General features: G+C 48.4%; 2 protein-coding genes across 3 annotated transcripts in view; both read right to left on the bottom strand.

The window, feature by feature from the left end:
* Positions 1–1,522: 1,522 nt before the first annotated feature.
* On the bottom strand, positions 1,523–26,771 carry LOC144170666 (polypeptide N-acetylgalactosaminyltransferase 1-like). Its single transcript, XM_077700596.1, has 8 exons — positions 26,317–26,771; positions 23,238–23,407; positions 19,013–19,193; positions 16,451–16,778; positions 14,732–14,917; positions 11,753–11,887; positions 6,731–6,844; positions 1,523–3,993 (listed from the first exon to the last, which is right to left on the bottom strand). The coding sequence occupies exons 1-8, from the start codon at positions 26,769–26,771 to the stop codon at positions 3,670–3,672; spliced, it is 1,893 nt and encodes a 630-aa protein (XP_077556722.1). The 3' UTR covers positions 1,523–3,669.
* Positions 26,772–65,643: 38,872 nt separating this feature from the next.
* Positions 65,644–70,920, bottom strand: part of LOC144170667 (beta-glucuronidase-like) — an 18,037-nt gene continuing 12,760 nt past the window's right edge. For both annotated transcript variants that reach the window (XM_077700597.1, XM_077700598.1), the window contains 2 exons: positions 68,544–68,772; positions 65,644–66,823 (listed from right to left, as the gene is read on the bottom strand). In XM_077700597.1, the coding sequence (XP_077556723.1) occupies positions 66,356–66,823; positions 68,544–68,772 (697 nt within the window). In that variant the 3' untranslated portion in view covers positions 65,644–66,355. The remainder of the gene's footprint in view (positions 66,824–68,543; positions 68,773–70,920) is intronic.

Genomic DNA, 70,920 nt, shown 5'->3' on the forward strand with positions numbered 1-70,920 from the left:
ACAACGTGTCGCACGCGGCCATACTTGAAACCCTGAGGACTACCCATTGCGGAGAGAAAGCCTATAATTACATCAGGGATTTCCTCTCGCATCGCACGGCAACCGTGGGACTTGGCAAATTACGGAGCGACAAATTCGACGTCACCGCGAAGGGCACTCCGCAGGGCTCCGCCATCTCGCCATTACTATTCAATTTATCCATGATGCACCTACCTGACCAGCTAAATGCTATCCCAGGTCTCAGGCATGCCATCTACGCCGACGACCTGACCTTTTGGACTACCAAAGGTCCAGCAGGCATACAACAGGACGCCCTGCAGGAAGCCGTTAACTGTACGGAAACCTATCTGAAAAGATGTGGGCTCTCTATTGCACCGGAAAAATCTGAACTTCTCATACTCAAGAAGCGAACAAGAGGTAGACCCCCCGCCGAGACCCCCGACCCAGAAGTGACGTTTCATGGCGCTACCATCCCAAAGGTCGATACACTCCGAGTATTGGGTCTGACGTTTCAAAAAGACGGGGCAGGGGCTGCCACCCTTCAGAAACTACAAAACACTGTCACCCAGTTAACTCATTTAATCAGGCGAGTAACAAGCAAAAAACACGGGTTGAAAGAAGAGGACACAATCAGAATGGTACAGGCCCTGGTAATTAGCAGAATCACCTACGGTACCCCTTACTTGGGGCTCAAAATTGCTGAAATAAAGAAACTGGACATTTTAATTCGTCAAGTCTACAAATTAGCACTGGGACTGCCAGCCAAGACCTCCACAGAGAAACTTTTTCAGTTAGGAATTCACAACACATGGCAAGAACTCATCGAGGCGCATAAAGCCAGCCAAATGGAGCGACTCAAGCTTACCCCGACCGGCCGAGCTACCTTGTACCGCCTCGGTTACGAGCCAAGCGTGGGACCTCAAAACCAAAAACGACGCATCCCCCATGCCTTGAGGGAATACATCATGGTTGAAAACATCCCACGCAACATGCACCCGGTTCACCACAAGGGGCGAAGGGAAGCCAGGGTCAAGGCCTTGCGAAAAGCCTACAGCAAGGACAGCTCAACAAGATACGTCGACGCTGCGAGGTACCCGGCACGAACCAAGTGGGCGTACGCGGTTAGTGTGACAAGCAGTAAAGGAGATGAGTTGTGCTCAGCAACGGTCAACACAGATGACACCGACTCTGCGGAGGAGACAGCTGTCGTGCTTGCCACCACCACAGTACCAGATACCCAAGGCCGGGTGACCGTCATCACCGACTCGCAAGCGGCCTGCCGTAATTTTCAAAAGGGCCGTATCTCAGCGATGGCACTTGATCTACTACATAAGGCTTCAAAAGCACGGAAAACTCCACTGGACATTTATGTCATTTGGACACCAGGTCACGAGTCCTTAGAGGGTAATGAAGCGGCAGATACCGCAGCCCGAGGCCACTCACACCGGGCTTCAACCCTCATAGGCACTCACCACACTGCCGACAACCACCCGTCCATCCCCAAGCGCAGCAGAGACATATTAGAGCACTACAGGTTATCAAGAAGACGATACCCGCCACCCCACCCGAAGCTAACCAAAGAAGAAGCCACACAATTCCGGAGACTGCAGACAAATTCATTTCCGCACGCCACACAGCTGTCCAAAATACACCCCACGCTCTTCAGCTACGACTGCAACTTCTGCTCTGGGACGCCCAACACCCTGTACCACATGGTGTGGGAGTGTAAAGGCGTCACCGAACTACCTGAAGTCATCGCACCGACACAGGAGCAGTGGGAGGTCCTGCTGAGTAGCGATGTCCTGGAAAACCAGCGTGGCCTGGTGACCAGGGCCATTCGAGCTGCAGCTGGCCATGGCATCCCAGACTAGGGACGCCACCCACCATGGATGACCGACAACCATCCCGCGCTCCTTTCTTCCCGTTCAATGGGAGCAATAAACGTTTTTTCCTCCTCCTAATAACTTCTTTATAAGTGTAGATGGGCACCCGTCTCTCGAAGGAAGTCAAGAAGGGAGCGGTGGTGGGGCCCCCAGAGCTACCGCTGGATTTTCTTTTTTTTAAATGCGAATGCATTTATCAGTCGGGGGTTGTCTTGCGTCCATCGAGCGGCGTGCGCCTGCATTCCTCCAGCGCGAGCGCACGTGAGCGCGTTCCTCGTAGTTCTGCCTTGGTCGTCGTCGTCGTCGTAAATGCGAGTGCATTTCTTAGTCGGGGGTTGTCGTGCTCCGTCGGCGTGCGCCCGCAGGTGTTCTCTCTCCGCGCTCAATGCCGAACGCATGCGCTTGAAGCGAGCTGTACTAGTTTGCTCGAAGCGGCAAGGACGGCGAGTACTGCGGTGTTAGTCTCGTGTCTAACGTGTATGGGAACTTGATATCGCACGCCGTTGCCCCGTCTCCCGTTCGAGGCACGTCTCCGTACAAGGACTTGTACACCCTTGCCTACACCGGAGACGGAGTCTTTGTGGTGACCGTGTACCTCGCGCCCAACCTCGCTCGAGACGCCGTTGCCGCGCAGCTGGACGCGGCTATGGAAAGTGTGCGCGTGCCCTCCAAACCCTCTGACCCCATAGTCTTGGTTGGCGACTTCAACGTTGACGTGCGCAAGAAGAGTGGCGAGTGGCTGGTCGAGTACATGCAGACCAGGCACTCTATGCATTGTCTCTCTGCGGCTTCAACACGTGCCCCACTACCATTCACGGGAGTTGCATTGATCTGGTCTTTACGCGAAACTGTGACGCGCGTATGCTTCTCAAAGACCCTTTGACCGTGCACTTTAGCGATCACAAGGCAGTGATTGTGGCCGTCAGGTACAACGATAACACAAACAGGTGCTGATGAATTAATGATTACGTTCACACTCTCGTCATTAATTACGCCATTACTCGCAACACACTCATCGTTCGCATTTATGCACGATTCCCTTCGGGGAGGCGCGGGGGAATTTTTTTTCGTTTTACTATATTCACGCCCACCTCAAGAAGCAGATCCTGCCGTTATTAGGGATGACCTTGCTGAACTGTTCTAGCTCCCTTTCTCTCTATCTCTACCTTTCTCCCGAGTTAATATGTACGGAGCTTTAGAACTCGAGGCAGACCAACAGGCCAGCAATGTACAACGCCACATTTTAGCGTTTCGCTCTGGCGATAAAGTTTGCGTTATAACAACAAAGAATGCCAAAGCCCCAATAAATCGATTACCACGCTAAGAACTGCGCACGAACACTCAAGTTATTTTTTTTTTTCTTAGAGCAACCGGTGCTTGCTTCTTTTACTCTCTGTCCTCATAATAAAGAGCAATATTTCCCTACCCCATTATTGTCAACAAGTAACATGCGCCGAGGTCATGAGCAAAATGCCCCCAACGTCCACGCTGTGTTCGGATTTAGCACGCAACAAGTCGCAATAAATGAAGTAAATAGATGTAGTTGGAACGTCCACCATGATAAAATAGGGCGCAAAACCGGCACAGGTACGGAAAATTCCTCAACACATACCTCAAACAGAAAGGACGAGTGAACACTAATATACACAGTTAATCAAGGTAGGTACATCACACACAAAACTTTGTTTTTGCCTAGGGGGATGAGTAATGAATGGAATGCACGGCAACAGTCATTAGGCGTGCCGCTCGCGGTTGGTGTGAAACGCAGAATAGTCAAGGCCTAGTCCTAGTTCCGCGAGGAGGTGTCCGGTGTCCGTGCTTCGGGGTAGTGCAGGAACGTCCACATCTGGTTGTCTGCACCGGTGCAGGGCACCGCGAGCACGGCTTCCTGGTGTGTGGTGTTCGATTCAAGGCACAGCCCCGACACCCGATGCCGGATGGGTCCGCCGTGCGTGTGATCCCACCGGTGATATTGGAGGGACACCAGATTTTCGCCGCAAGACCCCATCACCACTTCCGCCTGGACTTTGCCGTTCACCGTTGTTTGGGGGCCCAGCTCCGCGCACAAGTCCTCCTTGCGGATCTCGCTTCCCCAAGTGTACGCAGCGAACTGCGTAAAAAAGGGGGCTCGTTATAGTTTGGCCTGAAGCTAATTATTAAGAGGTACACCAAATTGCAAAGTACAAGCTACAGTGTTTTCTTTCGTGTGTTTTTCGACGACACCACAGCATCTCAATCGTTTTGGTTCAGTGTAATGCCTCGACGCTCTCGGTCTATTGTTTCAAATAACGCATAAAGCTGCACTGCGCAATCGCCTTCACAACATAAAATGGTGCGAGATTTTTTCTTTAAAAATACCAGGCGTATCCTCGAGAACGGACGTGCCGGCAGTTAATATCCAGAAGTTTAGACTTCGGAAAGTGTCTGCAGTTATAAATGAATATCTTATAAATATTAAACCTCACTGTGACACATAAAACTGGCGTATCTTACAGGCTTTTTTATGCTAACAAAAGAGCACTTTGTTGCATCGGTCGCAGATGCAATCCGAGCCCTGCCTTCCGCGCTAAAGTGACGCTGCAGCATCAAGCACCACCCACTAATATCTGGCAAGTTGGACCTCCGAGCATTATCTTTAGGATTGGCAGGAAGCCTTCTAGCTGCTTCTTAACGATTCTACAAATAGAATACGTGGCCGTGCAGCGGAACTTGTGGGCGTTTGAAAGGATATATTTCCAGCATACTACATGCCAAGTCAACCATCACCTTTATAGGGAAGCCGCAACATAACTGGTGTGTAACTTAAATTGACCGATTTCCCTGTTTCACTTGCACTACCTTTTGGTCACGCATCCCTGTCGGCCCTCCCTCCGCCAACTGCGCATAAAAGCAGGAAACAAAGTTTGCCCATTTCTATCGCCAGCTGTATCACGGCACGTTGATTTTCCAAGTGGGCTTTGTCTATTTGTGAAGGAGTATGCATTCGGCTTTCCAACCAGGATTGCGTGAAGGTGGGCGCTTCGAGTGAACGCCAAACAGTGCGCATTGGGGACTACGGGGAACAACACCGGTATTTGAACAAGTTCTGGCCTCAAGGCCTTAGAGGGTTGAGTTTGAGAAACGGTTACAGTATAGACTACTGTGAAGACGGTACTCCACGCTAATACGAGGGGGAAGGGGGGGAGTGGGCGGGGGGGGGGGGAGAGAGAGATCAAGGAGGCTTGATGGCATCACCAAAGGTTGACAGATGTAAGAAAAATAAGGGGCCAATGGGGGTTATAGCAATATGACAAGTCCTGAAAAGTGACATTGGGGGCTGTGTCGTGTTCAAAGTGGACTATGATGATCGGTCGTTACTCTTACCCCACCGGGCGCCCGACGAGGGATTCCTAACTTTGTCTTCGTTCGTGTTAATTGTAAAAGCTCCCCGTTTCTTTTTTCCTTTCGTTTCTATTTTGACCTTGTTATTTCTTACCATTTAAAGGTGTTTTGCAGTTAACCTGTACATGCCTAGGTGAAACGTCTGTCTGTGTGCAGGAGTTGGAAAAACGCCGAGTTGGATAGGAGGTAGGAGCAAGGGGATAGCGAATGTCTGGGTCTTTTTCCTCTAACTTCTACGTGTTGGTTACAAACATACACTCTCACAGCGTCGGCATGGAGTGCACATCCCCAAAGCGGGAGAGAGCGAGAAGGAAGGAAAGGTTTGGTTCTTCCGCATCGTATGAAGGTGTGACGTAGGACTGCATGAGGGGAGTGAGCATGTGCCAAGTGTGAGGGGGCAAGGAGTGACGGAACTTCGCGTACTTCTTAAGAACGGTGTCGCAAACAGCGCCGGGAGTCCGCTCGCCGCTGCCGTGCTTCCAACACTGCTGAAGACACCGTGGACGCATGCGTCCACGTCGGCCCGCCCTGCCGCCCGCACATTGATGGTGGTTTTGCGAAGCCGCGTGGGCGGTGTTTAAATAAGCAATCTGATAAACCCAAGCCAAACACGTCCGTATCTTCACTGCTCGCCATACAGGGGCGCGTTAGGTGACACACAATTGCTAGACACAGTTAGGAATCACTTTAACTTCGAATGATAAGCCTTAAGATAAACACCGTGTCCGCTGCCTTCGCCCATCAACAATGCCCCCAAGGTGTAAGGGCCGGACGTTTTTAAGTGCGAATGCACTTCTTAAGCGAGCCGTAGTCCGCATAGCAACAGCTGCGGGTGCGCGCGCTCCTCGTCTTCCCTAGCAACGGGGGGAGATGGGCGCGCGCTGCCTGGCCGCGTCCCCATGGCTCATTCTTGTTGTTGTTCCTGCTGACATGGCACATACCCACGTGGGGGATTGGCCAGGAATCGGGCGTGAGAAGGGCTAATACACCCGCTTAAAGGAGTACTGACACGAAATTTCAAAGCTGAGATCCGCTCTAGCAATCAAGTACAACGACAACACAAATAGGTGTCTGTGAATAAATGCATCTTTCTTTATTTGTAGTTGTGTGTGTGTGTGTGATCTCTCTTTCTTGAACATTACCGAACCGCGCAAATTCAACTCGTGCATTCGCACTTTCACATTCTTCCCCTCGGGGAAATGCGGGGAATTTTTTTATCGAACCCTTCATTTCTTTTCTCCTCATTTTATTTGGTATTTTTTCTTTGTCATCTCTAATTGTGTCGACGCTTAGTCCGGGCGTATCAGTTGCGAACAGACCGACAAAAGTTCCCTCATAAATGTTAAACCTTCAAAAGACAGAACTACCTTGCGACAAGCCATCGTGCGTACACGAAGACGAAATCCACAGATTTCTTAATACCATGCCGAAAAGCATAATTCCGGCGTTTTGATGTTTACACTCGCCTGGTTCGATCCAATGTCGTTTTCAGGGTGGCACGGGTAGATCCCGAGTGGCTCCTTCTTTTCGAGGTTGTGGTTCATGGAGTCGATGCACATACCTGTTTCCGGATTCTTCACCTGCAAGCATTGGGGTCATTAGACAGCGCTTCCTTATTATTACGAGAAACGAGGAGTACGAGAAACGACACCAACCCCACATTCTAGACTTTTAGCTGCCCTAGCCTGGTAGTGGAAGTGGCCTGGGGGACTTGCACCGCCTTTTTGTAGATTTTATGTGAGAGGCAAGTGATTTTGAATAGCTTTCTTTGCGCGGGGATTAAGTAGGGGAGGTAATAGGTGAGCCGGCTGATTACGAAGACCTATATTAACCTGATTCGTTCCCCCATTGTAATCCTTTGCTTCTGGCTGATATTCCACGAATGAGGTCGTTTGTTGGGTCGTTTTTTGTCTTCTTTTCGTGTACCAGCCTTCTAATCTTCTCTTCGTCGCCTCGACAGCCTTGAAGTCAACTTTCTCTGTGCTACCCTTAAATCCTAGAGCTTCTGGAAGCCGACTATTTCCCTCATGTAGATTTGGATGGATACCGTCGCATTATAACACTGTGTGCCGCTTACTTCCTTTCTTTTCCGCAGGCCATGCATTCCCCGTCATTGTGTGTGCACTTCCCCACAAAGCTCTTACTTCGCAACCAACCTGCTCTAGCCTCAAAAAGCAAAGCAATGCTTTTGGAATTATCGTAAATATTTTCCTTTCTTGCGTCCAATTTCTCAGCCCTGTACATCTCTAGCGACGAGTTAGCTTGCCTTTTTCTCTCTCCATTTATTCGTTTTATATCTGCCTTGCCTTTTTTCGGTTACCTTGGCTGTCATGGCTTCTCCACTGTTCTTTCCGTATTTCATCGTTAGCATTCTAGTCCTCCTTTACCACTGCGTCTACACGCTCTTCATCTATAGGTACTTAAAAACTTTAGCCGTCCAACTACGTTGATCCATTGCTCTCAACCTCCTCTGAAAAAGAATTTACTTTGCGCTTCTCGAACTTCAAACAACGCCCTGCCCACATCTCTATGCACTGCTTCGTTAGTTGTTTTTCCACGTGTTCCTAAGGCCAAACGGCCTGCAGTCCTCTGGTTCTGTTCAAGGCCCGCTATCGCGTCTGATTTTAAGCAGAGTACTGCATTCACAAATGTGAGATTTTCCACATTCCTCTCACTACTCTATATTTATTATACGCCCACACAGCTCTATGCTTCATTATAGCTGCGTTTCACTTTCCCTTACCCTGAAGTTGCTCATCGGGAGTTCTTAGGTTGTTATCCCCTTCTTTAATCCACACACCCAAATATTTATATTCCTTGACAGTGGGTAATTCGCCGTGCTGAATTGACACTGCGTCAGGGATAGTGTCATTGAAAAGCATTGTTCCCGATTTTTCTGTGCTACAATGTAACCCGAGGCTCGTGGCTTCCTGACGAATATTATTTATGAGCCGTTGCAATCGTTCTGGTTATCAGCTAAAACAACAATGTTGTCAGCGTATAACGTTCCCGAAATACGCTGCTGTACTACTTCGTCTTGCAACATATGCGTCTGGTTGAACCCTAATTGACTTCTAGTTTCTTTTCTAACCCTGACATATAAAGCATAAACGCATAAACAGTATTCGCATCAAAGGGCATCCCTGTTTCAGTCTTGGGTGGGTGTTGACCTGCTGTGCGCATATCTGCCCTTCACATGTCAGGCGTGATCTATTATCTTTCTAGATTGGTGTGAGGAACTGTATTATTCGTCATCTCTGAACCGAGCAGCTTCAGCCCCCTCCAGAGCAGTTCTGTTTACGTTCTCATATGCCCCTTTAATGTGTAAGAACGTAATCACTAATGGTTTATTTTGCGCTTTCGCAATTTCAATGCACTGTCACCACGAACAAATCATCACCCAATCGCCTGTCTTCTCTAAAGCCATTCTGAAGCTCCCCAAAGATTTCATTTTCTTCCGCCTATGCTTGAATGTCTTATTTTATCGCCTGCATAACGAATCAATGAACCACTGACGTTACTGCGAGTGGTCTGTATGAATCAATACTCGCTTTGTTGCCTCTGCCTTTACATATTAAACTCATCCTATTTCCTAGACAATCCTCCGGTATTTGGTTTCTATCACCTTATCTATCGCCCTCGTAAACGATGCCTTAATTTTAGGTCCAAGCAAAAAGTCGCTGTGCCTCATCACCGCAGCCGGATGTTACTCCACGCGGTGCAATTAGTGCGTTACTGGGAATATTTTGAGGATGACAGAAGCCGTTTTACGTGGCTTTTTGGACTTAATATGCTTATAAACTACTGCAGCGACCTCAGACACATAAGAGGCGGTATCACGCATCATAGCAATCGCCTTTCAAAACACGCGCGCCCATTGACATCCGGATGCGTCGCTTGGGCGGAGCGATACCGTGGATGAGCTATTGGCGATCTTAACTTGTTCCCGAGTATAGTACCAGATTCCTCTCTAGTGTACATAGTAAGAAACTCTATGTTCTCCTCGACTACATGAATTCCCGGTAAATACGCCATGATTTTTGCGTAAGCAAAACGTTTGCAATTAGCGACGTGATGCATGCATAACTATGACGACGTGCAGTGTAATATGACACTTAGCTTATAAAGATCACAATCAACCTATCAAGTATTACGCACAAGAGGTAAAAAAACACTTGGTATGTATTGTAAAAATGCGGACGGCAGCTGACGCTGACAAGGGGAACACATTTCTTTAGGCTAATATTGGCGTCAACACCACAAGGCGACCAAGTAACGTTAATCCAAAAGTGAGCGAAAGGCGGGGGTAAAGATACAAAGAACACCGCACAATCTTTCTGTGCTGTGTGTATTTATTTCAATCGCTTTTAGTAGCGTAATTGAGCTGCTTCAATACAAGCTTTGTTGTGTTATCAGCTTCCCGGCGACCAACGCCGCCATTGTATGGTCTGCTGCTATGTTACAAGTTTATGGCGTGATCGCAGAAAAAGACGGCCGTGACAGTCGGTTGTATGACGCGGTAAGCACAGCAAAACCGTACGCCTGATAACGGTAGGGAGTACTGATGCCGCCGATTCCCTCATTCGTCAAGCTCGAACTAAATCAGCGCAGTATGAATAAAACAGTCAGATTTCTTTGTTATTTTTTCTTCAATTCTATGGTGTGATCGGCTAGATTACTAAAATGTGATTAGTCATGTGACTAAGACTAAGGTGCGACTAAGACTAAGATGCGATTATTTCATGTTTCAACCGTAAGTGCACATTTTTGGTGAATAGATCAGCCCTAAAGCCGCACATGATGTGAGGAAATTGACCTTGTCAACACGTAAATGTGGGCTAGCTGGTTCGAAGTGCGAAGTGTGAAACATGGCTAAGTAGCGCGGTAAAGACGGGACTAAGGTAGAGACCGCACAGGACTAGCGCTTGACTAACGCTTGACTAGAAATTGACCTGTCTTGGTTATGTACTGCATCAACCATTTTTGAATAACATTCTCCATCACCTACGCATGCTGTAAAGGTGGTAAGACTAAGGTAATCTTGTTCTAATGGTATTTTCTTCCCTGTAGTTAATGACACTTTAGTGTATTTCCATTCAGTGGGCAGCAAACCTTCTTTCCAGTGTTCGTTCTTGTGGCCAACCTCCGTACAGGGAAAAAAATTCACTGACGATTGCTACACTCCGGCATAGGAAATTTGAGCGTAGCGCCAACTGCAGCCTTCTCAGCGACGGAGCATAGCGGCTACGTCTCAGGAGGTGCTGACGTCATCCGAGAATGCATGACGATTCGCGCTAGCTTGGCGTTACACGCTAGCGCGTTGCCGCTGGAGAACCGACTCGTCGTAACCCATGGCATACCGCCCTCCCAATCACATTTCGCCGAACTCTCCTCCCTCGCTTTATGTTCGGCGTCCTTTGCGTTCTCTCGGTTACAACTAGGCCGAGTGCGAGGGAGGACGCAAACCTCAGTAGCCGGGCGCCATAATATCCGCGCTCTAAACCCGACTAAGATGGGGCGAACGACGCTCAATGGCAGCCCTCGACCATGGTACCTCAGCTTCGAAGAAACTGTTGTTCAGCGATGGTCTCTCAGAGCCGGACACAAGTTGAGCATCAGGCGGCTGCCATTCGCCGCCGTAGAAAGCGGCTGCTGCTATTCAGAGCTTTCTACTTCTGCTCTGCTCTGTGGGCGTGTACACCCAGCATTCGAACCGCTTTTTTTTTTTTTTTTTTTCAGGCAGCGATGCTTTCATTTTTCCTGAAGTCTACGAAAATGGGCATCTGCAGGAATGATCGCCTGATGCTCGCCGGAAGGACGTTGCTTAGGGCATGTCACCGAGTTGTGCTAAGCGGGGCACTCCCGCCCTAGATGTTCTAGGTCAGCTCTAGTATGACAAGTGCTTGGGACACTGGGAAGGATGGCCCGCGTCTATTCAGTCCTAGTCCTGCCCGCCACCGATTGGCTTTTGGCGTGAACTGCTGCTCTTCCTTCTGAACCCCGCAGCATTAATCGTCGCTGACAAGCTTCACGGCGATGCGAACGAAACGATGGCTACTACTCCCAGCGACCGAAGAGATAACTCCTGGGCACTGACACTGCAACTGGACGCATAGTTATCCCTCCTCAGTTTCCCTTACCCCACAAATCCCCCTACCAACCCTACGATCATACATAGCAGCACCCCAGCGGAACAAAATAAAAGAAACGTGTTCTCACTCAGTCAATCGTCGGGGGGCCGGGTGCGAACGGTCGCCGTTCACACCTTTGTATAGACTTCTAAATTGTATAGACCACTAAGTGAGACGGCATCTTAAATCAAGAATCGACAAATCCAACACAGTTTTGCATCAATTTAATGATAAACTTTCAAAAACCTTCTATATATTCTACAAAAAAACTCTCCCTGAGGACAGGAATATCTTCAGGGAGTATTGTTGGCCTAATGCCTTCTTGTCATCAAGACATTCACACGAAAATACACTCACGTTTCCGTAAGCGAACACCTGTTCATTTGGAATGAACTTCTTCGGGTAGACGTTATCCAGGTACCACTTGAACGACTTGCAGTTCAGCCTTTTACGCAGTGCTTTCCGCTCCGAGACGTCGCCGTATGATATGTTCTGCGTGAAGTGTGCAACAAGGGAGATTTCAGCGCAACCACATGACAAAAAAACGACGCTATATATAAAAAAGCAAGCATCGTATCCGCAATGGTAAGCTCAAAGTCCAGCCATATATGAATATTGGCTTTTTGGCGTTTTATAACATGGAGATGAAAGATCATCATTTTGCGGGAATAAATATATCAACAATTTATTTGCGACATAATATCTACTGCATCTGTGGTGTCAAGTAATAAACCCTAATTTATTATCATTTTTGTTAACTGATGCTTAGCAATGGCTGAACTTGAGGCTTACTCTTCATGGTTTGCTTGTGCACCCATTAATACAAACTGGTTTATGTGACAAACATCTTTCCCTCATTGTTTCTCACCATCAAAGGCGCATGCGGGCATGACTTTTCTAATACACACGTGCTGAAGGATGAAACATCAGACCATTTACTCTTTATTTCAGGCAAAACGTTGTAGCAGTAAATCTTTCAGCCATCGCAAATGCCACATCATGGTTCTTTCAAGGCTAATTACTCATAAGCTGTAATTCGTCCGTGCAAGTTATTTTGGCAGAGTTATTAATTAATTAATTAATTTATTTATTTATTTATTTATTTATTTATTTTACCCTCAGGGCCAGAGGCATTACAGAGGGGAGTGGTTACAAGTCAAAGAAATACAGAATACAAATACAGTGTAATTGTTAACAAGAAGATACATGACGTTGCTCCTAATTATACAATCTTTGCTACGCATGCGCGAAACAAATGGTTATCGGCAATGGTAACAATATCTTCGGGAAGGTGGTTCCATTCACGAGATGTAAGCGGCAAAAAAGACTGATAAAACGATTTCGTGTTGCTCGGCTGAAAACCCACTTTCTGACGATGATCGATGCGAGAAGAAAGGTAATGAGGCCGGGAGATTAGTTCATCGCGAAGAACAACATGATGATAAAGCTTATGAAACAAGGTTAATCGAGAAATCTTTCGGCGAGATGATTTCGGCGAGAGGATGAAAGTGAGAGCTTTCTTTTCGTGTTGATATAGCGTTTTGCAGGCAGCTCTGGCTGGTTCAGGATACACAGAATCCGTGGACTTCAAATTGCGATGAATATTTGTGCCATAATTCTGCAGTGTCCTACAAAGTATTTGCACATTGTTGATATTCAGGTTGGAGCCATGCTGTTCGCGCCAAATTATCCCCTTTGAGAAATAATTCTACAAGGTTTACGAACGGCCTTTTTAGAGACGTTGATATACAGTTGAACCCCGTTAATATGTTTTTCACGTGACCGGGAAAAGAAAACGTAACAGCAGGGAAAACGTAAATCCAGGAAAATTGGCCGGCGTCTAACTGGCGTTGTTAAATCATCGCCTATCTAGAGCTCCATTGTTTCCTACTTGGTTTCTGCCCGTTCTTCCAAATGTAGCGGTCTTTTTTTGCATTTTTATGTGCACATTTAGTGTTTCCAACAGCAATTAAGACGGGTGCCAGGTCGTGTTAGTCGTCGTAAAATCACTGTACTACTCGCTCGCCGTCACCATACTCGTGAAGTTCGAAAACAAAATTGTACGTCGTGAAATCACCGTACCACTCGCTCGCTGTTCCGACCGTCTGTGTGGGTGGTGTAGAAAGCGCAGTGTGTGGAAGGGCGGTGTAGAAGGACTGGCGCAAGTGACGGTATGGGTGGTGTAGAACGCGCCGAGAGTAGCAAGGAAGGAGCAGTAGACGCCGCGCCGAGACCACTCTCAACGCTGCCGCAGCGCCACCGACTGGTCGGCGGCAGCACAGGCCCCTGCCGCGGTACTGGAAGGCCTTTTCACTCGAAGGCCTTTGCCAACTGACCTAATCTTGAAGACGCTGCACGGCACCATTACAACAGTGCGCGGCGCACTTCCGGCGTTCCGAAGTGAAACTTCTCTTGTAAGCTCAATGATGATCGTGATAGCACTTTCGACGGATGGCCATCTAGAGACGGCCTCTCCAACTCGCTTGCGGATTCTTGTAGCCAGTTCGCTAACAACGCCTCGCCAAGATGCATTAAAAGCCAAAATGACGGTTCCCAAGCCGCTTCGGAGTGTCAGATTGCGATGCATTATCCGGGAACGGGTTAATAGTTGCGACGTTACAGCGGGGTTCGCAATACATTATATCGTATGGGAACTATGCCGGGACCGATAGCACACAACGTAACAGCCAGGAAAACGCAACAGCGAGGAACGTAACAGCGGGGTTCTACTGTATTTCGCCACGTGAAACAGACGTGGAAGTGAAAATGAAACAGATGTGCCCGAGGGCGTGTAACGTCCGTCAAAGCATTACGACAAACAATTCCGTTTGCGCTTAAGATGCCGAGGTTCGACCTGCTCGACGAGGCCCACCGTACTAGGGCTGGGTATTCATTCAGACAAATAGATATTTTTAGCGCGCGACGGAAGGCCATAAGCCCACGGGTGTTTCAGTAGTTAACTTGCACCAGGAATACGAACTTATCAACTTGGCATCGAACTCACAACCCTCTACATAGGAGGAGATCACTCTACGACAAGGGTGATGTTGCAGCTTTGCTAGACAAACTAACATAAAGCCCACAGAGACCAAATAAAGTTATGCATGGGAAACGAAGTTGGCCGTAAATAGCTCTCGGCAATCAATCATTTCTGAGCCTTTTGATATGTGAATACAATCAGACTTGCCATCTGACTCCTCAAAAACCTCGGGTGACGTACATTCAATGAATAATGATCCAACAAGGCCCCCATCTCCAGCGGTTTTCCTCCCAGCCCAAACATATAGCATTCCGCCCCCGCGGGCATACCGCCGTCGAACGATGGTTCCAACGCACCTTCATGTCTGGATGGTTGGCGTAGATGAATTCTTTGTATTTGTCCATCCAGACCTCGGCGAGCCGTGCAGTGTTGATGCCGAACGTGTTCTTGTTGCTCGGGAACTTGATTGGGTGGAAGCCGCGGAAGATGTGACCAACGTGCGAGCAGGGCGCCTGCACCATGCTGCCGCCGCACATCCATACCTGCCGCCGAGGAAAAATGACTCGCTCAACTCACTGGTGTGGATGAAGGCGAACAGGGCCGTTTCGTACCGTCTGGTTTTTTTTTTTTTTTAATATAGGGGAAAGAAATGCAACCTCTGTGTCCTTGTGGCCACAAATTACTGGCTGGAATTTACACAAGAGATTTCAAGCTAGGCCGAGTTGTAAGGGAGCTGTAGTGTTGTACGATATTTTCTAGCTAATGCCCCATCGTCCTCACTGTTTTAATGCGTCAGCATCGCTAAAGAAAAACTTGGCTCATTCGGCACCACAAAATGAAGCTAGGAACTTGCCATCCAAGTATACCCATTGGCTTCAAACGCTCATATGTGTTGTCCTGACGTCTCCATTGGCATGCGACACGCCTGGTGACTGAAAACAATGTTTATGGGGATTAGACGAAGTTTAACCAGCCGAACCTGCTGCCGCCGCTGCAGTGATGAGGAATACCCGGGTAAGGAACGGCCCAACGTCACGCTTGACGCCCCCCTTTGAGGCCTAATTGTCGTTAACAGGTACCCGCAACCTGACGTACCGTAAGTTTACATTACTTGGTACGCCCACACACACCGGCTCAACGTTAACGATTCAGCGTTAAGCCTGATCATTGACCTAGAAATGGCGGTTGGTCTGGGATCTTATCCATAACAAAAGATAGAAAAGAGGGAAAAGATGCAAAGCTCATTGTGTGCTTCCTCCCATCATACACTCATCAACCCTAAACGCAATGTCATAAATTAAGAGACACGACTGAACACTTTGACTTACAAAAAATTTTACATTTCATGGAGTGCCGTTAGCCTCACAACAGGATTTCTTAACGCTAACCCTCAAAATAGGCCAGATAAGTGTGATTGGGCGAGGCTTTTCGTCATGGTAACTCAGAGAAGAGCGAACAGTTGCAGTACAAGCTACTTTTTTCTAGACGTCCTACACTGAGCATCCCTGATCTCAATCGCAAAAGCCAGCAAAGTTATTTGGCGGCATTATTTAGCGTGAAGTCATGCTCGCACATTTATTTATAATAAAAGGCTTAGATATCTTGTAGTGCTTTTTTATGTTGACTGCCAAAAACGAGGGCGCCGTCTGCGCGTTCATGAAAAAAAAAGACATTTGTTCAGTAAGTTTGTTCATGCGATGCGCTTCCGTTGCATACTAGTGTACCGCATATAGCGTTTCACCCCCACGCTCAAGAAAAGCCATGTCAGAACATGAGATGGAGAAAAAGAAGGGCGGTGTGCTAGAAGGTGAAAAAAAAAGATTTTCGTTCCATTCACAGACATGAGTGGGGTCCATGTTTTGGAAATCACATTGAAGTATACGTTCTCCTCCTTCAACATTCAGAGTACGTGGCCGTACAAGAAGTTTGGCCTCCTCCCTTTCCCCCACGACCTTCTCCCCATTAGGCAAATTGTGCACTCATTAAAATCGCTTGGTCTCGCAAAGGCTGTCATCCATTTTTAAATACATCTGGCGCAACTCCTCCTTCCATATCTCAATAACCGCACCGCTTACTCGGAATGATATCTCCAGGTTCTCGCCGCCCCAGCCATCCATGGCGTCGTCGTAGGCACCGGTTTCGAAGAAGTACTTCCTGTCGACGGCGAACAGTCCGCCAGCCATGGTCGGCGAGCGCACGGGTTCGGTGACGCTCTTGCGGGTTTTTCGCCACTCCTGAGGCACGTCGATCCAGATGAAGTCGCCTTTCCAGTTGAAGCCACCGATCTGGAAGATGTCGGCGTCGGAACCCCCGTACTGCAGCGACTTGTCGTCGATCGCATCGATGATGGGACACACCACCGTCGACCGGTTCCGCCCAATTATGTCGACTATAGGTTCCAGCCTGAGCAGAGCAATACAATGAGGCAGTGCGCAACGAAACCACGTGAGAGCACGTTTTCCTAAAATTTGAAAGGCTGGAGAAAGCACTGATTTCGGTTTTTTCGCTAATACGAAAACAAGGAACGTCCACGTAGCGATCATTTGTGAGTGTATATGCGCTGTCTAAACCGAAAACTGCAACAGTACAATCGTTCTGAATTGAAATCAAGAGTTCGGCGGGTTTCCGCCTGCTCGGGAAAACACACAACAATTAGATACTGGTAGCGACGAAGAAAGTTTATAAAGAGTTGTTGCGGCTCCCGTACAGAAGCCCTGTTCAGAATCTTTGCTTTATAAACTTTATAACCTTTTTATTAGGATGCTGTCTTTTATTAACATTATAAAATTTTTCTTAACCTCTTTGTCTTTATGTGCTCTCTTGGTCGGTGTCAGTTTTTAATTGTTGCATACAATCATTCTGGTCGCCGCGTTCAATATGGGGATGCCAATCATCATCGGACTACAAGCTCACAGAAGAATAATAGTGACACGGTCCTGAATAAGAGAGCAAAGTGATGCCCCGAAGTGACACTGCAGTTGTCGCCAACATTGTCTAAATAGCTTACGTCATGTTCCGAGTTTCTTTTTCTTCAGCTCATATTCAGACGTTTTTTTACCGAGATGGCGTTCGGTAGTGTCCTTTATTTTGGCATCTTCCTCCACTCCAATGTGTAAATTTGTGGGGCTTACCTCAGTGCACCACTTCCATGTTTACTCTATGCAACAACCACAAGAGCTCTATACTGATCGTGAAACAGGTGGAAATTGTAATTTGCAATGCTGGGATAGTGTGCCTTCCCCTTTATAACCACCGTCACATCTTAAAGGTCAGTGCCATAAATAGCGCATGGTATTTTCTCCTCTGTCACCACCTGCAACTAAACGAATTATCTAGACCTCTCCAAAATATTCAAGCATCGAAGTGTGTGCGTTAAACAAAATCAGCCACAAAAATCATCAGAAATTCCCTCGAGTGCCCTTTCAGACTGCAACCTCTGTGCCTACAGCCTGTCCCAATGTAAGAACTACAGTTTGGGACCTCAGCAACACAATGCAGTCACAAGTAGGTCAGCGCCTTTAAATGTTTAGGGGCAAAGCCCCTTAGGGGCTCGGCCTGTCGGTGTCTCCTGTCGGTTTCGTCAATCGTCTCATGTAATCACGGCACTAAAACACCGGGACGCTCGTTTTCCACCACCTCGCGCCAGAACGTTTCATCTCCGTAGGGAAAACGCGCACTAAAGGAACACACCGAGACACTCGTTTTCGAACGCCTCGCGCCAAAATGTTTCATCCGGGTGGTAAAAAAGCGCACTAAAGGAACACGCCGGGACAGTCGTTTTCTAACTCCTCGCGCTAGAACGTCTCGTGCTTCAAAGACACGAAAGCTGTATACCTGTGCCCCCCAACGGTTTCATCCGTGCGGGCAAAAACGCCAAGAAAACGCTTGTACACCGCATGCTTCGCCCCTCCCGAGGTTCCACGTTAGTGTAGATGGCCCGGGATTTTTTTCTGATCCGGCCACTCTCTGCCCTGCGCTCAAACTTTGCGTGAAGATCGCCTATCCTTCTCTGTTTTTTTTTTCTCTAACATCAATCATGGCGACGCAATTTATCCGCTTATCAGAATGTTTTGCACCTCTCCAACAGCCACGTCCATCAAGAAAAAAAAAACACCTTGGCATAGTGGCGCCACAAGTGGTATTTACGGCGAAACACGAGATTCCGGGTGGTAGGATCAGAAAAATAGCCAAACGTTGCAGATTAAAATTTTATTTCCCCTGCTCGTTTAATGGGATCCACAAAGTTACCTTGGAGTAGATACGGAATGCAATAAAATATTTCACCAGCCTGGTAACCACATCACCCGTTTCGTTCTAGATAACCCCGGTAGCGGCGCTGTTCGAGAGCGGCCATTCTCTGACATGGCCGCCGGCTCTTTTATAGAAAACATTGCGCCTTGCCGCGGATTCTCCGTCCACCACGACAAACAAATTCGGCCCATTTCAGTGTACTATCCTTACTGAGAAAAGCAGCTGTCAGCGGGCAACCTGTTTAAGTGCCTTTTCTGTCTCCCGTATTTCTCTGTTTATTGCATTGTGGATAGACGATGCATCGAAATCAGACTATCGCCGCTTTCGGTGCGCGTGATACTCGTACAGCGTACGGAAGTGAAGACTGGGAGCGCCTGCATTCTCACCAGCCATTGGTGGCCTCGCAGTGGGCGTCGAGGAATACGATGACGTCCCCAGACGCCGCCTTGGCTCCCGTGAGCCGGGCCCGGATCAAGCCACCGCGAACCGGAAGCACGATGAGCTTCACAAAGCCCGGCCGGAAGTGCCTCCGCACGAAGCGCTCCATGCGACCGCCGGCCATCTCATCTGTTTCGATATCATTCAGACGACGACGTTTGAACTACAGTGGCACTAGAAGAAGCATTTTAAATACATGTTCAAAGTGTTACAGAAAGTTCGGTTGAACGGACGCTTTTAAGCCGAACTCCGCTCTAACAAATTATTATAGCTCTTAGTGACGCTCTGGTATAAAACGTGTTTAAATCATGTTAGGCAATTTCCACGCAGAGACTACGTGGAAATATGAAATTCAAATAAGTTCCATCTAACTGAACCCTGCATTTAAACAGGTGCAACGGAGGGCAGCCAAAATGCCAACAATATGCGCGACTCGACAATCGCCCGGGTGCTTTTAGTAGCCAATAACTGTCTACGTTCTACGCTAGGAAATATAACAATGAAGCATCGTAGAAGCGCACAGCAACGTATAGACATAGGTTAGCTGAACTAGTACATTAAATTATGTCATACGTTTTCTCACCGAGATAGCAGGGAACACCGAGAAAAATTTAACCCATCAGAATACAAAATATCAGGAAGACAAAAAATGTTGCATACTCTTCCTTTTAAAGCAAAGCTTTTTACCTCTACCCCCCAATGGTTCTTTCGCGACCGTTGGTGTCACCAGAAAACTCCAGCGAACAAATAAAATAATTTACTGGCACCGGCGGGAATCGAACTTGGAACTAATACATTAACAAAGCGAGAGCCCGTTGTCTTACCGATTTAGCTACGAGCACACGTGAAGACGGGGAAGACAGGTGGTGTACTCACCAAGCACATCTACGGGTTTACCCCCTGCGTTCGCGCTGAATGCCACGTGAAAGCGTCACGCGACCACTCACGCCCGTCTAGCGGCCCTGTGCGTGCCTTGCTCATCTGCTAAGAGTTACAAAAATTAAAGGAATCTCACACCAATGCATGGCATCTCACTTGTAGTACGCCAATTTGCTAAAGCCTGTGGCCTCCAGTGTTCATGTAAAAAATCCCAACTCCTTGTCGTCCGCCCTCACGCCAAACCAAGGAATACATTCAAATACTCCTTGATGGCAAGGCCATCACTCCAAGCCCCAGAATCAAGATCCCGGGCCTACATCTCGAGGCTAACACCAAGGGTGACGTCTCCTTGCAGCGCCCCAAAAACAGCATTAATCAAATCATACACATGATCAGGCGAGTTGCAACCAAGAAGTGAGGCCTAAAGAAATCCGGTGCCTTTCGATTAATTGAAGCTTTTGTCCTCTCCAGAGTCACTTACGTCAACGGCTGTATTCTTCTCGACAAGGAAGACATAGAGATGCTTTATATAATGATTCGAAAGGTGGTCGAGCAGGCCATTGGTCTTCTCATGAGTGCGACCACACAGAGGCTGTTTAGCACGGGGCTCCACAACACGGTGGAAGAGCTGATAGAAGGTCATCTTTCTAACCAGAAGGTCCGGCTAAGAACTGCGGGGGGTAAACGCATGCTTCAACAGATTGGCTGGGCAGCCCAGAATGTCACTCCGCTTGACGTACTCCCAGACTCTTGGCGACTAAAACTAGAGATGCTCCCTTTGCTTAGATATATGAACCCCTCACATGACGAGGGTCACCGAAAAGCACGGGCTCAAGCGCTAAACACCACCCTCGGTGGGGATCATGCAGTTATCTACACAGACGCCTACAAACATTGAGGGCAGCAATACGCCATCATCGTGGCTACCTCTAGAACCAACCTCCTTCCGTGTACCTCGCTTAGGACCCAAGAAATGACGGCAGCAGAAGAGGCAGCCATCACCTTGGATCTCACTCAACCAGGGGTTCGGAGGGTAGTCACCGATTCCCAGCAAGCCTTCTGGAATTACCAGTCGGGTTGGGTGTTCTAACCTGCACTGCGCGTGCTAAAAAACCACTCCCCAAACGGTTCCATTCACCTCATCTGGACACCCCCTCACGCTTCAATGGAGGGCAACAAATACGCCCACCCAACAAAGCCTGCGCTTTTACCTCCCGTGCTATGGAGCTGCACGAGGACAGTCACCCACTTGTCACGTTCAGAGAGATAACCCAGACTTATTGCCTTCTGAGACAGACCGTACCTTCGCCTTACCCTGACCTTTCCAGACAACAACAAACTACCCTACGGCTCATACAATCCGGGCTCCTTCCCACAGCCTACGCGTCTTTACTTAATGCACCCGAATCGCTATACTACGCTGAATGTAAATTTTGCTCAGAAGTAGGAACACTCCGCCCCGTAATCGGGGTGTGCGACTTTAGCCCTGAGCACCATCCTCTCTTCCCGTCAACTACCCAACAAGAGCAATGGAAGATGCTGCTGTCCAGGCCCTACCCAGCTTCAGCGGGTGGACAGAACACAGGCCGCGCGGACTGCATATGGGCCCCACAGAAGAAGAAATCACTCCCTAGGGCTGCACTCGGGGCCGTTCAGAAATCTGAACAGAAGTCTTTCTTCCTCCTCCTCCTTCTCTGCCGCAAATCTCGTCGCCTCCGTCCGCGGCGCAGAGACGGAGAAGTCAGATCGTCTAACACCGGGTTGGAGCTTACTTTAATTTTATAAAAAAAGTTTCCACTCTTGTGCTACACCAAAACAACTCAACCAAACACCGTTTATGCATTGATTTAACCTTACCAAGAATATCTCTTTGAAGTAATAAATGGTGTGGTTAAGTGCATTTCACTTCTCTCTGGTTTTACTATTTGTAGAGCGATGTGAGTGAATTTAAGTGACGTCGCATGGGTAATCGTTATGGGTGCCGTTTACAGCTTTACTTTCCAACCACATTCACATGGTGGATTGGCGCGATTTTTTTCCTCTGCTTCTATACATTCTCATGATACGCTAAAGCGCTTTTCTAAAATCAACAAAAAAATTCGTCCTGGAGCTTTCGTTTGCAGACGAGCTTTGAGTGCAAAGCATTATTTCTTCCCCTGCGATACCTTTCACGGCCCTCTCTACTGCTACACGCTGTGTACGTCTCTTTCTTCCGTTTCCTTTCTCAGTATTTTCAATCTTCTCGCTGCATTCTTCGCCTCCTGAGCTTCGGTTAACCGTTTGCGTGGTTAACCGCTTCAGGAACTGGCGGTAAATCCAAAGTAAAAGGCCTTTCCAGCATGTCACCCCACCTGCGCAAATTACTTGAGAGGCAGAATGGCGACAATTCACGCCACCACATCCCCAGAATGAGCGTTCTTCGCAGTTGTGGTACACCTGTTCACCTCAGATGTTGTCACATGCAACCTCTCCCTATTGACTACGCGCTGTGAAGCGCACAATGAGGCGCTCTTCAGGCACTCCTTTAGTCCGCCAGCACCTTGGAGAAGACGCAGCGACGAGATATGGTCGCCTTGCTCCAGAGGTCGGATTCGATTTCCAGCCATACCTAACGTGCAAACGTCTTCCTTTTCCTCCAATAAAGGCTTGAATCAATCAATCGATAAATTAAAGTAAATTTTGGTTTGGGTACAGAAACACGCGTGAGAAATTTGATGTTAATCCGGGCTTTTCGAACGCATTTGCGCTCTTCGAGCATTGGCCATATTAGGTGCTGTTTGGCGCTCTTTGTCCTTGTTAGCCTTCCGCCACTAAAGGCAAACCACCGCTACCACCCAATCATCATCATCAGATACCATCCGCGAAAACCGACACCGGAATTTCAACTTGTCGCCGGGGCCATACAGTGTTTTATCCTTTCAAAAAATGACATCCCACTTAGGACACTTATCTGCTGTCTCCCGGATCGTACAAATGCACGGCGACCACAGTTGGAATAGGTACTTGAGCCTGGAATGTAAGGCACACATGATGTACATCTCCTCCTCTAACAAAGCACCACATTCAAACCTTAAGGTCTACCCTCTCTTTTAACGCCTCATTTATCGGAATCCTACATCTTGCGCTATTTTTGCTCAAATATAATCTAGATTCCATACAAACTTTCAGCGAATAGCTTAAGTCTACCTACTCTCTTTCGTTGTTACAGTTAGCAGTACTGTCTCTTTCTTTGTTACGGTTAGCAGTACTGTCGCGGAGTGCAGCGCCATCTGTAGGTTCATTCTGTGAACTCACCTATCTGGCTGTGGTCATCGACGAGAATAATTTCCCTCAGAAGGCGACGCGGGGTGCGGTTGATCACGCTGTACACGGTTCTCAGAATCACCGAGAAGATTTCGTCGCAGTATATGATCACCACGGACGCCGTGGGAAGCTTCTCGACATCGTACGACACATTGAGGCAACTGCACAAGGATGGAAACGAGAAGAGGGAGTGTTTAGGAAGTAGCAAAGCAAGAAGGAAAGAAATGCCGAGCCAGTGACATTAGTGTTTCGCTTTCAATAGCAGGAGTTCAGGTTACTACACTAAGCGATTTTTCCCGGAAGAAATAGCAGCTCCGAAAAGGATCTGCTCAGTGATGAACTGCGGGATCACAGCGGAGCCCATATATATTTTAGTTTTCGGTAGTGCTTCCCACCATACACAGCTCGTCGAGTTTTTTTCTTTTTGAAGCTATGAAAACACCAACACAATTCCTCAGAATTGGGAATGCTAAAGCATTCAGGGCACATTGGAGGCTGCTAAGCGCTCTTACAGCTTTGTGCTGCGAGGATGTGTGCCTGTTGCGCCACTGAGGGGGGTTAGCGTGCTTGCATATCGCCAACTCAACACCGCTCTGGCATCCGCAGCTGCCCTCTTGCGCTTCCACATGGCGGTGGCTAGAAGAGCGGTCCCGTGCGTGTGTTCTGATGAGAGCCAAGCTCGTGGTGAACAGCCAAGCTGCTCTTCGTTGAGGCTTTCATGGGATGAAATGTAGTAACGCGGTCGCAGTGATGTGGAGAGGGGATGCCCTAGCGAGGAGGAGCGCAAGCGCCAGGCACACATGCAGACAGTCACAGGGACGATTGAACGAGACGCTTATTAGGGCAGAGCTTTTCTAAGCTGCTGAATCTGGTGGCAATGTTTATGCTTGTCAGCTTTTTTGAGCAGAAAGAAAACATTAAGCATGTTTGAGGCGAGAAATCCATATATTATTCAAGTTTGCATTGTTCTTTTAAGTAAACGTGGCTGGCTGCTTGATGTTGGCGATAGAAAATAACAAAATACATCGTGGAAAAAGAAAAAGCGATCGCAGTACCCCTTCGTGGCAGTGTTTCACGTTGAAAAGCAACAAGAGGTTCAAAAGAGATGGCGAGAGCAGTGTAATGTGACAAACATGTTTTGGCGCGAAAGGCAATCGATCCGCTGGCTTTGAGGAGTCTATGAAGCTTAGCCTTGCGGTTAGGGAACGCCAGGTAGCATCGCTGTAAACATCAGCTTTCGGGACGTTAAGCCAGCGAAGCTGGGCTAATTTCCTCCCGATGAGGCTGTAGCACCGCGTCGGTGACGGCCTACAAAGGCACGGCAGAGAGACGTACCCTCGTCGCAGGGAGAAGTCTAAAGACGCTTTATTCAAGATGGCGTCGCCTTTTATTACCTGGTCACGAACCCCTGGTGGAAAATCACCCAAGAGACAATTCCGAAAACCCTGATACTGATTACTCCCTCCTTTAAGAAGAAGTGCCCGGTAAAAGCAGAAAAGTAGGTAACAAGCACGAGCGACACTCACATGTACAAATAAGATGAGAGCCCACGCAAACCCATCGTCGTTAACCCACGAAGAGAAATGAACACTCGGTCGATAAAATATGCACAGTGTACGTGAACTCTTAACTCCTTATCTTCTGCAGCTCGCTGACGTTTCGCAGCCGCTTCACAGGTACAATATTCAGGATTGGGTCAAAGTCGTCGCACCCGTTCTCGAGTAGAGGCGCTGAGGCTTTCGCCCGACGCTTCCTCTTGTTGGGGAGTTGCGCTCTTCTTCTGTCGTCCCACATCTTCCTTCGTCGGAGAGCCGTCTGTTGAACGTCCCATAGATTTCTGGACTTACCGCTGAAATTTATCCATAACTGACAGCCCCGGAGCGTTTTGCCCGCAAGCTTTCACATCTCTCCCAAAGTTTACACCACGTTAGCACGCACTAGAGCCACTGGCAATCAACTGGCTTCGTGAGCTCGGCGTCTGTAGCGACGGCTTTTCTCCACTCGCCATAGATGCGCGAACGCACGTGAATTGGTGAGCAGAAGCGCACGCGAGCGGTAGCGCCATGAACTTAGGCAGAGTATTCTCGAAGGTCGAGCGGTACCGGCTCGCGTGATAACGTCGTCGTTCTGCGAGGTTTTCCTCCGCATGTTCGCCGGCCCAACGGCAGCTTAAAAATTATCGCTGTTAAAACACATCTAAAGGACGGCGATCCTGGGTAATGCTGCTCACAAAGCAGAGAGTTGCAGCTGCGTCTGCGAGAGATGTGTTCGGCAGACTTCGGCATCGGCCACTGAGCTGCACAAGCATGCCGCTTCTGAAAGGATTTCTCCTTTCCTAGAAGGACCGACTGACCCATGTTCAACAACTCTTCACATGGAAGCCTTCTCCCCTTCAGTCCTCAAGGTTCTCACTTGAGTATTTATTACTACCACCGGGGCAGCCGCAAGAATGCCGCCAATGAGCTCGCATAGCGGCGAAAGAGCCAGCTTGACTCGTACTAGGTGTCCTCGGAGTATTTTTCTTGTAAAAAAACAAACAGTGCATAACCATGCTGCAGCCCAGACATGAGTAGAAATCTTTACCTGACTTCCATAGTTCATTCCTTTTTACAGTGGTGTAACCAGGGTGGTATACAAAGATTCAGTGAAGGGGGTAAGAGGTGGTCATGTTTTTACATTAAAGAAACTGCGTACATGCCTGTCATGTAAGCGTTTCGTAGGTGCGAATGCAATCTTAATAACCTCCCTCCCTCTCAATAACTCCCGCAACTAATACCTCTCCCGCTTCACTACACCAGACTGATCGGGACAAGATGCAAGCGAGTAAAGCTTGAACAATGCACTAAACCGCTGAACAATCAGTTGAACTGTGTTTTCACATGACACAATTAGAAAAAGGGAAGATGGTTGCAGAAGCCAGCCCCCACCCCATCTTCCCGAGGCTGTTCCTCCGAATTCCTCATTGATTTTGACGCAGACTCTCGCTGGAGACATGGCTTGGTTCTAAACGAACAACTGAACATGGTGGCGACTCAAAAGTGCATTAAGCCAAACAGCCAGTCGGGCTTACCTGTGGTGTCGGCGCTCACCGATCGTTCTGTTGAGCGGAATCCTATCGGAAACGTACGCGTTGAACCCGGCCCTGGAGAACTCCTTGTAAGCCGTGTCATTCTCGGCGCCTTTCAGGTAAACTCCCGCACCGTCCTGGCCCCAGTGAGGGATGAACCTTGCGAAGAAGTCGGCCTCGTCCGGGTCGTCGACGTCCTCGAGAAGCGGGCTCTCGTCACCCGTGTAGGGCGGTGCGTCGGCGCCAATGACCACGACGCCATTAGCTTCCCCTGCAGCTGGCTTGCCATCGGCGACAGCGACGGCACCGCGCTTTCGTGCGAACAATTCCCTGAAGGGGATGTTCTCGTCTGGTGTGCTGCGACTTTGTAGCAAGACCACTATGACTGCGGACATCGTGAAGGCGACGAGGAGGCGAGCGATACTGGTTCGGCGGCGCTTGAAAAGTAGAAAGGACATGGTGTTCGGCGTCACGTGTGGCCCACAGAACGGCGAGGTTGATGCTAGGACGACGCGCTAATCAGCTGCGACAGGCGTTCGCTTTTTGCGTAAAGGGCGACAGTCACGAAATATGCTGCGTGGAACTATTCTGAGAATGCTAGTGGCACAGACCCGGGTGGCGAGATGAACGTGCGCGCACGTGTCCTGCACCCACTGATGATGATGGTTGCGATGACAATTACGATGAATCCTTCGATGCGTTTTACTACGCACATTCCACGTCGTCTTCTTCTTCCCTTTCATAGGAATATATCCCCGCAGAGGGAGGTTTTCCCAGGCTTGAAGAGTGGCTTACCTGCAAAACATTGTTTCCAAATAAACAGACGCTTATAATTGCAAGAGAGGACATTGCAAAAAGTAAAGAAAATCTTAACAAAGTACCTTCCTAATGGCTTGGAGAGAGAGAGGGAGAGAGAGACAGAGAGACAGAGAGAAAAAGGGAGAGAAAATGAGAGAGAGAAAGAGAGAGAGAGAAGCTTTCAACGAACCCGGAACGCCACAGGCATTCTACGGGCCGTGCGAAGATATAAAAAATGAGCAGCCTACAGATTTATTTATTTTACTTTAAAGTTGATTTCACTAGCAGAAAGCTAATTTGTGACGTCCGGTAGCTTTACAAGAGCTGATGTCAAAGAACACAAAAAGTCATGAGAGTCTATCATAGTAATTTATGTTTCAAAAAGGCTGAACCTTTTGTTCCCGAATAAATAAATGGTGGCGATACTGATCTGAACGCGAATAAGCACAATGCATCCCCACGTGCCCCACTCACAATCACAAGCAAGCATTTTATGCTGCATTATACGGCTACCTGGGTCCCTAGACACACAGGTGTAAAATTGAAAAGACATTCTGTTCTCCGTCCGGCATTACTCCGGCACTACCGGCGTGCTGAAGAAGGATAATTAAGAACAACATGCACAAAAAAAAAATTCAGTAAGCGGACATCCCATAGACAAGCAGCCAAAAAAAAAATTACACCATCTTCCCGTGGGGAACCCTGATGAGGATGCGAATCATCGTGGCGGTTCCGTGTGGTTCCATTGTGTTGCCGTTATGTTGAGTGATCTGGTGTTTACTAGCGCCAGAGGGAATTCCGCGTCCGCGTCAACACCGGTGGCAGAGGCACGCAAGTACTGTTGTGTTACGGTGAGTAGGCGGTGGTTCTCGAGGCGCCAAAACTCGTCCATCATGTTCTTGTCGATGTTGTCGTCTCTGTGGTAGAATCGGTAGTCTCCGTCAGCGTTGGTGAGGTAAAGGTTGTTGACATTGGTGCACCGGCTGAGAGCAATGTACACGCCCTCCTCTTCGCAGCTGTTGTTGTTGTTGTTGCGCCTTTAGATATGGCACATACCCAATCAGGGGATCGGCCAATCAACAGAGTATGGTTAAAATGAATGGAATTCTGATCTAATCACGAGACGCTTAGGAAAGATAATTTAGACCGGTTGGAGAATTTTTTGAAAAAAAAAAAAACCCTGAAAAATCAAAGCGAGGGTGACCAATCGCAATCATAAAGAGAATCGTTTTGAATTTTCAATGTAGCGCAGGAGGGCAGAGCATACCTCCCGGTGGCTTTGTCTTCTCCTTCTTCTCCTTCGGTGGTTCCCTTACGGGACGTTGACGACAGTGGTTGAACGCGAAGCTATCTCGTGATGGATTCTTTGGTTGGTCAATCCCTAGGGGCATCCTGCCACAATCATTATCAGAGGTGCTGCGGATGGGGTGAGAGCAACGTACACGCCCTCCTATTCGCAGCTTTGTCTTCCCCTTCTTCTTCGGCGGCGGTTCCGCTACGGGAAGATGACGACGGTGGTTGAACGCGAACCTATCTCGTTATGGATTTTTTTGTTGGCCAATCCCTAGGGGCATTCTGCCACAATCAGCATCAGAGGCGCTGCGGACGGGGCTGGTTGAGCTGCAAGGTGCGTGGCGCTTCCCGCCACAGCTTTCCCACGGGAAATTCAACATCCTCCTCTAAATTTTAAGTGCGAACGCACTTTATAAGCGACCCTGAATTCCGGTGACCGCCGTCCGTCCACATAGCAACAGCTGCGGGTGCGCGCGCTCCTCGTCTTCCTTGGCAACGGGGGGAGATGGGCGCGCGCTGCCTGGCCGCTGACATGGCACATACCCACGTGGGGGATTGGCCAGGAATCTCCTCGTCTTCCTTGGCAACGGGGGGAGATGGGCGCGCGCTGCCTGGCCGCTGACATGGCACATACCCACGTGGGGGATTGGCCAGGAATCGGGCGTGAGAAGGGCTAATGCACCCGCTTAAAGGAGTACTGACACGAAATTTCAAAGCTGAGATCCGCTCTAGCAATCAAGTACAACGACAACACAAATAGGTGTCTGTGCATGGCACATACCCACGTGGGGGATTGGCCAGGAATCGGGCGTGAGAAGGGCTAATGCACCCGCTTAAAGGAGTACTGACACGAAATTTCAAATCTGAGATCCGCTCTAGCAATCAAGTACAACGACAACACAAATAGGTGTCTGTGAATAAATGCATCTTTCTTTCTTTGTAGTTGTGTGTGTGTGTGTGATCTCTCTTTCGCGAACATTACCGAACCGCTCAAATTCAACTCATGCATTCGCACTTTCACATTCTTCCCCTCGGGGAAATGCGGGGAAAATTTTTTTCAGTTCGTCGTTTCCGTTGACGTTCAGCTTCACGTGCCTTCGTTGTATCAGTAGCTTCTTGACGTAGTTTGAATGAGTCAAGGACATAAGGCGCGTTCGTAGCACTTGCTCCTGTCCCGGATTTGTAGCGTACTCTTTGAGAAATCCCCATGGAGGCTTCGTATTGACTTTTAACTTTCTTACCGTGCGGTTTTCCTTGGAATATCTGTTCAGCATGTCAAGGAAAACTATGACGAACACTCTTATTGAAAGTCTATTCCCGGTGCCTGTTTATCGCCAGCCTTACTTAGGCCACCAGAAAAGCAATGTTTTAAAACGCGTAATGAGCATGTGTATCCCGCCAAATGCAAAAACATTTTTCTTCAAGCTTCATTCTTCCACACTCCCAGTTAAGACATGGCTGCGCGAAAAAGGAATGTCTATTCCTTGGTCGGACGACTGTCGCCTCTGTAATCAACCAGAGACAATTGATCATTGTTTTGTGTTGTGCCGGGACGCTGTGTTCTTCTGGGACGTTTTGCAGCGGACACTAAAAGAGGACATTGACATCACCCCGTACACCATTCGCTTCCTGTCATTTGAAATGTTAATCGGGTGCCATATGACGTTTTCGTTCTCCTAGGATTGTTTAGCTTGTGGAAGTGCCGCATGACTGATCGGCATGCGGAACCCCCTATGCCGATCAAGTGCATTTTTCGTGAGTGGCTGCCTCTTTTGGATGCGTGCGTTTTCTTGCCTGAGTTTTGATCTTTGTTCGACTGATGTCATTGACCTGTGCACTGAATCCATCGAAGTTGTGGCTGTGAGACTCCAGCTGGGCACCCGGAAAGTAAGCATCGCCTCTGTGTACGTGTCCCCACGATCACACGTAAATTTGAGGTATTTCTTGGAAAAGTTGTGTGCCCATTGCCCAGCTCTGCGGATCATCTGTGGGGACTTTAATGCGCACCATCCGCTGTGGGGTGACAAGAAAATAGATATTCGTGGGAAGCACATCGTTGAAGCTGTCGACCGACTGGAGTTGCGCATTGTAAACGATGGGTCACCCACCTTCTTCCGGCCTCCCTCTTCTGCCAGCGCTATAGATTTATCACTACATACTAGTGATATACATATCACCTGGAACACTGCTCCAGACCGAATGGGCGGCGATCATTTCCCCATTTTTATTGGGGCGGCCGGGTTTCAACCAAACGAGCGTCGTCAACTGGGACTGCTATAGAGAAAAGGTGAGCACTTCGGGCGGCGATATCTTCCGCTCCATGCTTGCTGGAAAGGCAACAGCAACTACTACGCTCAAGCTACCGGCCCACTTCCCAGTACCAGACCTCAAGCTCAGGAACTTGTGTGCCGCACGGCGGAGGGCTGAACGTCAGCTAACACGACATAAAAATGACGCTTCTCTTAAGACATGTTTCAATAGGTTAAATTCGGCCATTAGGCGGTACACAAAGAAGTTATGGAGATCGCAATGGGCTGCATTTTGCGAATCTCTAAGCGTCTTCACCCCGGCAACACGCATTAGGAACGTTGTCAATGGGCTTTCCGGAAACCAGCGGTCGCACATGCCGTTCATCGCTCTAGCCCTACAAAATAACATGACCCTTGAAGTCTTGGCTGAGGATTTTGCGGACAGCTTTTCTGGGGATTCAAAGAGCCCGGCCTGCCCATTGCCTCCTCTGCGTTCGTGTGTCATGGATGTTCCCTTCACCTTCCGGGAGCTACTGACCGCCATGCAGAGTTTGCGCCGACGATGCGCAGCGGGTCCTGATAGGATAAGCAATCAAATGCTTGTCAATTTGCCCTTAGAGCGCAAAAAAGACTTGCTGCTGCACTTTAACAAGGTATGGGATACAGGAAATATTCCCGCTTTGTGGAAGCTTGCATGGGTAGCACCACTTCTAAAGCCCAGCAAAGACCAGGCAGACATCGCCTCTTATCGGCCCGTTTCACTCACGTCGTGTGTCGCTAAACTTATGGAAAAGCTGGTGAATACTAGGCTGATGTGGTGGCTTGAAAGTAAGAGAAAGCTTCCGGCATGCATGACTGGCTTCAGGCAACGATTATGCGCACAAGACAGCGTCCTCGATCTTGTTAGTCATGTGGAACACCAGCAATCCTATAGACTATCAACACTGGCGCTATTTTTTGACGTGTCCAAAGCCTACGACAATGTCGTACAAAGCGGCATCATCACAAAGCTGTCACAAATGGGCGTGACAGGAAATCTCCTCCGCTTCGTGCACGCTTTCATCACAGGTCGCTCTATGCAGGTGCGATTAGGGGACGTTTTAAGTAGCACTAGAAGTGTATCGCGAGGTGTGCCACAGGGAAGTGTTCTGTCTCCTACACTTTTCAATGTGGCTATGGCGGGCCTCCCTCGAGCCGTAAACAAGGACTGCAAGTCAGTGCACTTATCAATATATGCCGACGACATATGCATCTGGATCTCAGGTTATCAACACAAGCGATTGGCTATGATTGCTCAAGGTGTGATTCGTACGGTACAAGCATATCTCTCGTCGGTGGGACTTACAGTCTCCGCGGAAAAGTCTTGCTTTATTTTGTTTCCCGGAAAGAAACGGAATGCGACGCGCCTCAAGTTAACTTTAGGTGGCTTGCCAATCCGGCAAGCTACTCGTGTGAAGTTTCTCGGCGTCACCATCGACTATAAATTATTCTGGAGGCAGGCCGTGGATTCTCTTGTCACGTCCATGGTTCCCCGCTTAAATGTGCTTCGACGAATTGCTGGATCTAACTGGGGGGGTCACCCATATTCTATGCTCAGGCTCCACTCGGCGCTCATCTTGAATCGTGTTCTTTACCAGCTACCTGTTTTGTCTCCCTCGGAGTCCCAGTATGCTCGTCTGGAAGCGCTGCACCGACAGGGCGTTAAGATATCCCTAGGAGTTCCCCAGGCGGCGGCAAACAAAAAAGTCCTGGAAGAGTCCCATTTTCCACCTGTTCGTTTGATGGCGTCTCAGCGGTTGCTCTTGGAGCTTGTCCGGCTGGGAGAGCCCGCAGCCGGAAAAACCTTGCTCAGGCGTCTCCGCTTAAGGGTGGAATCTCGCATATACGCGGCGCTCAACACTCTCAGCATTCTCTACCCGCAACGGCGGAAGAACCAACATCGCTTGGAGCCACCGTGGTCTTTCGAGAGTTTGGAGTGTCAGCTCACCATTCCGGGCATCCGCTCGAAGAGATATACACCAGTGGCGGAAGCGAGAATGTTAGCACTTGAGCACTTGGACCGGTCGTGCAGAGATTGTGTTCATGTGTTCATGGACGGATCTGTCGACAGAGAAGCCGATACCAGCGCAGCGGCCTTTGTGATTCCCGGCATGAACGTTTCCTGGGCGGCTCGCATTGACCAGTTGACGTCATCAACAACGGCAGAGTGCATAGCGATCGAGGCGGCCTTGAAAAAGATCAAATCGCTTCTGTTGCAGCATGCGGTAATTCTAACGGATTCCAAGTCGGCCCTGCAACTCTTGCAGCTTGGATTTCCCGCAGATAAAATTTGCCAACGCTCCCTGCGTCTTCTTCAGCAGATAAAGGAAAACGGATTTTGCTTTCGCTTCCAGTGGGTCCCTTCCCACGTAGGAGTGCCTGGAAACGAGGCTGCGGACCAGTTGGCTCGTGAAGCGACATCGTGCACTCGTCTTCTGAAGGTGGCTCCAGATGAACGGCGCATTTTAAAAAAACAATCATACAGGATCATTTCCGCTCTCTTTGGCGACCACAACATCGACCTTGTGTCACAAAAGGAATGAAGAGGACAGAGGCAACCTTACTGTTCCGCATCCGGACCAACTCAGCGCGGACACCGGCGTGGCTCCACAAGCTGAACATTATCGCTTCACCTCTGTGTGGAACGTGTGGTGCTACAGGCGACATCGGTTATTTTATTATGGACTGCCGAGAGCATGCGGAGGAGCGGTTAGCTTTGTTTAAAGAACTGCGAAGGATGGCCGCTCCGCATGCCTCTTTGAACGATTTAATTTTCCCGGAAGGCCATTGGATCACGAGGGGGGACATATTTCGTTTGATCGTGCAATTTTTACGTGTCACAAGCCTCAGCGAGTCATGGTGAATACCCGCGCATAGCGGTAAAAAGGTGCTGATCGGATGAGCAATTGCCGGCATACCACGCAAGGCTAGGTCCACCCGTCAATAAACATCACCACCACCACCACGCCCTTTGCTGTCTGTTAGTGTTTGTCTTTTGAAGTCTTCTAAAATTTCCATGCATAAAAGAAGAAAAAAAATTTGCAGCGTAGTGGGAAGAGCACCGCGTATCTCCCAATACGGCGTTTAGGGAGTCGTGGGGAGTCCCAATAGGGAGTCCCAATACGACTCCCAATAGGGAGTCGTGGGATCGAAACCGGGCGCCGCTGAGTATTTATTTTGTTATATAGTGTAGTAACCATACAAACTATGTACAAATGCCAGAGTGACCGAATAGTGGGCCCTTTTTAACATTTGCTCTGCAGGACAACAAAAGTGCTCAAAGCAAACCAGCAGATGGCGCTATTTGTATACAGGATTGGCCAGGCTTGTAACCCACAATGGAAACGGAATGACGCAATGGGGAATGGGGCCCACGTCTTAGCCCGAGCTGTTCCTCACGATAGGGTATCCCCATGCCATGGCCAACTTTTATTCCGAGAAGAGCTTTGCCAAGCTGTGCATCATGATCACCCTGGATATTTACGAGACGTCAGAAAAAGAAAAACAAACCCTGTCCCATATCCTGTAGGATTCCCCCGTCTCCTGACACTGCCCTTTTTTGACGAGCAGGAACGAATATACCAAAGCATCACAGCTATGGTCTTCCAGGCACTCCGAAAATCTCGCGTTGCGGACAATGACTACGCACTCTGAACATACGCGCAAATGTATATAAACCACCCTCAGACTAGTCCGCCACAAAGCACCCTTCGAGTGCGTGGAGGAGATGCGCAAATATCACAGCCCCTAATAAGCTTGAAGAGCTCTAGCGGACCACTTTTTTAACCCATATCCTTATGTCTGCAGAACTGCACGCATGAGTCAAGCAATGCTCGATACATACGCTTCAAAATACTATTGCCGCCCTACCACCCCTTTTCACCTGTTCCTTTCCTGAGCTGTGGGAGACACTGTTGACCAGCTGTCAACCGGAGGACCAGACTCTCCTGATGACACGGGCCAAGACGGCGAGGGCAACGCATGGATTCCCGGACTAGGGTTCCACTCTCACATTTGAGCTCATTAAAATGTTTTGTCTCTCTCTCTCTCCCTCCTCCCTCCCCCACCACTCCCTCCCTCTGCAGTAGCGGGTCAACAAATGAGCTTTAGCTTGGAAGATAAAAATAACAATAGCAGCTGAAAATATATTGTTCTGGTGACTGGCTGATTTTTACAAATTCAAAGAAAGCTGAGTAGCAAACCAATGAAACACATTATATTGGTGGAAGAGAAAATTTATCAAAATATCAGTGCGTCACTGCAGACGTCTGCTCATTGGTTGCTTGGTTGTCGACCACTAAAAATGGCATTATACACGCACTTATAGGCTGTGTCCAGTAACTGTAAATTTAAACTAACCATAGCTATCTTTTTCCAAAACTACAACGAAGGAGAGATAGGCAGAAATATAGCAGGATGTATTGCCCTATATAAACTACCTATCAAGATAACAATCCAAAAAACGGTCACTGGGTACTACAGTCGAGTCCACTTATAACAATATTGAGGTGCCATGAAAATATCATTGTTATAACCGATTATTGTTATAAGCGGGTTATGCCGAAAATAACAAAGAAAACGTGACAAACAAGCGCAAAAACGCGCGCAGGAGGATCGAGGCGACAGTGACCACAGAACAGGAACAGCGACAACAGGCAAGGAAAACGACGCTGGTAAGCACCAGACTCGGAACACGTGCAAACGACGGAGCTGGAGACGTGGCCAAATTAGCGAAGAATAGGGGAGGTCGGCACAGTGCACACAGCGCTGCTGCTGCGGCGGCTTAGGCGCCCCGGTGCTTTTTCTACAGGCGGCGCACCCTCAGAATGGACTGCCCCACTGCCCGTAGAGGCGCCCATCCGGTCCTCCTCCCCCTCCTCCGCGTCGCCGCGGCAGGCGAAAGCAGCGGTGGCATGCGAGCCTCTTCGGCGCGCACTCGCCGCGTGTGAGGCCAAGTGCGCTATCGCCTGGCCGCCGCGCGTATGCTCTCATGCCCTTTTGCGTAATAGGCGGGGTTGGGGTGGCATTGTCGCAGCGTTTTTGCATTTTTGTTTCGTTCAGGGTTGGTTCCAGTGCCCCCATTTAATTGTTATAACCGATATTGCATCATGACAGCATTGTTATAAGCGGTTTATTTTGCCATAGAATACAATGAGAAGCTGACGGTGCCGCGGCTGTCCATTGTTATATCCGATATATTGTTAAAACCGGTATTGTTATAAGTGGACTCGACTGTATATCCATGAACCAGGAACTGCGTATAGTACGCTGAAATTGTACACTGAACAAAAATTATGATAATCGATGGACATGGCTGCTAAACTAGAAGACAGATCGTTTTCAGGTAAGGTCGTCGCATTCATGAAAAATGTCCACAGACATAACATGAGGTATAGCCGTTCCCGGTTCATTGCAAACAGGGATAGGAACACGAGGAACCATTTATACATAAGCGAAAATACAGCATGGGTGTCATGCGACTTCTGATGACTGCACCTCGCATTTGTGACTTTTACATGTTCGAGTATTCCTAGATTGCATCAAAAAGGAGAATAAATTAGGAATATGAAGATAAACACACTGTTGAGGACTTCAATGTAGCAGAACGCGCCGTAAAGTGGCCTGAAATAAAAGCGTTTAGCCCTACCAATGCTGATCACAGTGAAATCGACGCATTAGAAAGTCATTTGTTCTTGAAGAACTAAGAAAGTCGTGTCACATTCTTTAAAAAGAGTGATATGGCTCTTTAAAAAAGAAACAATGGCTGCTCATAAGTTGCACATTAGGCATGTATGTTTGGAAACAATAAAAAGCTATAGGGAAAAGGAATGATAGATGATCGGCCATCCTGCTTCTATTCTAGATAACGCGCCGCAGTCGCTACCCGAAACAGTCCACACGTACAGTTACTTAGATACATTAATCGCGCAAATCACAGAACTAAGCATCCAATTCAAATCCGCCCAACGTGTCTCCGTAAGAGCTTATACGCGAACCACTAAGCTCCAGTGCACACGTCGCGTCTACACATGCATGTTCGATAAACCTTGAGTGCACAACTTGTGCTGAAGGTACGCCTGTTAATCGGCGCCAGGAGGGCCGAAGGGCCACACCATGGCTTCCTTCTTGCGCATCGAGGTTCTGATGCGAATGGTGACTTCGCCCGGGTTTAAACGCTCCACTTCGTCATCATAGAACTCGCTGGGGTTCAGGATGGACCCAATGCCACTAAATGAACCACTGAACCACCAGTCGGCTGGCAGCTCAGTAGTCGGGCATCGCAGCAGGCTTACATGCGGCTGCCTTTCTGGTCTTTCGCCAACCTGCGTGTCATTTGGGGCAATGGCCACGACACGCTCTTTCTTCCTGATCTGCGCAAGCTTTTTCATTCTGCGCCTGTTTTTCTTCTCATGCTTGTGATGCTTTTTCCGCGTTTTGGGGGGCCGCTGTGGCTGCGGTGCGACTGCGACGTCGTCCTGTATGTCCCTAGGGTCTCCGTACGTAGCGGCCAAGCCACCTGAGGCAACAGCGCTTCCACCGCTTCCACTTGACTTCTTGCCAGAGAGGTGAACGGGCGCTACAATTTTTTCACCCGCACTGCCCGAACACTCGGCCTGCCTGCTGATATCTTCAAAACGATGTTCCGGTTTCGCTGTCTCACATGACAGCTCGCTGACTCCGGGCCCCTCTTCCCCCGTCTGGCCATTATCAGGGTGAGGACAGACAGAAAACGCCTCAGTGGTCTCAAGCGTAGGTCTCCTGTTGCGGGAGGCCATTGGTTTTCCTTGCAGAGAGCCGGCCTTGGGTGGGCACGAGCCGGTCGGCGGAAGAACCGCGCTGGTGGGCTTGCATTCGGAAAGTTTTGTCACCTGATGCGTATCAAAGGACGACCCCGATCTCAAAGTCACAGTTGCTGCCTTGGTGTCTATTAAGTGAGGCCTTCTTCCAAACCTTCGCCTAGCGCTCATTCTCGATCTGTTTTCAGTGAGCTCCAGTTCATAAGACCCGCGGCGTACCATGTCTGGCTCTTCCATCGCCCACGTTAGGTCATCGTATAAGGCACGCCCCGGGTTCCCGGAAGGCTCGGTTTTCTCGAAGCAAAGGGGATTTGTCTGATCCTCTGGCAAGCTGTTAATGTATTGAACCCTGTTTGGCGGCTGGGACTCCTGCATGTTGCAGAAATCCGACATCCCTACTTCCAATAATTCCAGCTCGGCCGGGGACGTCAAGGCATAGTTGTCGTCTTGTGTAGGGTCCCACGAGGCCAGCTTTTCTTGCAAGTCCGCCTCGCCTTGCGATATCGTATCCAGCAGTGGTTTCTGCTTTCCAAACTCAACGAATGCGGCGCAGTTCGCCTGATCTTCCACGCCGTCGCACCCGCTTTCCTTACTATATGAAAACTGGGGATAGATTTCTTGTAGCTCCAGCTGCAGCAGTTCAAGACTCAGCGTCAAAGTTTCTGTTTGTGACGATGTTTCATGCGTGTGGCCATTCCACTTGTTGTCCAAAGTGGTTTCTTGGCCATCGTTGCATCTCTCCATTCGGGTCAAGCATCGCTGTGTTGTCAACTTCTGCTGCGGTTTTGGATTTTGGCTTTCGCTTTTTCTGGCGGGAAGTGCTGGTGGCTGAGGCGACGCGTACGTTTCCCATTTCATGGCGTCCAAATCTATGGATTTTACTTCGCTTCCCGCCGCATTTGGATCGTTCTGTGGCAGAAACAGCCATTTTGCGTTCCTCGCTTGTTCCCTTGGCACCCAAACGTTGCGGCCCCCAAAGCGCGGAACGAGATCCACGTCAGCAGACGATGCACTAAGCTCGGTGGAACTCTCTGAGTGGTGTAGGGTGGGCCTGGTCCATGCGGAGTAGCGCGTCTGTTCAGCGTGTCTGAAACTGTTCAAGTGGTCCCCTGCACGCTCTGAAGTCAACTGTCCGCGTATCGCTTCGGGCTCTTCTTGTCCGCACAGTGAATTCATTCCACTGCTGTTTGACGGGCCACAACCATCATCGGGCGTGCGGCTGATCTGCCGGTAGATGGGAACGGCAGTTTTAACCGTGGGTTGGCCACGGAGGGTCATCGCAGAGTCTTTAGCGCCCCTGCACTTCGTATCGCTACCTGTGGGCTGTTCGGGTAGGTCATCCCGCCGCCAATCGGAGCGCACGTCGCTTCGGGAAGCCAGTTCATTGGTTTGGGTGGAGCTCCGCTCACATGAGCTTTCTGCGGCGGCGCGTGTCCCCTTAGGCATCCCTGTCCCGATTTCTACGGGAAAATTATCGCTGGCCACGTCGAGCGGCGAATTGTCGGCGCTGCACTCACTGGTTCTACGCAGGTTTGAGAGGATGATGGAGACGATGGGAGCTGCCAGGTATGCCGACAGTTGACGGGCAGGACGGAATGGGCCAAAATCTGCGGTGGGCCACAATGGCAAAAACTCGACGTCGTGCACGTCAGAAATCAATGAGGGATTTGCAGTCGCGGCCATGCCGGCCAAGGGAGATTATAGCGAGCCAGACTGGTGGTGGTAGGGGGGCCAGAATAATGGTTCATGAGCTACGCGTGGCACGGTCGTCTTCTTCTCTGTCTCGATGCACGAGGCCTGCAGGCACAATGATGGTAACAACTTTATTATTATTATTATTTCATTATAATTATAATATCTGTGCCATATATATGATTTTGTGTGTTGTGCCGTGTTGATTTACATATTTTTATTAGTGTTTTTTTTATTAGTATTTATTTTTATTTTTTATTATATTTTTATTAGTATTTTTTATTAGTGTATGGTGTACCAGCACCAAGGCCTTATGGATGTTCCTGGGCAGCGAAAATGAACGTTAATTGATTGATTGATTGATTGATTGATTGATTGATTGATTGATTGATTGATTGATTGATTGATTGATTGATTGATTGATTGATTGATTGATTGATTGATTATGGTCATCCTCCCCGCGTGATTGGCTAGGAGAATTACTGTGCTGCAGTAAGAGCTGGTCCGCCTCGTCAAACAACGCATAAAGTCTGTTGCTACTACTGGTGGCTACTCCTGAACTAGATTGAATTTGTCGAAGGTACAGTGCGGTCCACTGTTAAAGGGAATCGGCGAGCGCGTGGCCGCTTCGCTCCGGGAAGCACCGGCGCCGAGAAGTGGCGAGAATCAGAGACAACTGGCCCATGCGCACTGACCGCATGAGGCGGGAGAAGCCGCTCTGTCGTCTGCTGCGGCGCTCCGCTGCACCGATCAGCTTGCGATAGCTGGGGAATTTCGCACTGGAATGACCTGAGCGACACTGCGAAGCGCCGTAGTAGATGACAGAGTGGCTTCTCCCCGGAGCGCCCGGCTAGAAGGAGGAAAAAAATGCTTAGGTCACGTGGTCAAAACATGACGTTGAAGTAGGCGCAGTATTTCCAGTGGCGTAACTAATGGGGGCCAGGGGGGTACAAGTGCCACATTCGCCATTTCGGAGAGGGCGCCGAGCCGAGTTCTCCCAGCATGTGCCCGAGGGAAAGAAGTGGCAGCGAGTTACCGTATGTCACCGCAGACGAGCGGCACGGCCGGAACAGTCGCTGTTGAAGAGAGCGCCAGTTTGATCTTGTTGGCACGTCATTGTAGCAAAAGAAGAGCGCTGAGGATGACAACACTCTTAAAAAAAAGGTCGGAGCATTCACTACTGGAATACTAACAAGTTACTTGTCCCAGTATACACTAGGTACTTAGTAACTGGAGGTAGTAAATGTAGCACTTGTCAAAATTACTAACCGAAGCAGGCAGTAAGCACCACTACCCCCACTAGTAAAGTCCCAGCGATAGCACTGTTCTGAGCTACATGCGTTTACTAACTGGTCATGCACAACCTAGTCCTAAGCACGACCTTAATCTAGTGCTACCACTTCCTACACTCAGTTAATTTACTAACCATGCAGTTGTTAGTGCCAGAACCTACGTACAAAACTGCGGGGTAGTAAGGTTCGTAAGGAGTTAGTAAATACGGTCGTTACTACCTTTTCACGACCTTTTTTTATTAAGAGTGAAGGACGACAAGAGTGGGTCGCACATGGGGCGCAATGTCGGGGACACAGACGGGGCGCTAGCGTCCCGCGCTCCTCTTCGCATAGCGCCCCTTATATGTCCCCCTCTGAGCGTCCTTGCCTTCCTCAGCACTATTCTTTTGCTACAATGTCGCTGTTCAAGCAGTTAAAGTGCTTTCCCTGTCACGAAGCGGCGCCACCTATGTGTGTATACTTAGGTATGGAGTCCAGGAGGCAACCCCAGATGATATCCCGTGTTTGTGCGTGCTGCATGTGTGCATGTGCTTTCTGTTTTCGTTTGTATTCCAGAAGCGGGCGGCGGGGGAGAGGGGGGGGGGGCGCTCTAAAGATTCCAACCCTTACAATTCGATTAACCCTTGGCAGGTATTCTTACAAGGCGAGGTGAACCACGCACGTTAGATTTTAGGGATCCTCTTTTATTTTCACACCAAAGCATTATGGCCGTGTTCCATCAAAAACTACCTGCCGCGAATGCTCAGTGGAAGGCGCTGCGCTACTGAGTTTGCGCGGTTGCGTTCTATTTCCAGCCGCAGCGGTTATTTTTCTGGTGAAGTTGAAACACTGAAACACCCAATAAACAACCGGTCAATGACGAACGACCGATTTATGAAGTTATCTTCTTTCAAACAGGCAGCATTTTCCATTCGTGTCCTCACTTCCTTCCCGCTCAGATGGGAATCATCTTTTTAGAAAAAAGAGCGATTTAACAAGTGGGAGGCACCCGAGAGCATTAGACTTCACGAAAATGCAAAAAAGCACCGAATGTGTTTCACACAGTGGAAATAAATTTAATCGGTTCCGCAGGAATAATTGGTGCCGACCTTCAATCAGAGATGGAGAAAGGAAAGCACACGTGGCGTGACATTTTGATGAGAGTCCTAATCTGGATAAAATTCCTTGTTACTCAGAACTAAGCATTGCGAGGGTACCGAGAGTCTTCAAACAACCACGAGAGCAATGTCGGAAATTTCCTTGGTCTTTTGAAGTTACTGTTTTTGACCCCGTCATGAAGCAACACTTCGCATACGTTGAATGTTATCCCGGCTCCACATCGTAACTATCACGTCTTGCCGAAAACGAATTCATCCACGTGATGGCTGCCGCAGTTCGCGAGTCCGTGTTGCAAAGAATCAGTAAATTCAAGTATTAAGGCATTATATTCGACACGACTCCCTACAGGCGCACCGTGAACAAATGTCAGAGGTTGTGGGATACGTGAAAGTTGACTTCGATAAGAAATAAGTTAATGTTGAGGAATCCTTCGTCTGTTTCGTCTAGGTAAAGACGAAATATGCTGAGAGCTTTGTTGAGGTGATGTAACGCAAGCTAGAAGCGGACCAAATGAACCTACAGGAGTGTCGGTCACAGTGTTACGATAACACTGCCGTGATGGCTGGACAAAAAAAGTGGTGTCAGTCCAAGAATAGCGAAAAAAAAAACTGGCAATCTTCGTAAACTGCGACAATCACTCCCTAAACTTGGTAGGAGTAAATGCTGCAAAGCAAGACACCGTGATAATGACCCTTTTTGGGTCCACCGAAGCGCTTTACGCGTTTTTTTTTTTTTCTCGCTCAACGCACAGTTGGGAGAAACTAAAGATGTTGTGCCTGTTTTTGTCAAGTCAACGTCGCAGACCGACCAGATGGAGTACAAGGGTCGAAGCGATGAATCACGTCAGTAGATATTTCGAGGAGACACTTGAAATTTCCCATTGAATGGCCAATAACGGTGAATAAACAAACGAAGCGGGAAGTGAAGCCACACTATTGCACAAGCAAACGTAAAATTATTTCTTTTACTCCGCTTTTGGAACAAGATACTGGTTCACATAGATGTTGTTCAGAAAAGGCTGAAAGATTCAAAAACAGTTCTTGCACGAGGCTGCCTTAAACATAAAAGCTCTCAGAGATCACTTTCATGACGAAAGGTGGTCAGTGAGTCACTCGATGAAGGGTTTGGTCTCTCTGTGAGGCGTGGGATGTCGATGTTGGAAGGCGTTCAAGACAAAAAAAAGTCAGATGCCTGGTGAAAAGCCGAATGGAGGACGATTAACGGCTAAGCACAGAATAGAGAGGGTCATGAAATCCACACTCGGCCGTCTTCATTCTGCAATCGAAGAAAGGTTTACTCGCCTGCCCGACACCAATGCCAAGTTTGGCTTTCTCCTGGACATCAACAAGCTGCGCTACGGCGACGACAAGAATCCATTTCATTTCATTTAATGTTATTTTCAATTCCAGCATGATAGTTAAAAAACTGCTTGGACATAAAGACAAAGTTTACTGTATGGTCCAATGCTGCGATACAAGGCCTTGTAACAGGACAAAAGACAAGATTCCAAAACACTGCGGGTATCGAAAAGAAGATTAGGGCATTGTACAAACAGATATGTTCACATACTCAAACTTAGGCAGGATAACAGAAATGGGAAATTTTTATACAGAGATAAAAGGAAGACAATAAATAATAACAACTAGGCTGTAAGCGCCCGCTGGACGTAGTGATATTGGTAAAGAATAGTTTGACGATTTTGTTACTATTTCGGGAGTGACTGCTGGCCATAGAAATTCCACTGAACAGCACCTTTATCATTATAACTGTAATTCTACCTGGGCCTCGTGCTGCATCGGGTACACTCTGCAACATATATAACTCACCCCTTGTAACCTCCTCAAAATTTACAGCCGAGCTCAGTAAAGGGGAGTCAGTCACCTGGGGGCCAGTACAGAATATTGAGAAGTGAACCGAGCCTGCAGTCCTAAAGCCTAGTTCTCAAGAATTTTTAAGGCAGTTGGCGTGTGAATGAAGGAGTCGAGGTTTGGTGCAGTAACGCTGTTTTTCCTTATCCGCAAGAAGTTGAAGAGCGCACGGCTATCACAAGCTGTTGAGGGAATAGAGAAGCGGTTACTGTTGTACATCTCTTTTGCCCGTGCAACTGTAGGTTTAAACACAGCGCGAAAATACTTAAAATTGCTCCAATTATTAGGACACTGATTGTACCGCAATTTTTTCCACACTGCTTTTATTCGACGGTAGTCCCTCGTACATTCATCATTCCACCATGTACAGCAAGGCTTCCCTTAGACTGACATACTAGTAAATTTAGCTCGAGTGGCCGAATCCTGTATTAATGATGGTCACTCCTTGGCGCGACATTTTATTATCTTGAGTGGGTATCGAAGTTAGGGCTCAACGCATAAGGTTCCATACCGAGGCATATTTACGAAGGAGTGTGCCCTGTGCATAACGTTTTTCTTTACGCTGATATCAAAAACCACGGGGACATGGTCGCTAGATGTTGTAAAGTCTACCGTAGACCAAGCAGTAACCAGACCCGGTTTTGCAAAAGCCAAGTCTAATGCCGACTTTCTTTGGTCGCGTAGGTATGTAGCAACTCTAAAGTTCATAGAGGAGAGAGAGTGGTCGCTAGCCCATTCCCATAAGGGCCTTCCGCAAGCATCAGTACGAAAGCCCTAGTCAACATGATGAGAACTGAAATCCCCTGTGAATACGACATTATTTTGACAAGCCGCCACAGCTGCATCCAGTGAAGCAGTGGAGGTCACCCCATAAGCAAAGTATGCATTCACAAGCGAAAATGAAACATTTCCTGGTAAGTCAGTCAACTGCAAGAATTTCATTCTCAGATGATAGGGAAATAAAGGACATGTGTTCACTAAGGCCGAATTTTAATGATACTAAAATCAGCAGACCTCCACCCCTACCTTGCTTGTCCAAACGAAAAGATTGAAAATCCGGAACGAAAATTCATTTCCGTGGCAAAAGCCAAGTTTCTTGAATTAGGATAACGTCAGGGTGGAGTTAAGCCACGAGCCAATTGAGATCAGGAGAAGCATAGAAAATAGAGCGGAAATTCTATTGGACAACTCGTATACTTGTCATGCCAAGCTGCAGTTTCTCATTTTTACTTCTTCTTCTTCATCATCCTGCCCAGGTCCACTGCAGCACGAAGGCTTCTCCCATTGACCTCCAACAACTTGTAACCTTCCTCGTCCTCGTCTTTCTTGCGCTGGTTGTTTTCTATAACCATGAACCAATACCAACTCGCCCAGCTGGCCGTCTTGGCGCTCCTGTCCTGCGCTAATCGAGTTCACTGTTTACCTCAGAAGTTCCGTATTTCATCCCTCCATCGTTTTATCGGCTTTCCCCTTCTTCTAGACCCATCTCTTGGTATCCCCTCTGCTACCCTAATTGTCCACCGGTTCTCATTTCGTCTCCCTACATTGTCAGCCCAAGTCCATTTTTCTTTTTTTAAAGATGATAGTCTTTCTTGGGCTACTTAAGCCCAGAAATTTTGGTCTGTCTGTCTGTTTGTCTGTCGGTCTGTGACTCGATTCAGCAACCGGGCCAAAGTAAAGCAGATATTGCGCAATAGTCTTATATACTCACAGCCAAAGGTAAACGTCTAAGCCCAGATTATATGTTCATAGTTGTCAACTTTGTTGAACAAGAACAAGAGATTACGCAAATATAAGACGGGAAATTAGCACGCAAGGGATATTTACAGTGTTCCTTAGTTAAAAAATACATTAATGCTTGGTTGTTCGATAGCAAATGATATTCTACATCTACTCCAGAAAACCGCCCGCGCCACCTCCTGGCGGCATATGAAATACAGTCAAACCCGGTTATAGCGAATTGCAATATGCGGCACTATTAGTTCGATATATGGAATAGTTCGATATAGCTGAACCCGCCTATAACGAGTTTATTGTTACGAGTTCGCAATACGCCGAAATCCCCTTGCCACCCCCGAATACCGAAACGAACAAAATAAAGTAGGTCATTACCATACACAAAACAATCGATTTATTGCAAATAATAAAGCTACTTTCCGCCTTAATGCCTTAACTACCTACTTCCAAACAAGCGGTGATTTTTGTTTTCCCTTTTGTCTTGGCAGCGTCAACTAGCACAGCATTCTTTACACGAGACATTGTTTGCACCAGTTCGAGTCCGTGTCCTTCAATATCGCAGAATATTGGCGGAGGACATCGACTGCCGAAAGCACTTCAATAAGCGTCGGACGGCTTCCCATCGCGACATCTTCTGCCTCCTCGGTGCTTTTCATCAGCATTATGACGGTGCTGCGTCCGAGGGGCTTATAGTGACGGCAACGTCGTCATCGACACTCAGGAAATCTTCGAAGAACACTCCTTTCGGCCCAGCATCGGGAAGATTGGCGAGCTGCCGTCTTGGTCCGGACTCACTGACTGGGCGGGTTCCGTCGTGAGCTCCGCGTGTCGGAAACAGTTATGGAAAGTGTCGGGCGTCATGTCACTCCGTACGAGGTGCAATGTCTCAGTCGCGGCCTTTGCTCAGTGGTCGCGGCCAATCAGCACCTCAATGTCCGCTCCGAGACCATGCATTTTGGCGGCCATTCTAGGCACGCCGAGTTCGATATATCAGACGTGAAGTTCGTTATAAGGAATATGTTTCGCGTGTACTTCCGTAACTGATTTATTTTTGTTCGATATATAGCATAATTCGCTCTATCCGGGTTCGTTATAGTCGGGTTTGACTGTATCACGCGGCAACAGCAACGAAACGTTCCACTAGATAGGTTCCCCGTTCTGCTTGCAACGCACGTGGAGCACGGCCACGCGGTTCTAGGAACCCGGCCTGTAGCAGTGTAACGCGGTAAATTCAAATCACCTTGAGCAAACCTTTAGTGTGTTTACCTTGGGATGAGCGCGACGGTACAGGAACAGCATGAGAGGTGAGCGGGAAAGCAAAGGGGGGCATTTCCTTGGCAAATATCTACAAAGACTATCGTCTTTTGACGACATTTGCAACGAAAGGAGCAGATACGCGGCCATTTTTTTAACTATGATATCGTCAACTCAAGTTTGCTCTCTGATCCAGGTAGCTCGTTTCTTCCTAACATGATTCGTTCCATGGCCCGTTGAGCCGACCTAAGTTTGCACTGCAGTTCTTTAGTAAGGCGCCATGTTTCAGCTCCGTTTGTAATTACCGTATGCACTGGTTGTAGATTTTTAGTTTGAGTAACAGAGGTAGATTACTTTTCATTATTTGGGAGTGCTTTCCGAGTGCTCCCAAGCCCGTACCTATTCTGCGCCGGTTTTCTCTATCATGGTTGGGGTCAGCACTAACCACCTGTGCGAGGTAGTTATATTGCTACTTCTTCTAACGTTTCGTTTCATAAGCTTAAAAATACGTTCTTGGCATGCTTATTCCTTATTACCTTAGATTTATTCATATTTATGTTGAGCCTCACAGCTGTGCTTTCTGACTGTAGTTCCTCAGGCATTCTTTGCATGTGTTCTGCAGCCTCACTCAGCAGGACTATGTCGTCCGCAAACCTCAAAGTGCTCAAGTATCCCCCACTTATCGTTACTCCTATGTTTTCCCAGCCAAGCTTTCTAAATAACCCCTTCAAACATGCTGTGAATAGTTTTGGAGAGATGGTATCTCCCTGTCTTACTCCCTTACGGATCGGAAATTTACCGCTTTGCTTGTGGAGGGTTATCCTGCCCGCGCATGCCTTTTATATTTCTTCTAGAAGTCTTATGTAGATTTTCTCTATTCCCTGGTTTTTAGTGCTTTTAAAACTGCTTTGGTGAGTACAGAATCAAACGCTTTCTCGTAATCTATAAAGGCCACGTAAATGGGTTTAGTGTACTTGGCAGATTTTTCTATGACTTGGTTGACGACAAGGATGTGGTCCAAGGTTGAGTACCCTTTCCTAAACCCAGCCTGCTATCTGGGTTGATTGACATCCGGGCTGTAACCTATGCGGCTAACTATAACTTTGGTGAACAGCTGTAAACAACTGAGAGTAGGCTGACCAGTCTGTCTTTATTGAGGTCCTTGGGATCTCCTTTTGTTATGAACCAACGTAACGTTGGCGCTTTTCCAGGCTATGGGCACTTTGTGAGTCTTCAAGCATTCCGAAAATAGTACTGCCAGCTTTCACAGTAAAATGTATCCCCCTCCTTTAAAAGATCTTCGGTTATGCCATCGTCCCCTCCAGCCTTTCCTATTTTTATGCCTTTGAGAGCCTTTCCAACTTCCTCTTTAGTTACTAGTGGGACGTGGAAAGTTGAGCTTGTAATCTCGGTAGTTTCCCCTGGTCTAATGTTGCTAGCATCCAGCCTGGTGTATAATCGTTCTGCTGCATTAAAATATCTCGTCTAAGTTTTGCATAATGTTTCCCTGCTCACCTCGGAGTGCGTACATGCTGTATTGGCCAATGGCTAGCTTTCTCTTAGTTGCTTTCAAGCTACCCCCTATTTGCAGCGTTTCTTCGATCACTGCCATGTGATATGCACGAATGACTTTGTTTTAGTTCTGTAAATCATTTTTGATAGCTCTGCTAAATAAATCCGATCCACCATACTTGACACGTTCATGTTCTTACGTTTGACAATTAGTTCCTACGTTTTCCAGTTTTCCAGTTTGTTCCTTACCTGTTGCTTCTGCCACAGCTGCTGCTGATTCCCTGAGTGCCGATGTTAGGTTGTCATTAGCCTGTCTACATTGACCTCGTTCTGCTCGTTCAAAAGCAAGAATTTGTTTTAAAGAGTTATTTTAAACTCCTGCGATCTGGGTATGACTGCCTCCATGCGAGGCTTCTTAGTTTTCACGAGCTTTGTTTATTCACTTCTGAGATTCAGCCTTAGCTTGCATCTAACCATCTTGTGATCGCTGCTCCGAATCTAGACCTCTACGTCTAGCACGATATCCGGGTTGTCACGTAGAGTGAAGTCAATTTCGTTTTTGGTTGTACCAGCTTTGGTTGTCTCAGCTTACGCCTTCGGAACCACGCGTGCAAAAAAAGCAAAACCGACAAACGCTGGCGAAGTATCACTACGGGCGTGCGCAACAACGTTGTCGGCGGGAAACTCGTCTTGCCCTCTCGCCCTTATTCGTCTGGCTTAGTGTACCGAACACATGCAGGTATGGAGTGCTGCCTGTACTCGAAATAACCTGCATCCCGGATGCCTAAGGGGTTAAACTAGGAAGGTTCAACCATGCTAGGAAGGCTCTTAGGGACACAAACAGCCCTCCCTCACAAGAGAAGGATCTAGCCACCCTGGTGTAGTGGTTGGCCGCCACCTTCCATTTTTACTCAGCAAGAAATAATGCGCTCGTTGGTAACTTCAGTATCATGGAACTTTAAACATGGGAAACTATAGAACACCGGTTTTCGAGTGAGTGATAATAGCTCGTGCCAACTTCTGTCACCCAGGAAAGCCGGCCTATCGATGAAAATGCGGTACATGGATCCGCTGCTTGCGCAACAACACCCGACTGCTTTTTTTCGAAAACGCGTACGTTATCAGGGCTAAAGCCTCAGACATCTATGTTTTATGGAACGCGTGAGGTACTGAAAAGAGTACGAAAAAATAGTGGTACAGAAAATCGGTGCGTGAGCTGGAAAGCGCGAGCATGAAAAGGAGCACATCATCGTGGAGGAGAGTTTCGAGAAAGGATAACGAACTGTAGTACGTTCCGGACGCGCCTTGTAACGTCAGCGCGTGGGCGCGGAGTTTCTTTCCCCATCGCTATGTGTGACGCTGCACCAGGTATATGGCCGCGAGGGCCACCACTGGAGAGGCCGGCGCTGCGATCGTTTTAAGTGCGAATGCACTTTATAAGCGCATAGCAACGGTCTCCTGCTCGGCGTAGCTGCGGGCGGCGCGCCGCTCCCTGGATCACTCGTCCGCCGTCCGCGCTCCCCCTCTCCCCTAGCAACGGCGCGGAGGAGGAGAGAGAGCGTGCGCAGCAACGGTCTCGGCGTAGCAACGGGAGCACAACGGTCTCGGCGTAGCTGCGGGCGGCGCGCCGCTGCTCCGGCCGTCCCATTCGGCGCGTCCCCCAGCAAAAACATGTAATTTGGCTAACTCCGCAACGCGCCGTGAGGTGGCGGTGTTAGCCGATGGTTAGCCGACTCCCCTGGCCGGCTTTGTGGGGCCCGAGTTGCTGCGTGTTTCACGGCCGGAATTCGCGTAACTGTGTTGCAGCTTTATTTTTGTTGAGCTGACAAACCGAACTACCGGGTCATGAAGTCCGCTTGTCTCAGAAGCTTCGAGGAACAGCACTGAAAAGTTAATCGCGCTGTGATCACTGCGATTGATCGGTGCAGGACATTTCCGTGCGGACATTCAGGTGTGGGGATATTTGGGTGCGAAAACTTCTCGGCTACAGAATTATCGGGTGCTTGCTTGTTGGAACAGCAGTTATATTTTTATTTCCGCATATGGTAGGTTATGGACAACAATCGAGCGCAGAGGTTGCATTTTTATATTGGCGCCGTGTTTGATTTTGCCAGTTATTTTTAGAAGTTGAACATTTGTATATTTTTGCTTGATACCTCGTCCAAGGAACACCTGTTATGCAGCCTATTGATTTTATTCTTACACACATGCCTTTTTTTAATTTACAAGATTTCAATTTATTTTCTCTTTTTGCGGCGTGCAACTCAGCTAACAATTAGCCGCCGTTTACGATGGTGTTATTCCTTCTTTATGCAGTTTTCTCTAAACAAAAGACACACTGTCACTATCTAAAGAAAGCAGGATTACAAGCATTCGGTTTCCCCCCAAAACGCAGAAAATCTTACGAGGAGTTTTATGCAGGTTGTGCGCTGTCACACTAAAATGATTTTGCAAACACTGTCGTCGCCACCTTTTTTTTTTTTTTCATACTGACAAGTATCGCATATTTTCGTGTGGAAGAACGGGCCTCTGAAAATAGCTTCAGTGTGTACATGTCCAAAGCAAACATAAAACCCGTCATCATTGCTTTACACATGGATGCCGGCTTCGATATCAGTAATTGAAATTTTAAATGTCTTTAGTCTTGGGTCCAAAATAGGGAAAATTGGGCTTGCCTGTGGTCACCGAAATATGTTTAAGAATACAATGAAATCGGGGTGCACCTGATTTCAAGTTGTTTTTTTTTTCGTTGTTGTTGCGACTGAGAGAAACTGTCACTTGCTTAACGCACATGTGTAGAACAGATTGCCATATCTTTGAGGCTATCGCTCAACGTAATAATCTTTGAACGTGTTAATCCTAAAAAAAATTCCCTCGCACTTCCCCGAGGGGGAGAGTGTGTAAGTGCGAATGCACGGTTGTTGATTGCGCGATTACGGTGGATATCATGATCTTGGAGTGGAGAGGAGGCGCCCAACACCCGCAGTCACTGAGCGGAGAGAGGAGGAGGAGAGCAGCGCCCGCCGTTACGGCGAGGTAAGGTCCCTGAAAGAACTAAGGTAGCGCCAACTGCTCCCTCCTTCTCCGCTGCCCTCCTCTTTTTTCTCTCCCCTCACCCGCGGTGCCGCCGTCCCTTTAACTCCGCGGCGGGGCCGCCATATTTGTTGGCCACTTGAGAGCAGACGCCCTCGCTACGCTTCAGGGCGCTCGCTGCAGTTTGCTCTTGTTTTCGCGCCGAAATCGCTCTTTGGTAGCATTTATAGGATTTCTAGAGCCCCGTTAATTTCTAGAGGATAGGATTTCTAGAGCCCCGTCTAGAGTTAATTAATCATGCAATACGTTTTTTCACCGGGCGCGGTCGTTTACAGCCGTTATTAATGGAGGCGCCTGGACAGAATTGTTTTGTGCTGGGATATATTCTGGCAGATTTGTACATTGCACTAACACAGGGATACACCCGAAAGAAATTCGAAAGAGGACCAATGTCACGATGATTATCAAGAGAAAACAATAAATCACAAAAATGAATTGGTGCCAGCAAATAGATATTTTATTGGAACAAACGTCCGTAATGACGTCGTGCAGGTGGCTTGTGCTGCTGACGTGGCTTCCCGTGAGAAAAAATGTTGGGAGTGGCATTTGGGTTTAGTTTTTTTAACGCCGAGCTTCTCCAATATCCGTTGCTCAAATTGATCCGTGAAATAATCCTATTGAGAAGAGAAAAAAAATGTCGCCACCGAGTTTGAGATGCGCCACAAACACTCCGCAAATATAGGCAATAATGCATTGCAGAAGGGAGTTAGTGACTGTTCTACCGTAGCATGGTCAAATTCGTGTTCGCGCATCTGCTCAGTGCCGCGTCCGCTCAACTCACTACACTAAACCCGTTTAGCAAGCGCTTTGCTGGACAAAAATACGTCTGCTGAAAATAATATAGTCGCCCAGTGTGTTTTGGTTCAAATCGCAATGTCTGAATACGCTGCGCCATTGACTACTAAGATGAAGTAAGCGCGCACACTGCAAATGTACGGCATCGCGTGTAATGCAAACGTAAGTCGTAATTAACGTTCCTCTGTGCATACACGGAAGAAAGGGCGTACAGCCGTTACGGTGCGAATATGCATTCGAAGTGCTCATTCAAACGTGCGCGAATTTAATAAAGCGATAACAGAAATTGCGCATCAAACGTACGTCAACGGCGCGGTCACTATATTAGCTGACCTTAAATTGTTTTACCTAGCCGCAATTTTTTTTTTTCTCGCAACAGCCTCAATTTGCGCCGCCCCGACCAAGCCCATATTACGCAGCAAATCACTCCGATGTCATAACAACGGGATTATAATACCACCCGGGTAGCTAACACACAAAACATGACTTCACGCCAAAAAGAGCGTACACGCACTCGGAACGCACACGATACATGGTCAGACGCAAGCTGCCGTCGGCCAAAACAAGCATGAATTCAGGTGAACAATTCTCGCGTCACGAAAACCTTACGACAACTGACTGAACATGCTACGCCGCTGATATTGATGCTGGAAGTTAAGCGCGCACATGACAAATACACGGCCTCTTATCCAAACCAAAGCTTACGCTGCGCGCAATGCCTACTCAGAACAAAGCGTGGACGACGGTCGCGAAGGGAATACGCATTTCTTCGTAAGTGACCGCTCAAGCTCGCGCAGAATTTAACAGAGCAAGAACAAGCATTCAGAAACTTACCTCGCAAAAGAGTGATGGTAGCGTCGGCCTGAAGTATGCCCGTTCAAATCTATGCAACCAAACTTTTCTCCTTTCTGCGTCGCGTTTCCCGGACGGAATAACGAAGTCTTGTGCCCTGCCTGACGATATTCGCGCTGCCTAAGGCACAACACATCGACACCGAGAAGCAACCTAAAACGACACCGGTGCGACATTTTTTCGAAACGAGCAGCTAATTCTTACTTTGCTATTAGCTGGCGCCTACGATAAAGCCGGTACTGAAGCACGGTGGCGACGGTGGCTCGGAAGCCAGCAATGGCGTCGCAGCGGCGGCGTTGCGCAATGTCCCAGCCGGCGAGGCATCGGCGAGGCGACCCGGCGGCGGAGCAAAAAAAACAAAACCACGTGACTTTTCCCTTGGCCAATGGCGCGCGGCGTTCGCCGGCGAAAAAGAAAATGGTAAAAAACGAAGTAAGAGAGGAGCGCGGGCGAGGGCGAAAGGCGGCGAGATCTAAAGATGGCGCTACCTTAGTAATTTTAGGGACCTTACGGCGAGGGCTACACGAGCGCCCTCACGCGTCGGAATGCGGAGCGCCCGCTACGCGAGCGAGAGCTCTCCCGTCCGAAGTGGAGAGGAGGCGCCCAACACCCGCAGTCACTGAGCGGAGAGAGGAGGAGGAGAGTAGCGCGCGCCCATCTCCCCCCGTTGCTAGGGAAGACGAGGAGCGCGCGCACCCGCAGCTGTTGCTATGCGGACGACGGCGGCGGACGATTCAGGCTCGCTTAAGAAGTGCATTCGCACTTAATATGACGGGGGCTTCCACCCAACAGGCATTAATTCGAAGGCCAGATAAGAGCGCAGCCATCCGTCGTGCGTATGACGCGATCGCGCCCCGCGCTCTACTGAACTGCATTGACCATGCAGATTATATAAAGTACGTAAGCCTGGATGAGAAATACCGGAAAAATAATCACCTTTTAGCGAACCGAACGTTATTTAAGCACCAGAAATTTTCCATTGGTAGTAGGGAATATTGTCTGTGTGTCGAAGCTAGGCGTCATGCGGCACATGTTAAAGAAGTCGCATAGCTGCAATCGTAGGTAAAATAAATTCATTATTATGAGGTTCTATGAGTCGCTTTGCATCCATAACATCAGCTATGCTTTCTTTTTATTGTGATACGAAGCGCGAAAGTTGACGAAACGCCATTTCGAGAAGCGTTGCAGCATACCCGGCTTTCGTTTCAACCATCGGCTCCGCGCGCCGCGGTGCGGCGGAAAACGGCGAAACGGCCTCTTCGGAATTACGCTCTCTTCGGAATTACGCTCTCTCCACATTCCGACGCTCGAGGGCGCTCGCGCGACTAAGATAGGCTAGATGGCGCACGCCATCACCCCGATTCAAAGGGGAGGCCTTTATTCATCATCATCATCATCATCATCAGCCCCTCCGGATCAAATCGGGTATCTTCGGGCAAACTCGGGCATTCGCACTTTGCCATCTTCCCTCTCACTTGGGAAATGCTTGTCTTTTTTACGTCACTTGTAGGATCCCCGTTCTTACCTTGCTGCGTTGTTGGCTTGCCGCGCGTGACATTTCGTTTAGGATGCGCTTTCGAAGTGCATTTCCGTGCTAATTTTCGGCGTTTGAAGTTCATTATCAGTGCGTGAAGCACAGTTTGACCTTAAGGGGGCTTTATAACCATGGCAGGCTGCCCGCAAACAGCTTGAGCGTGGTGGTGTATGCGGACGTATGCTACCGAACGCGGTGTAAGCGTAAGCTGCGGCTCGTTTCTCCGATCAACATTTAGATCGGCTACGACGATCACCGAGCTAAATTTGTAGATTTCGGTAGTCGTTCTCAAGAAATAGGTGAAGGAGGAAATCATGAAGCGTTTACTGCTCGCAGAAACGCTCCGCACACACGTCCTCCGTGCCTGCAGCCCGCCGGAGGCTCGAACCGACGTAGGTCGCGACAGCAACATATTGTTGCCGCTTTTTAAAAATTACACTGATCGCGGAAAAGGAGGTCCACATTCGCGAAAGTGGATGTTAGTGTGGTGAAAAATTGTGCTGCGTAGTGTCAGCTGCGATTTTCAAGGCAATGTTCAAATATCTGTCGCGATCTGCGGCGACCGCGCCGCCGGCCCTTTCGCGCACGGTGCAGGGAGCGGCCAAAGGGCGGCTACGGCGACCGGACGCGGATGTCGGGCCCCGCGCCGCCGGCCCGTTCGCGCACGGTGGGGCGAGCGGCTGAAGGGTGGCGATACCTGCGCGCAAAAATCGGCCGAGGCCGTGGCAGGTATCTTGATCATCGATGCAGTCACCACGCACGGATACAAGCTTCCACATACGATGAAAGGGGTGACAGTGTGGTGAAAAGTTGTGTTAGGGACTGTCATTCGCGACTGTAACGAAAGCGGCGATGAAATATCTGTCGCGACGCTAAGCATAAAGTTCCCAACATCGGACTCGGCGCATCCGAAACCGGCGGCGAGTTAGCTGTTGGAGAAGGCCCTCTTCTAAAACTCGCCGGGCGCAAGCGTGTTGCTTTGGGTTCCACGAACTTCTTGGGGGCCTCCAACGCTTGGTTCCCCTATTCTTAAAGTCCCCATTACCTCACGACGTGTTTCGCCTCGTACGCAACCATGCCTTTTGTGAGCAATCGTGAGTTCTCGTACTTGATGCTAGAGAAATTCGCAGGCTCATTGTAAACAGACAAAATCACGTGTTGCAGAGGTCTTAATTAAAAAAAAACATAGCCAAGTCTAAACCCGCTCGAAGGCGTTCAAAACTCGCCTCAATACCATTCGTACATTGCGGACAAGTTGCCGCGAAAAGTAAACATATCAGCAGTACAGAGTACTTGTGATCGTTAATCAAATCAGGGCATGAATATGAAAAGAAACATTGGAGGGGAAATAGGCACTGCTTAAGCCAAAGTCCAGATCGTACCAGCACTTTTAAGCATGTGCGAAGAAGCAATCCGTTCACCGTTTTCACGTAGTCATTCATTTACCACGCAATGCGTGCAGTGCGCGTGGTGAGATCGCAACTGAGCGGCAGGTTTCTGTCGCTGTTGCAAGGTCTATTTTCTTGCACACACAGTCGCGTACATGTCACGTCGCAAGTATTTTATAATGAATTAACAGCGTACTTTTCTAGGCACCAATTGTATCGTCCTTGGGGTTAGCTGGCTGCGTACGAGCTGTCGGTGGCGATGGTAGCAACCAGTGTTGTACGGAACGGCGTTACAAGGGACGGCGTTCCTGGAACTAGTTCCTTTTTGGAGGAACGGAGGAACGCCACCGTTCTATTAAGGGTCGGTGGAACTGTAACGGTAACTCGTTACGTTTTTGAAGGAACGGCAGGAGCGGCGTTCCTACCGTTACATCGCTAGGATGTGGCTGTTTTTGATGCCAAGGCTCGAGTACAAAAATTCACAAAGCGCTACTGCGTTTCTCTTCCTATAAGATGGTCAGTTTGCCCGCCCTTCAGCCCTACGTGCTTCCTCGAAGGTCGAAGGCAGAAGAATAACCACGCAGGAGGCCGCAGCTTGTGCTTGCTTTCATGCTGGTTGCTTACGCAGCGTTCGACGGGTGAATAGCGTAGCCGCAAGATTGCGTTTCACCCTTCATGGTTTGTCTGGGTAGGCCAGAATGCGCGTCTGGCCGATAGAATTGTTCTCTGGCGGGGAAAGAATAGAGAGTTTTAGCAGTCCGTCCGTTCTGTCGTATGCGTTGTTACTGGGTTGATCGGGACCCGGCTAGGCACTTGGGCATTCGTCGCGGATAGGGGGATTAGTTCCGCGGGCCTGCCTTGGCCATGTCCGTGCATCCGCACCCTTCCTACTCGCCCTTCCGCGCGCTCAGGAGCAGACCGGTCCTGGTCTACCCGGTAACAACTTAGCCAACGAAACGGACGGACAGCTAAACGGCATCCAGACATTTCGGTCCAGGACGTTTCGGTGTGGACATTTCTGGGCCCGGACATTTTGGTGCACGACGTCTTGGCCCAGACATTTTGAGTGAGGGGATATCCCAGGCATTCTTTGAACATTTTAGCTTTAATATTGTAATTTCGTGACTTGATATGATTTTACGTTAGAGACTTGTGCTTGCTCCGCCGTTCGTGGAAACGAACGCTAAACCCTGGCGGAGCATTGCCACGTGAAACTCAATTTCTGTAGTAGAAGGTAAAAATTAACGTTGTTAGTTTGGATCCGTTCAACCATTTTTTGTTATTTTAACATTAATGTGAACAACCCTAATACTTTAAGTGTTACCAAAGCGCTTTCCTTTCACTTCACCCAACGGTGCAAGACGCTGCTGCTTTTAGTCTATTCCTCCCCCCCCCCCCCCCCCCCAGCAAAACTTCCGCGAAAAGACAACAGAAAAACGAGGTCGATTAGGCGCGTGTGCATTTCGTTTTAATTATTATCTCAATCAATCTTGCCTTCATTGCATTCGGTGTCAGTTCTACTTAAAACTAACAAACCAACGATCGCACTTCCGGTGGCGTTACTTAGCGAAGGGGAAAGCTGAGCCCCGCCGGCAATCATCCCCCTAAGTAGAGAGACAGGGGTGTCACTTCTGCTTCACCATTGCGTCTACTGTACTTCGAAAACTATAAGACGACTGTTGCCGCCCTCGTCACACTAGCCTATTCATTTTGTTTTGCTCCTTATAATTGATTTGATTGATTGTAGGGTTTAACGCGCCGACGCAACGCAGGCGATGAGGCACGCCGTAGTGGAGGGCTCCGGATTAATTTTGACCACCTGGGGACCTTTAACGTGCGGCGAAATCTCGTACACACGGGCGTTTTTGCTTTTCGCCTCCATCAGAATAGCGGCCGCCGCGGCCGGGAATCGAGCCCGCGACCTCGTGCTCAGCAGCGCAACGCCTTAGCCACTGAGCCACCGCTTCGGATTTGCTCCTTATAATGGGAGGAAGCGATGTATACCTGGGGTATCCGTGATATGCGCGACTTGAGGAGTTAATTCCCAAGGGGGCGTCTGAAGGCGCAGAAAGAGCGATTCCTGGAGTGGGGGCGCCGTCGATATGACCGCGACGCGCGGAAACGATAGTGGCCATTGTGTTCTCAGCGGCTTTTTGGGTGGCTTTTTGTGTCACATTATAGAGGTTTCGTGCGCCAATTGTGAATGTAAAGCTTTTTCTCTGTTTTAAACGCGAAGTGTGCTATGTCATTGTTCTGAATGTATCACCCAATTCCTGCAAAAGCCTCCACTAAGAGGCTAGCAGTATTTTCTAAATAAAAAAAAATAAAAAGTCACTGCGGTGACGCTTCGGAGACCGTGAACTCCACCATGCCAGTAGGATTTTCAGGGGAAACCGAAAATAATAAGGCTGAAAAAGAAATCTGGTCGAGACTCGAGCGTACAGGCGGGGGGTGGGAGGGGGGGGGGGGGCGCTAGAACGAAGAATTAAAATGTGGTAAATGTAGGCTTGTAAACATTAAACGAAGGTTGGTTGTCCCGAACACAATGGGTGGAATTTGTATACGCACAACCGGTACGCGCTTAATCAACATTTACGACATTAGAACCTGCGGCTGTTTTCCAAAGGGCCCGTTTTTCCTCCCCGACAATATCCTAGACCAGTGTTCGCGAATTCATCTTAGCAAGGCAGCCCAGCCTACGTAATACTCTTCATAAGGTTTTCTACATTCTGGGGGACTAGCTAATGTTTGTTACTTTTTGGATATTGAGAGTGTGCATGTAATTATGTAATTTTAAGGTGTGTAAATTTAAAAAAAATACAAAAGAGGTGGTAGACCATCGTAAACACGGGTAATTGTCTTAGCTAAAAAAGAGCGAATATAAATTAACAACCTGTCCTAAATGAAAAAAAAAAAACGTGTGCTAAAGAATTCAATCGGCTGCATAACAAGTGTCCCCAGGAGAAAAGGTATTAAACAAAAATATATAAATGTAGAATTTCTAAAAATACCTGGCAAAGATCGAAGATGGCATCAATCAAAAAAATAAATTCACTGCTCCAGATTGTTGTCCATAACCCACGTTAAGCGGAAATAAAAATATAACGGCTCTCGGAAACAGGCAAGCACCGGGCAATTTGGTCGCCGAAATGTCCGTACGCCGAAATGTCCGTACACCGAAATTTCCGCACCAAAATATCCTGCACCGAAATGTACTCGAGCCGTCTGGAGTTTGCCCGGTGCTCCCTGAAAAAATTCGCCTAGGAGCGTTTCTTTTCATTATCTTTATCTCCAGATAATCTGCTGCCGGTGGTGTTAATATTCGTATAATATACGTAGTTCGATGTGAGTTTTAAATGTCTCACTTAATTTCGACCCAGGATTATCCGACACTATATTTTAATTCAGAAACCTAATTGTAACATTAATGTAACGACACGTTCCAATTTTCGAAGTGGAACTGGAACGCGTTCCTTTCGCAATAAAGGAACTTGTAACGGGAACTCGTTTCAAAATTGGCAAGGAACGAGGAACGAGCTTTAGTTCCTATTTTGGAGGAACGTGTACAACACTGGTAGCAACTACCCAGCCGCGGCGGTGTCGTCGGGAACAAGCGAGCCGTTGATTGCTTGCTCGGATTATTTGGTATGTAGACAACTTTCTTCTGTAATTTGCTACAAAGCCGTGAGGAGAGGGCACATGGTGGCCACAACAAAAAACGTGCGGTCGCATAAGCACAGCATAAATGTGTTCTAGCAGACGACAGCATACTCCGGCATCCTAAAAGTGACGTCCCTCGTAGGTGGTGCCACGGTATGTCCTCGGGGCCAATAGTCGCGGTCGGGAAAGGTGGCGAAAGCGCGCCACGGCGTAAGAGGCTAGAGCAGCTCGAAACGCCGCACGTCTTAACCACTGTCGAGGGGAAGCGGCTATGGATGAAGCTGCGCCAGTGGCCCAACGAGACCAACAGGAAAGTTCAACACAAATGTCAACAGCACATACGCAGAGGGTCCACCTAGGCTTTTGCCTTCACATTCTTTAAGAGTTCTAAGCATCCACCGTTTTTCTAAAGACGTGTTTGTAGTCTCGTTTCCTGGAGCAGTTCAGACGCCTTGTAAGGTTCTGTTCACTAAAGGCACTAGTACCGCCGCGGTGGCTCAGTGGCTAAGGCGTTGCGCTGCTGAGCAAGAGGTCGCGGTTTCGATTCCCGGCCGCGGCGGTCGCTTTTCTGATGGAGGCGAAAAGCAAAAACGCCCGTGTGTACGAGATTTCGGCGCACGTTAAAGATCCCCAGATGGTCAAAATTAATCCGGAGCCCTCCACTACGGCGCGCCTCATCGCCTGCGTTGCGTCGGCGCGTTAAACCCTACAATCAATCAAATCAATCAAAGGCACTAGTACCGTGATTCAAATTTGTAAGACCTCTGTGGGCTTGCACGTAAATGGTGCGAAGAAATGCTTCTTTACAGCTACTCCTCCATGCAGGCACACGTTACCTGAGGTTCCCCAATTTCGAGCGTTTCAAACATTTTTCCCCAAGAGAAAATTCCTCCACCTGAAAGATGTGTAAAACAAGAAAAATTTCCTTCAAACTTGGGCTGGAGGGGGGGAGGGGGGGGGGGGAGGAGGAGAGGGGCTATAATGCGTTTTAGGCCGGCGACGTTCTTTCTGTCCAGTGGATTTTTGCATGATTACATTTCAGTATCCACTCCTCAGAAGTGACCAGAAAACGTGTGAGCCCGCGTCTGACTCGCTATTTTCAATAAAAGGTTAGGAGTCCTTTACACACGTTCACCTATTTTCCGATTCCTTTCGTTTTCGTTTGTTGGCACCTTTGTCTGAAAATCTCACGTGTTGTTGGTGAGGGTTCACTCGCGCAGCGCTTGGGCAACCGGAAACAAAAAAATAGCTTGTACTTACGTACTTACGGAGCATTAGATCGGCGTTCCCTCTGTTTAAGGCAGCACAAAAAGCTTCCCGCCGTCCGAGCGCTACTTGAAGCGCAACGTCGCTCTACGTTCGAGAACATTTGTCGCCCTTCGTGAAACGAAAGCGCTTGCATGTCGAGCAGAGGCAGCTGCTAAGGAGCAGCTGCGTTTGAGATCAGTAAAGGGAGGTCGACGTCGGTGCTTTTCTTTCGTTATTTTATTGATTTGAATGCAGTTCGTAAATTTGCGAGGGAGAAAAGTGCATCTAGAAAATGTCGGGTTAGTAACGGTCTATTTTAGTTTGATGCATTAGTAGCTACATAAGCACCTCTACTGGCGGAAAAACGTTGTTGCAAGCCACGTGTAACCCGCGCCTTATTCAATAAAAAAAAAAAAAGATCCAGATCCGGCAGGATCTATTTACGATCAAATGTTTTCGAAGCAGTAAGATTAACCACTCAGCCGGGACGCTTGTTCTTTTAATTGATGGACTCTTAACGGTATCCGCAACCAAAGGTGGCTGTGGGACGTGATCGCCCACTGCAATGGCGCGCCGAATGGAAGGGGGGCGGCGGAATGCAGCGATGAGAGCCGATCGAGGCGCTAACGCAGGGCCTAAAGATGCCAAAACTCCGCCGTGAACCAATCCGGGATCGGAGCAGCGAAGGGATAACCAATAAGTGCGACAGCGACAAAGCTCCTGTGATGGACTACGAGGCGTCTGACTCAACAGCAGGTGGGCAACGACAACGGCCCGACGGCGCCGCCCCAAAAGAGGGCGCCCAAGGAACACGTAAAATGCGAATCAAACACGCCACGGATCTGTCACCAGTGCAACATGAGGGCGCAGCAATACCGGCATATCCATTCAACAGTTCTAAATTTGTGTTTCCGCATTCGCAACATCATAAGGGTTGTTAGGTGTCCTGGAATGCTCTATAGTTATTGTCAGCACCTTAGAAAAAAAAAAAGCACTTTCGATTTTTTCCGAAGAACTCGTTACGTTTGTTACATGAAGGCTTTATTTGTGCCTAGTCGAGTGTTCTTGCCTTCGGTATTTATGATTGAAGGCGATGAACCCTTAAAAAATGATCGTTATGTCTTCTTGTTTCCCTGGAAATGTCGTCAAAACACGGCAGTCTTGTGACGCCCCATCCAAGAAATCACCTGGCCCCCCTACCCAACTCTGCTTGCTCCTATGAGGATTGAGGCGGAGGTTTCAATTCAATTTTCCCGCTTGATTGAATGATTGAATGCTAGTGGTATCCCCTTTGTAACGAGGTAATGACGTGTCATCTTACCAAAAACAATAATATATCTATGTTTTATACTCTTCGTTTAACGCTAGTGCTGCTCTTAGGGCAGGCACAAAATACTTCTTGTCTGTTACAGTTGGTAGCAGTCCTAGGCAATATTCCCCTCTCTACTTTTCGTCCACTAGCATTCTAATTTCTTTTTCGTCGCCTGGACAGCCTTGAAGTTAACTCCCTCTGTGCTATTTTTTATCCTAGGGCTTCCGGAAGCCGCATACCTTCCTTATGTATATTTGGATGGATACACTCATATTCCAACACTATGTGCCGCATAGCTTCTGTTTCTTCTCAGTAAACAGCGCATACCTCATCCTTTTATGTATACTTCCCCACAAAGCTCTTGGTTCTAAAGCGATTTGCTTTAGCATCAGAAAGCAAAGCACTGCCCTTGGAATAATCGTTGAAAATTTTCTTAGTGATGTCCGATTTCTCTGCCATGTACATCTCTAACGACGTTCTAGCTTGCATTTTTTCTCTCCATTTACTTGTTTCGACTTGCCTTGCTTCTTTTTTGGTTACCTTGGCTGTCTTTGATCCTCCACTGTTCTTTCCATATTTCGTCGTCAGCCTGCTAGTCCTCCTTAGCCGCTGCGTGTCCACGATTTTGATGTAAAGGTACCTAAAAAACTTTAGCTGCTCACCTACGCTGATCCATTGCTCTCAACCTTTCCTCATAATATATTTTACTCCGAGCTTCTCGAACTTCAAACCTCGTTCAGTCCATATCTCCCTGCACTGCTTTGTTTGTTGTTTTACCCGACGCTCCTTAGGCCAAACGGCCTACCGTTCTATGGTTAACTTCAAGACCCGATAGAGCGTCTGATTTTGAGCAGAGCACGTACATATTCGCCAATGTGAGGCCCGGATCCATTACTCCTCCCGGAATTCCTCCCACTACTTAATATCTGTTATATCCCCACAGAGCTATATGCTCCATTTTAGCTGTGTTTCATTTACCTTGATTCTTTAGTTGCTCCTCGTGTGTTCTTAAAGCGACCCTGCAACACTTCCTCCAACTTTTTTGAAATCTTGAATGCTTGCAGAACAAAGTCACCCGACACACCCAGTCTTCCATTAGGGTGTCGCAAAGCACCTCAGCCAAAAATTACTGCTCTATGCCCATCAGGTTACTTGGAAACTCGCTTAAAAGATTTTTCTCTCTTTCCTGGTCTTGACGTTCTTCGACCGTCCGAATTACGTCACTAAGGCAATGTAGCGGCTGTTGGCCGGTTTTCCTTCAGTTGCACCAATGGACGCTTTTCGATAGCAACTTTAAAAATACAGCCACAAAAACAAAGCAGAAACGGAAGGCGTATCTGGTGCGACGAAGAAATCACGCAGTGACGCACCGTGCTGGCGATAACTTCCGCAGCGCTTCCAGACGTGAAGGGAAGAGTGAAAGCGTTTATCGAAAGTGTTGCAGGGTACATTTAAGTAGTTGTGCTCTTCATTTATCCACACTCCCAAATATTTATATTCCTTGACTAAGGGTAATTGCCATGCTAGAGTGACACTGCATCGATGCTAGTGTCATTGAAAACCATTATTCTCGATTTTTCAGTGCTAAATTTTAACCCGAGATCTGTGGCTGCCTGGCCACTAATATTTATGAGCCGTTGCATATCGCTCTGATTATCAGGTAAAAGGACAATGTCGTCTGCGTATAACATTCCCGAAATACGATGTTGTACCACTTCGCCTAGCCGCCTTCGCACTGCTCACACGCCATCTGTTTGGCGGGCACGCGTCGTTTTCTCTATATTGTTTTTGTGCTTAGAATAGCACGCACTGAATTTTTTCCTTTTTTTTGAAATGTTTGCTATTACGTCACCTCTCTCACACAGCGTTTTTAATGCGTAGTTTGTATTTCTATTTTCATGGTAAAACCATCCTAACCTGTATTCTTAATTAAGGTAACGTCAATTCCCCTGATTATGTACAGTCGGTGAAAAGCTTCCCTATAACAACGATTTTTAAACCAACTGGCCCCTAATTAGAAAGTGCTGACGGATACTCTCCAGACAAGTGTTGGGGACATAAGTGGCCCGCGTAGGTTTCAGAATGGAGCACTAATTTTCTGTAAATTATATCCAGCCAACACTGCAGAAGGCCAGAAGTACAAAAAGCTGTGCTATACACGAGTGTTTTACCGACATTTTTCTTATTTGCATCACATACACCCGAGACTTCCTTTCAACTCAGTACTGTGGACATTAAGTGGCATGCCAGCAGTTGTAGTAGTTTGAAACTGTCCTGCTTATTACCAAAATTTGCGTGTTTACTTAATCCAAAAATGAATACTAAAGTTTAAAAAAACACTCTCGTGGCCAAGAAACCAATATTGCGGTATCTATAGGGCTGCTTCCTGCCGGATATTCTTATATTGTAGGATGTGATATAAGCCCGTCTTCGAGAAAGAAATTGCGCGGGCGTACGTACACCCTTTGTCAAACTTTTGTGGGCCAATCCTAAACCTGCTCGACCACAAAGAATTCAAAGAATCTGCTTTGCCTTTAAATGTGACAAAAATATTTTTAGGCAGTACTAGAGAAAGCTGTTCTCTCTTGCTTTCCTGCATAAAAAGTTTCAGCCTCGTTCGGGACATAAGCTTGTACATTGAATGTTTTGCAGGTTGCGCGTTTCCGGCTTGGACCACAAAATATTGACAAAAACTCTACCTGATAGCGCAACGTTATTGTCATCAGCCACTAGTCGCTATCAGTCTACGAGCCGTTTTGCGCCAACGTGAGGAACGCAACTAGCAGTAGTGGGACGTAAGGCAATCTCGTACAAACTGCCGTCTCTTTTTATTTTTTTTTCCCAGGTCCACGGCGGCCCTGGGAAACACGCCTGGGGCGCACGGCAAGCAACTCCATGGGTCACACCGCTACCCGGGAGAGACTTGACACATCTCCGGTGTTTCTAGTGCCCCATTGCGACACCCACCACAACCAGACTGGCAACTTTAACCTGAGTAAATTCAAGGCACAGAGTCGCAAGACGCTGAAACATGCCGCCCCTGTGGGTGTACTGGGCCCTCTTAAGACGCGCACGCGCTCGGGGGAGGTAATGGCTAATAAAATCAATGCCAACACAGCACTACCCTCCCCCCCTTCCCCCCTCACTCCCCCCCCCCTTCCCCACCAGTGGCATAGCCAGGAATATTTTTCTGGTGGTGTTACTCAATGCTGGTAAAAAAAAAGAAAGAGATCCTGCGCCCCCAAAATATTTGTCATTTTTCGGCCTTGATAAACCGACACCCTGTATATCAATTCGGGGCGGAAATAGCATGGACGAAAATATGGCGAAAGGAAGAGGGAAGAATGCGGGGCTCAGAAAATTTCTGGGGTGTCCTGACACCGAAACAACACCCCCTCCCTGGTTACGACTCTTCCAACCCATTATTTAAAACACAAATGGGGACACAGAGCCATCTCGCGCATCTAACGAGTCCGCAGCATGTAATCATACATGCATCCCTAATCCATATAATTTGATGTAGCGCTGTACACGCTTGACGACTGGTCGCAAGCCACAACTGGAACTCGGTTTCAAACTTACAGACGAGGAACGAGTGAGGAACAGTCCCTTCGTCGCCAGAGAAGAAAAAAATGAATATACACTAGCCAGTAATCTATACACGCTGGTATTATAACCTGGAACGACTCGTGTTACCAATCTGGTGCACCTGTCTCTTCACAGAACCCATGAACTCTCTTTTTTTTGTATACCAAAAGTACACCTATCTTTAAGGTGCAAAGATATGCTCATATGCTTAGCAGTTGATAGAACTTCACCTTTCATCCACATACTACACATCTTTTATTCATGACCACACCCGATTACCGCGAATTACGCAGAAATTTCCGCATTTGGAAGTTTAGCCCCTGACCCTTGCCTATCTGTCGGGTCCCCGGCTACCTGCAACACCACACTGCCGGTGGGAAAAGGGTCTGGTGGCCCTGCTGCCACGGCGGCTTCTAAGTTGACGTAGTCCGTGGCCGCAGAAGGCACCATGTGCAGTCATGTGCCTCGGTGGTGGCACACCAACAAGTAAAGACACCAACACGTAAAACCCCACACTCAGACCTTGCGCTAAACGACAATGCTACAAAAAAAATGACACGGATTAGGCGGAAAATTGCCCCCGTGGAATGGGGCGACTGAAAAATATTTTCTTACGTAATGCAGAGGTAATTGGTCCCCTCCCATACAGGACCGTGCGCACACCTATGGCAGTAACCGAATAATGTGCGTGCATGAGGTGGCGCTCGTCAGGCACCAGAGTGGGCACATAAACCCTTATTAGTGTGTAACGGGGTGTTCAGAGTGTACGCACTGGCACTTTTAGGTACATAGTTGAGTTGGCCCAGCCCATCCTCAAAAAGAGTCCTTGCATATATCTCCCCTAGGAGCATACAGTAACTCTAACCCGAAGTGAAGTGCTCTTCCAGGAGCATTCACTAACTCTAACCCGAAGCGGTGTGCAGTAGCTCCCGTGGCTCAGTCACTAATGTCCTCTCGGGAGGCAGTAGGCGTCATCATCTGGCAGCGTCCTGTTGGCCAACTTGTAGTAGCGGCATCGAATTACTTTTGCCGCAGGCTTGGGCTGGCGGTTTCGCGTCAGAATGCCCTTTCGGTTGCCGTCGACACGTCCCGCCGCCGGCGCAGTCATAAAGTCAGCAAAGTTCCACACGTGCTCGCCGAAGAAGAAGCCCCTGGAGCGCAACTCGTCGAAGGCCCTGTGAAAGCGGCCGAACGCTTCCGTCTGGAAATCCTCGGTGAAGACGAAAGCGGGGTCGGCGTGCAGACCGGCGACGGAGCCGGCCCCGTACTCGCTTATCATGATGGGCTTGCGGTAGCGGTCCCACATGTGCTCGTACTCGTCCAGGATTTGGGGCACGATGACGTCGGTCGAGCCGGTGTCGTCGTACCAGCCCGGGTAGTTGTTGTGCATGATGACGTCCAGGTGGTCCCCCTGCAGTGACCACGTCTTCAATGGCAATGCATTTGGGAAGCACAAGTTGAATGAGCGAGGAATATAACAGGGAAGGCCACAGGAAGAACATATGCAAAAAGCGTAAGAGATAAGTTCATAGAACTGATCTGGCCCCTGCGTGCGCGATTTGAGCTAGAACGATTGCAAATTCCAGAGAAAACTGGCGAAGCATATTTCAATCTCTGAGCCATGCTCCCGTTTGTTATAAAGTGACTTGGTTAAGGTTATTACCCGACCCTGACTCGTGGAGGAAGAATAAAAGTATTTGTAAAACCGACAGCCCTGGGGAAGAGTCCGTATTCCAGGATCCCATGAGACCATCCGGTTTGTTTAGCTCTCTTTACCAGCCAAAGCTGGTCATCAGGGTCCGAGCTGGAGAGTGCTCTCTCCTAGTGCTCGGAGGAGGGGAAGGGCTGGGCGCGTAATTTGGGTTTCTTGTCACAGCCCCCCATAATATGGTAGAGGGTGCTCGTGGTTTCAAAATACGTCAGACCGTAATTTAAAGTTAGCTATTTTCTGTTTACTACAGTGTACAGAATGTTGGAGCTTTATCTACACCCCTTCCTTTATTATTCTGGGAAGTTATTCACTTATCTGCGCTGAAACTATGCGCAAAGGGGGCATTCCGCGACAAATTATGTTCTGGCTATTGAACTTATTTCGCATTCGCATAAAAAGCAGATTCGGCGTGCGTGCGTCGATACACACGTTTATTGTACCTAACTGTACGCACCTACCTGCGTACCAAAATGCACAAGGTTTTTCTGATTGATCTGATGATTGATTTATGAGAGCAAAATGGGTACTGTTTAGAGAGAACACCTTTACAATGAGAAGTTTTAGGCAAGTAATAAACCGAGCTAAACAATCGAATTATATAATGTGGTTGTGGTTTTAGCTATGAGACCCATATGTTCACACCGACAATACTCGTGTTCTAGCTCATATCGCCCATGTGGGCCAGATGCGCTACACGCGCGGGAGCAGAGCCTGAGGGGGCCTTTTCTATCGGCCTTTCCACCATCCCTAAGTGGCGTTCCTGCTAATACTTCTGAAAAAAAAAATTATCCATCTGTCAAACACACATTAACCTACAATATTTCTTTGAGCTTCAATACTGGGCACGCATTCAGGCAGGTTAGGCAGCAAGAAGAACCAGGCCTCCAATCTGAGACCTATGACGCACCCGAGCAACATCTCGACCACGAGACGCATTGTAGCGGAAGCAACTAACCAGTTTAAACCATTTTGTGTAATTTAATATAAACGGAACCGTCGTGGATGAATCAGATTATCCGTATTTTATTTCCACCAGAGATAACAGCCTGCGGAAATGAGCCCGCTACGTCGTGCCCAGCAGCCGAACACCTTAGCCACCCACAGCGGGTAGAGATAGGTATACATAGCTTGCATGTGACGTCCCCACAGCCCTTTCTGGAATACTGCTCTCCGCTTTCCCAGTGCTACTCTGGATCGGAGGGGGAGATAAGTTCACGGCCTTCCACCGTGCAAGTGGTGCTCCAAGATGGCCGCTACAGTGACGTCAGTGCAAGCTTGCGGCAACTTGACACATAAGTTCGAACGAACGCAGATAATTTAGCTTTACCATAACATATACAAAGCTCGTAGTTTATTTTCGGTTAAACACGAGTTCTTTCAGAAATCTCGAGAGCCAACGTCGCCTCTAGTGTGCCCTTACCGCCTTGTCCTGGTCGTACCCCTGGCTGAGCGCTGCAGTGACGGGCCGCATGGGGTCCAGCTTGCGGACGAAGTCTGCGAGCCTCGCGAAGTACGTTCCTGCCTCTGGCTTGTTCGACTCCGGCTCGTTGGCCAATGACCAGAGGATGACCGAGGGTCGGTTCCTGTCACGCAACACCAGCTCCTGCATACGCTCTTTGTGCTGCTCAAGCATGGTGTCGTCGAAGGACCTGCGCGGTAAGGAGCATGGTGTTGCCCTTTCTGCCCACACCGCCTGGAGAGTGTGGACGCGTACTACACGGTATGGGAATGCCAGTAACCACCAACTATACAACCATTCACAAACACGTCCAGGCAACGGTGGGAGGCCACCCTGCGCAGCGATGACCTGGCCCGCCGCCGATGTCTGGTAGAAAGAGCCACTGCGGCGTTGGAGGCTGGTGGAATCCTGTAATTAATATTGCCACCCTCTTTCCACCCTCTTTTTTGTAAGTAAATGTATTTCCAATCAATAAAATGCTCTTCACCTCACGTGTGCCTCAAAGTATAAAAACCACCAAAGGGCAGTGAATCCTTTCCAGCTACCAAGTTTATCACCATCTACGTGAAAGAGAAGTGTGAAGTGCCTTAAAGGGGCCCTGAAAGAGGTTTTGCCGATACATGAGTGTTTACATTTTCAGGTAAATCAATGTTATAGTTATCGCTTCCTTCAATAAATTTGTTAAAGCCATAAGTATTGGTGGAGTTACTGCAAATCAAAACATGGCATTCTCGCCCGCACCACGATTCTCCCTCGTTTTGTCCATCTCATTCTCCTCGCACCGCGCGAGCGTGACTGCCCATGATGCCTCGCGTCTTTGTGACGTCTGCAAGAACATCCGGTTGAGGGCGTCCGTTGCTGCGATATTCTGCGCGGCAGCATAGCTTTGGGACGGGGCCTTTTGACTTTCTGCGTTCCGTTCACGGCGTTTTTTTTTTTTTTTTTTCTATTATTCTGCTTATGAATCCTGCGCTCCGCTCACAGCTGGAAAAGCTGAGGGAGATGGGTAGGGACTTTCCGCTTCCGCACCACGCCGAAAAATCATACAAAAACTGTATGATCTTTCATACAGTGATCGTACACTGTATGACCATACAAAAAAGACCTCGAAGAAAAAAAAAAGTAAGCCCCTCCGAGGTTTATATTCACTACCAGAGTCTGCGACTTTGATTGAGTGAGAGGGAGGCTTCAGTCCACTGCGCAACGACATAACTGGAAATGACGTGGAAATAGTCTGTATACTAGATTGAGACCCACCCTTTGTGTCACATATATGTTTTCTACATGATTTCAAGAAGTTATGGCTGGTAACAGAACATTTCTTGAACAACTGTAGCGCTGTAGGGTTTCATGAAGCCCCCAGCATAACTGATTTCCTGCAACAGCACTGTTTCGGGGAGAAAAGCGATCGAAAATGGGGCCGGCTGAGGCTGCGATTTCGAAATGCGGGAATAGAGAGTGCTTTTGTTTTACGCTTTACGCTAAAAAAGTTGGTCGATATTGATTCCTCATTACTAATAAACCTTCCGTAACTCCTCTTCTGCTCTAAACTCAGCTTATATTTTCTACAAGTGTTGCTGGTCGCACGCGAATATGCAGTTTGCAACTCCGGGGAACGAATTGTCGCCGAAGCGAACGGCCGAAGCGTCGTAAGCGGAAATACGGATCGGGTTAGCACTAGTGTTTAGTGGTATGGGCTTCATAAGCCTTACTATCTTTATTACACTCTAGGAACAAACGGAATAGAGGTGCGTTCATTACAGCGCGAATGTTGTCGGGGCGCCGTTTTCGCTTGTCGATCGATTCTCGACGGCCGTTCGGCTGATCGGTATTGTCGGCGTCTTCTTTCAGCGAGCCAGTCACACCACGCGGACTTTCGGTCGGCCAACGTGTTCGTGTCGGCCAACTCGGAAGTCGGCGTCACTGTCGTGTCGTCGTCCTGTCGGCCTAGGCAACTCGCCTTAACGAGAAGCATAGTATTAGAGTAAAGAAGATAACTATAGACGAACACGATATCATTAAGCGTGCTGCACGAAGCGCTGGTTAACCAAAGGTGCCACCACAACAGATCGACGGTGAGGAGACGACCCTTCACCGCCGGAACTGCGAGAAAAAGCCATCCAATAGAACCTACGTGACGCACATCGGAGAATCAATGACGTACATGCATCGGAATGGCGGAGCAGAAAAAAAAAAACGCAGGAAAGGGTGAGAACGCGGCAACAAACTTAGCATCGAAATTGTGAGCTTTTACTGCACGTAAAAACGTTAAACTTGGCACGGACCACCGAACCTAACGATTGCGCTTGTTCATTTAATGAGGCCAAAAAGCCTTTTA

This window comes from Haemaphysalis longicornis, unplaced genomic scaffold (assembly GCF_048455015.1).
Source record: "Haemaphysalis longicornis isolate Haplotype H1 unplaced genomic scaffold, Haemaphysalis longicornis Haplotype H1 scaffold_2, whole genome shotgun sequence".
Lineage (NCBI taxonomy): Eukaryota > Metazoa > Arthropoda > Arachnida > Ixodida > Ixodidae > Haemaphysalis > Haemaphysalis longicornis.

Coding starts and splice junctions, on each gene's coding strand:
- LOC144170666 (XM_077700596.1), bottom strand. CDS start 26,771: ATGTCCTTTCTACTTTTCAAGCGCCGCCGAACCAGTATCGCTCGCCTC. Junction 23,408..26,316: donor GGTGAGCGCCGACACCACAG/GTAAGCCCGACT, acceptor ATCCTTGTGCAG/TTGCCTCAATGTGTCGTACG. Junction 6,845..11,752: donor AGGTGTTCGCTTACGGAAAC/GTGAGTGTATTT, acceptor CAATGCTTGCAG/GTGAAGAATCCGGAAACAGG.